The sequence below is a fragment of the Anopheles ziemanni genome, chromosome X (assembly GCF_943734765.1).
Source record: "Anopheles ziemanni chromosome X, idAnoZiCoDA_A2_x.2, whole genome shotgun sequence".
NCBI lineage: Eukaryota > Metazoa > Arthropoda > Insecta > Diptera > Culicidae > Anopheles > Anopheles ziemanni.
In genome coordinates, this window is record NC_080707.1 from 7,277,176 (window position 1) to 7,346,920 (window position 69,745).

Consider the following 69,745-nt stretch of genomic DNA (forward strand, 5'->3'; position numbering starts at 1 on the left):
CTAATTTAATCTGCGAATCACCGCTTTCGAATGATAGAGTTCCTAGAGAATGAGTATTTTGGACTATTGAATGCTGAACTGAGAACCGCCTCCAGGAAGTGTCTATTCACACAAGCACCCAGCATCACTCGCCGATTCACTATGGAGGTACCCAGCCGGAAGTACTCCACACCGACAAACACGCGCACGCACACACACACACACTCACGTATGCAGTTCTAGCGGGGAAAGCAGTGAAATTGTTTGGGAGATTCCCGCCTCGGTCTCTAGTCACTTCAAGCCAGCAGCCCGTCGGCGTCTGGCAATTCCCGTGTGTAGGAAAAGCGGAAAAACCACCGCACCGCAAAAGGCTGGACGCTGCACTTACACTGCACGCCGGAATGGCCGCGAATGTTTCTTTCGACAATACAAAAAAAACAACGTCAACAACGGGTTGGACAGCTGTTCGCTGGGGAACGGTTCCGTGCAAAATGTGTTGGACGGTACTATCGGCACCGTGTTTTATAACATTTCACCGTCACCGGTCCCCCTCCTCCGCCGTCGTAGAGCCCCGGCCTCCGCGGCGAAGGAGGGGAGTAACGCTCGGTAACGATCACCAACACTCGCTAAAAAAGCGGTCCGGGTGGAGGGGCATGGGGAAGGGGAGGAAAGAGAAAGAGCGTCCGGTTGTGTGCACGGTGAGGGCAAAAGAGCGATCGAAACAATATCAATCCCCCCAAAACGGGGGAAGGGTTTGGGACCCCAACTACAGGAGGGCAAAGGAGATACAAAGACGCTATTATGTATGTGTGTGCGTGTGCGAGCGTGAGAGGAGGCAAGGGGAGAGGGGAGGATTGGTAGGGTAAAAATAGTCCGATCTCAAGGAAAGGAGAGGCTGCCTAAGACACCGTTTCGAGCGGTTTGGTGACTTACGACATTGTTGACTGGGGCGGCCGGGTGATAGTGGAAGACGAAAGAAACGGACACCAAACAGCCACAAACACACTCACACACACACAGGCTGGCGGTGATGCCCACAAGTTTTGGAGCATCTAGGTTTGGTGAAAAGTTTCCGGTTGCAATTTTGTACGGCTTCACCTGAGCGTAAATCTTAATCCAGTCGTAGGGATTGATCTCCTGGAAGTAATTGACATCTGCAGTAACTATTCGCGATCCTGACGAATACTTCTGGAACTTCTCAAACGGCTACTACAGGAACCTTCCATTCCACCATACCTGGTATGTCATCGTTCCAATTAAAATGCCTTTTTCCAGAATTGAAAGTATGAAGCACCTATCACTTTCTACCTCATTTGAGGCGTCAATCCCTCTTGATTCCATTTAATTTGCCAATTTACCCCCAAGTATACAGCTGCAACTACAATATGTATCTAACATTTGCTTGCTACCGTTGAAACCTAAAGGACTAGAGCTGCATTCTACGGCGGAGCGATGGCAACTTTTCAACGCACCCAGCCGAACAGTTCAAACCTCTCGCGATCGATTCGGCGTGCTCGAAATGGCAGTTCGGAGCAACGACAGCCCGTTCGTCGCTGTCGGATGAAACTAATAGTTTCGTGAGACGACATTCACTCCAATCGGCGCGGAATTTTAGCGGCACTCTGCAAACTCCGGGACGAAAAGGGAATGGAACGCGGCCTGGGGGGGGGGGGGGGGGGAAGGGTGTCTAAGAAAAGGTCTAAAGGGGGTATCGGTATTGCAGCGCGGGCGCAACCGGTATTGCAGCGCGGGCGCGAGCTTTGGAGCGTGCGAAGGAGATGGAACCAGTGAACAGATCGTGGAACAAGCGTACCGGAGGAAACCGCGAACAGGGAATCGGCACGCAGCTCCGTTCCCACGACTGATCGATTGCTGGCCAGCTGGGCCGGGCTTGGAGCTGGGAATCCATGCAACGGCGGTGATCCCTCCGAGGACGCAGCCATGTGAGGTACGAAGCTGCAGCAGTGTTCGTAGGAGCATGGCGTCAACGGTACCCTAGGTCACTTTGGTGAAGCCCGAGTGCACTACGCCAAACGTGCTGCAGTGTGAATTAATTCTGGCTGAATTCTGTGTGCGACCATTGTAACTCAAACACTCATCCCTGCTGGATGTTGGAGTTCGTCGACGAACGAGCTAGACCAAGGCAACTGAATGCTGTAGAGTTCAACGCAGAACGGCCCCTTCAAAGCTCCACTTGGTTTCACTTTCTTTCGATGTTTACATTCCATCGGGCCGTTATTTATACGGACTTATTGCATCGAGCTTTAGATTTAGTAGGTTTAGTTTTTCGGATCATTTCACCTTTACGTTGCCTATCAGAGATTGAGGCTAAAATCGACCTCGACAATCACAACTCATTCACAAATGTCAAACCAGATTGACATCTTCTAATGCCTGTTAGCGAATCTAGGTAGATCTGCGCTTGTGCTATATCGTTGTGCTATGTCTCTCTATATACTGATTCTACCGACTCCCAAGATTTAAGGAATGCGTGCCGTACCATACGGATGTAGAAATGTAAATAAAACGATCCGCTCCGTGTGGCTACCGGTTGAGAAGCTAAGCAGATTTAAATGTTCTGCACGCCAAAACAACGATTAATTAGTCAAATCGCCCCGGGGCTCGTACCTTCGCGACCCGCAAACGCCTCCAGACATGGCAACGTTTTATGGTCGGATTGTAATAACGTTTCTTTCGTTTTGCCAACAACCAGCCCAATGTTAGACCCAAACCTCACACACGTCACCTGCGCCTTTAAACGTCCGAGGAGCGACGCAACTTCACCAGGATTATTTTCATGGTCAAGCAACGCCTCAAGTCAACTGTCTGATGAATCGCCCCCCCTCCCCCCCACCCCCCCTCGGAGGTCACATTCGAGCTTGTTAGTTTTTTGAAAGGTTTTATAGCGTTCTTACTCCACCTCGGCTTCCCCTGCTTTGCGCGGTGTATCTTCCACAAACTACCACATATTTGGAATTACAGCTTGACCCGGACCACTCTTCTCCGTTTTCACAGTCGTGTTGTGTTCATCCAACCCGGATTCAGATACCGATGCATTTTGACAAAGTGTAAAAAAATGTTGATTAATTTTCCCACCATTTAATCGTTGTTGTAATGTATTATTTTTCTTTCCCTTTTCTTAAGAACTTGAGTAAATAAAGTATCCAACAAATGTTTAAGACATTGAGATGTTGAATTAAGGTTCCGGTTTACATAGCGACTTATTGTTTTTTTTTTGTTAATTTAAATAGTAAACAACAAGAATCTCGTTTCAGGTGTACGAAGGAACAGGAGGTTGGTAAGCCGGTAAACAGATAACACGTAAAATAAACTGATCAACGTCGAGGCGCAACGAAGTGAACGTAGCGTTCGCCGGATGCCAACAAGTTCGAACCTCATTAGATTGCCCCCTTCCGGGTTTTGCCCGAAATAGTTGAATGTCTGCATCGTTCACGCTTGGTTTGATTCGCGCGCAGGCTTACGCTCGCGACGATCGCTCGATTAATCTTTCCAGGCGGCCTGTTGCGCGTAACGGAATTCGAACATCGGGTTTTTTGTTTTGTTTTTCGTAAATCTAACGAGTCATTTCAAGACGCTCCAAATTGATCGGGAATCCTGAGTGGTGATGATGCGCCCCAAAATGTTTGATGAAGAATAACTAGTTTAGAATTTCCCAATGTTAGGCAAAAGAATGGAGGCACATGTAAGAGCTTCACAATCTTTCAGTCATTTGTGAAAGTCCTGGAAACAGTTCAAAACGAAATAAAAATGCTCACATGATGGAAACATAAAACGATATCTCTAAACATATCTCAAAACTAAAAGTGTTACACAAGAATGAAAGTAGATGAAGTCACCCCGAATGTAAACACATAATTTCTGATACTTGAAGTGTTCATCGAACCATTACAAACTTAATGTTTAAAATAAATATCATGTAATCTGTACGAATTATGTCGTCCAGCGAACGTAACGGACTGATGTGTGTAAGTGTGTACGTCCTTCTAACGAGACCACAAAGTCGGTGATCGAGCGCTTTTCCGAACCCTTTGTTCGCGGCCACGTTCACCTTCGCTTTTCCATCCTCCAATTTTCTCAATTTTATTAGCCTCACATTATCTTCCCCTGCCGCCGCACTTTCGTTTTCTTCTCTGTGCGATGAGTTATTTAGTTTTATCTTTGTCTCTCTTTCTCTCTCTCTTCCTCTTCTCTTCTTCAATGTCAGCTTCCCTGGTCTTGAACGGTCTTTACGTGTGCGTTTTGTTTGTTTTAACGCTCCTAAGGTACGTTTCATACGATTTATAGTGTTTTTCACTGGGGTCACAAAACGATAAATAAATAAAAATAACTCTACGCAAGGAATTTCGGACTTTTTTTTAAATTATGTTATGAATTTTTTGGTTGTTTGTTTTTTAATTTTCTTTCCTGTTCTTTTTTTTCAGTTAGTTCGTTCGTTCACCTCAAGTGCATCTTATTCGGGAAAGCAGAAAAGCGTATCCTTGCGGAGCACACAGGCCATTTCACCTTTCGCTGCACTTCACTCACCCACCGTTTTTCCTTCCACTGATTTTCCCGCTTTGCCTTTCTTTCAGCTTCCTTTGGGGGAGGAGGGGGGGGGGGGGGGGGGTTTAGTTTTTCCGTTTTTCCGAGGTCTGTCGCCTGTCACGGTCCAGCGGGCTTCCATCGCCGGGACGAACATTTTATATGCCACACTTTTGATAAAGCACCTCCTCCCCCCCTCCCCCTTCCCCTCCCATCCGATGGAAAAGTGTCTCAGGGCTGCGCGATTGATGGGACATTCATTTTCTTCCTCCATTATACGACCATACGCGCCCCGCTCGCGTCCCCCCGTTCGAGGGCGAAACCCTCTTCCGCCAGCCTCCCCCCTCCTCCTCCTCACCCCCTTGGGTTTTATTGTGAATCGATGATGATTGCTTCGCTTTAACGATCCGTGCGTCGAAACGTTGTTGTGCCCGGGGTTGATGGTTGTTCGGGCTTGTTGATGGCTCCGGCTCCGCTCGGCTAAGCACCTACCTGTTCCGGAAACGGCGTTGGGTGGGGTCGGTTGCTGTTCAAACGAGGGCGGGGGCGTGGAAGAGAAATGAAGATGGCTCTTTTATTATTTTTATTATTACTATCATCATAACGGATGCCGCGCGAACGGCCGGCTCCGAAGCGGAAGGTGTCCCGGGCCCGGGCCACCCGTTTTTCGAGTTTGATTTCGATTTCACGTGCACGTCTCGGTCGCACGAGCAGCCCGCCATACATATTTGCCTCCTGCCGAACGCCCGAAGCAAGATGTCGCCGTGGCGTCTTCCTTTCGTCACATGCACGCTGCACGAACCATTGTTAGTTGCGCTTTTAAAAAATAAAAAAAAAATAGAGGGAAGCGAGCGTGACGAGTTAGAAAGTAGTCGCTTTCCGTGAAACACTCTCACTAGGGTTTTGAGTAAGCCCCATAGGACGCCCCACGGAAGCGACCGGCAGGGGAACGAGGGGGCAGGAGAAAACACACCAATCGAAAGCGCACTAATAAACCCATCAGCGGCATGTCCTACGAGCATATGTTGTTCGTTATCTCTTCCCAAGCTAACAATCTCCCCAAAATTAACCGCTTCATTGTTAGAACATGCGAACTGGTTTAACACTAAACGTACCGTTGCGATATTTGGACATGTAATGGCGGATTTTGTTTGGAGAAATGTCAACACAACGTTTTTCATGTTACAGTTCTTTTTTTTTATTTCCATCAACAACTTACTTCGGAGAATACAACTTAGTACAGTGGTGACGTTGGAGTCAGTTTGACCATTCCTTTTTATGGCCATTATATTAGAAACATTTTCTAATGAACCTCCTATCATATAATGTTTAATTCGGTATTTTTAGCTTCAGTTTTCAGTTTTCAGTTTGCAGTTTGTTTTATTTAAGATAATGTTTCTACAATATTTTTATCTTAGTGATTTGTCGGTGCTGGATACATATCCTCAACTCGACAATTTTATATTATACCGATGATCAGTGATCATATTGCCAAGCTAGATTTGATGAGAAGGTTGGTATTTTTAGGTTCCTGTCACTAGATAAAACACAGTTCGTGAGCCGTTTGCAAATCAATTGCGCTCAGTTTTTTTTGTTACCAAATGACACAAAAGCTGCTCGTCATTTGTTCTGTTGCTTGCAAACGGGCGGCCATCGCTCTGCAGCGCTTTGCACCAATCGCAGTAAGCATGCCGCCATTGCAATCGGCCGGGTTGGTTGATCGTTGTATTGCCTTCAATTGATAGATTAACACGTTGTCCCCGCAAATGGATGCGTAGTAAAATGAAAACGATCTAAATCGAGTCAAAATAGTGCCCCGGTTTGTCAACGGTACTTGACACTTACATTTGAAAACTTCTATTAGATTTTCACAAACCTTCAAACCGTGAAATCAGCTCAGATCAATCAGCTTACAGAAGCACTCCCATGTGTCAGTATTTCATACATTTTATTTGCTTTATCGTATACTGAAAATATATTTTTAAAAACACGAATGACGTATTATTCAAAGGGGATGTGTGAACAACAATCAGTGTGAAAACTATTTACACAAGAAGGATCAAAATTAAAATTAAATAAAAATATATTATTCGGACAAATGAGAAACACTATATGGTCTAAGGTGTCCAGTTACCTCTAAAAGACTTTTGTACTATAAAAATTATGCTAGAATTAAGTTTATGCTCTTTGATACTAGAATTAATAGTTATGTTAGTGATTTATGGATGTGATTTGTTGTATTTGGTTATGTTTGTTCGCTTCTCTCCGTTGTCTAACCATAGTTTCGGAGTGAACGGAACAGCTTTTATCCACGCTCGGATGCGCTGAAACACGTGTCTTCTACTCGGGGAAAACTAAACAAACTTTTGCTTCATTACCATTACCTCACGGTGACGGCTGGACCCACCTTTACAACTCATTTAGTTTTTCGCGAGAAAATCATACGGCCGGGCGTGGCGCTTTTCCTGGTTGTCCTTTCGGTCTTTTCACAGGAATTGGCGCAACCCTCCGAGCGTAACATTCCGAGCAAAATGGACGGAAAACCCCCGGCAAAGTTCAGCGAAGAGAACTGCGTGTTACGAGCGTACGAGCAGAAGGAGTTGTTTTGGTTGGCTTGGTGCAGCGAAATTGTGTAACGAAGAAAATATCGACCATCGGACCCGGTCAGCCGCGTCCCGCGTCCTCGTCCCCCCCTCCGTTCGAAGGCGGGCGAAGGAAAAACCGCAACCTTATCGTCGGCGACGCAGGCACGCTTATCGCAACAACCGAAAAATCGCGCGCATCCGTGTTCGCATTTCGCACAGGGGGGGGGGGGGGGGGGGGGGGACTGGGGCATGCATGCACGCGTGTGTGTGTGTGTGTGTGTGTGTGCCTTGCGCAAGCGTGGGAGGTAGGTGGAGGGTACCTAGACCGGCCTGGCTCGAGTTAAGTAACAAACCAGGCCGCAAATGGAAAACCGGGCGTGCGTTTTTCGCCAACAGACAAGTAGTACCAAAGCACTCCAAAACAAAACAACAAACAGCCCCCCCCCCTCCCCCCCTCCCTCCTTCTGACCAACCAGACAACCTGAACGTGCCTAGATCAATGGATCTATCGGTACGCAAATAGTTGGACAATTTCGACGCGATTCGGGAAAAGCGAAAACAGAAACCAATGCAAATAAAATAGTCGTATTGGTCCTGGACCTGGGTGGGTGACATTTGGAAGGTTCTCTGTGGGTGAAAAGGGCTTTGTATGTTTAGTTCACGCGTGAGTTCGCTAAGCTAGAGATAAAAATGGGCTGCATCACTCTATAAAGCAACGCAAACATCAGTAACAAGGACAGCAACATGGTAACAAAACACCAGACACTAGAATGCTAAATTCAATATAAGGGAGCGAGGGGTACTATGCCTCCTATAACTTTTTAGCGGAAATAAATTACAAAGTTTGGTTCTTCCAGAAAAAACTATCAACAAAACATAGGATCTTTTAATAAATTAAAGTTTTTCAAAATCTCAATACCAATACAAAGAAAACGTAGTCAAATTCCCACAGCTCGATTTAAAACCTCTAATTGTCATATTTGAAAACGAAGAACATGATTTAATGTACAATTTTTCTAATAAATATTAAACATACCTTTCAAAGGGTGTACAATGTGTCAAAGTAATGCTTTGCGGTTAAATTTTTCATTAATGCCACATGAAGTCGTATGCAAAACGCTGCACGAAGAAGAAGGTTAATGTTTATTACTGCTGAAAATGGCGCTCGCTTCAAGCGAAGAATTCGATCAACTTGCGGATTGCGAGCCGTTATTTACGGGTTTTAATTTCGAAGCTTAGGCTAAAGGAAACGCAGCAAGAAGATAGGTCATTTGTCACAGGCACCTGGGGCAACCTTTAAAAATTCGTTGTATAGCGTGCCCTTGACTAGAAATGTGTTGTTTTTTTTTTTGTTCCCTTAGTGTACGCTTACCTCTGCACGCACGCGCACCGTTAACACGCACGACAGATTGACACACAAGCGTGGCAGGCTCATTGTTGCTGGTTTGCGATGCTGCCGCCGCGGTTGTTGTTGTTGTTGTCCGATCGAAACGAAATTGGATGTGACCGGTGCAACCTGGCCCTTGTGCATGTGCGCCGTGCGTGCTCGCTCTGTTTACCTCTCCGTGCGTACCGTGTGTCATGAATATCGGTCTCGGTGTCAACGGATGTCGCAATCCCCCGGTGCCCGGTCTAATCGAACCAAGGTTCGGCGTTGACACATGGCGCACCGAGGGGTTTCCCAGGCTGCGGCTCCAATACCGCTCCAAGGCCGTGGACTGGATCCGCGGTGATGGATTTGTGACCCGAAGAATTTCGGCGACGGGCTGGTATTATACACACCACCAAATTCCGAGCGTCAATGAAGCCCTGTATTCCCAAGCGGAAAAGGATATGAAAAAGGCCAAAACGAAAAACGGATATCACTCATGATCCAATTCCAATTCCTACCTAAGGAACTAGGCCTAGGAGTTGGATGTTGACTCCATGAAATCATTTCTGAACCACTGAAGAGGACCTTCGGAAACCCAATGACTACTAACTCCTAAAGATAGACCTGATAGACGAACTTAGTACTGGTCCAGAGACTAGAGGGTTTGTTTGATAGACACTTTGGAGAATGGGTATCTTGATATAATCAGTTATCAAGTTTCTTATAGGAATAAAGGGTGTCCTAAAGATAGACCTGATAGACGAACTTAGTACTGGTCCAGAGACTAGAGGGTTTATTTGATAGACACTTTGGAGAATGGGTATCTTGATATCATCAGTTATCAAGTTTCTTATAGGAATAAAGGGTGTAGTCTAGACAGCTTTGAACTTAGACCTACAAATAGAGACTCGATTCATTCTTAGTTCAGATCTTCAGAGCCCAACCCAAGCGAGACCGGACCTTGAGCTGTACGAGAGAACTGACAACCCAAGAACACACAGATTAAAATCTAGTGAGGGAATTATGGCCAGGACATTCGTAACACCAAAAAAACAGGGGGAAAAGATGTATGGTAACTGGTTGTTAACTAATTTATCTACCAGAATAAGGAGTTCGAATGCTTGCACTAGGTTTGAAGTCGAAGAAGTCGATCCATCCCCAGGGTATCCATCACACCAAGTAGTGGAAGACGGATTCGCCCGTCCATATTGCAGGGGTGTGATGTCGCACAATAACCACGTTACGTGGCTGACGTGGCCTTCAGGGATGGCCCTAGGACGCGATGGACGGCGCACGTTCCGATAACGACGGCGCAAACCGTGCACTGCCTTCACAAGTGGGAAATGTGGGCCGGGGCCCCGGGTCGAGCGCTGAGTCGAGCACTTTCGATTTCGATTTCTATTTTCACTCGATCTGCAGCGATGGAGGGATCGGGTGCACGACGCTCTGCACGGTGGACAGCACCACGTGCGAGCGCAAACAGGTTCACGCAACATTGATAGCACGCGCGCGAACGCGCAATCGAATTTTGAATTTTACTCCAAACCGGATCGTCGTGTGAAACGTTGCACGAAATTGCCGCCCCGGCTCGGCTTGGATAGTGTATATACTTTCTCCGCTTGCACCGAAACCCGTGCCCCCCCCCCCTTCGGTGCCCTTCGCCTTCTTTTATCTGAAGCAGTTCTCACTTCTCTTCTTCAGTTCTTTGCACAACTGCGCTCCGAATCTCCGATCGTGCTATATAGGGACGCTGTGCACGAGATATCCATGACAGGTATCTTCTTCGTTGGCATTAAGGGTTTACTATACTTGGCAGTTTGCGTACATCAATTCTATTTTATATCGGACGAAAATATACAACATACGTTGTAAAACTGATGACTTAAAGATTATGATTTCTGGTTTTAAAGTATTTTATTGCTGAAATGTTTTCGCCTGTCTTCACTCTACCTGTTTTACGTGTTTGGAACACTTTGAAACTGTGTTTTGTAAAACAGAAGACGCAAAAGTATTAGATATGTTTAATTTTAAACTGCCTCATAAAGGTGTTGCTCCTCAACCTAGGTGCTGAAACTGTAGCGACGATAATATTATGTTCAATACGACTTTAAATCAGGCTTTCGAGCAGAACGAGCTGAATACTACGACGTTTAATTAGGCTGCAAAGTGCTGCGTAAACCTGATTGCCTGCCTGGCCTGCCCTGAATTATACTACACTCCATCAAATCGGGCATGATCGGTCGGTGGCCATGCAACCAGCAGCCGCCCGGCAAAATGTCCTGCACTCGCCGGCTCTGAATTTGGTCCGATTTTGATAGCACTCTTGCTTTTTTTTTTAATCCGTTTGTGGGTCAAAAGCGCGTAACCGGCCCATTACAGGTGAAAGATGTGTTACCCTTTTATTTCTCTGCTTCATTTCTCCCTTTCGACAAAATTCCATTGATGGAGCCGTGCAATGCAATCGCCTGCGCATGGGGGTGTGATATAAGAGGTGGTTTGCTTGTTTTGCTTTCTTCCATAATGCGGCATCCACGATAATTGTTGCACCGCCGGGGGTGTACAGATATGAGAGCGCATTGCGAGATACTTTGAATGTGGCACGAAGATTCCAATTTAAACTGCAATCGACCGAATTTTGACGAATGTGGAACAAGCGCATCGACAGCAAACTGACACCGATGAACGGCAGTTCATGCTAACGAGGAAGTTGTTGAAGAGATAAGCAAATCATTAAGCAATAAGCATGGGTATCATTTTTGACAGCCAGCTGTTATTAGCTTTTGACCTATAAATAAATGAAAATGCAATTAAGAGCTAACAAATAATTATTAAAAAACTAACCCTGTGGGAAACTTTGTCCTTGCTTGATGTTCGAAAACCGTCGGTTTAAGACATGTTGATAACAAATTATTTCTAAAATAGTTGTATAAAAAAGTGTGCCAAAAACGCTGGGCAGTCAACGTGTGAAGTGACGAGAAGAAAGAAAACGTTCGAAACGTAGAACATCCTAATTGTTAAGCTGAAGTTGTGAAGATACCTCACAAGGAAAGAATCTTCACTTTTACACCGATCGCTGAGAACGCTATGTTGCCAATTATAACCAACATACGATATCAATATGATCGCACAGTTTTAAGTAATAACACTTGTCTTGTCATTTCAGTTGGTAATTACTTTTCGATTTTCCTTGTATTGTATTTCCAATGATGCTGCTTAATAAATTAAATATAAGTGGTTAACTGGCAAACTTACCTCTACATGGTATTTATTTTTTGAGTTTTTTTGAAATTACAAAGGCCAGCATCCATGCATTATTGTACTTAAACAAAATGTTACAAAATTCAAAACTGGAAAACTCTGTTTAACTGTAAAAGAACCGAAAAACTTTTTAAAGTTTCTAAAGGAGCTTGTTCTGGCATCTTACACTCATATCCGCTAGATGTCGCTCAAAGCGCAAGTGCACTGTCGGAGCTTGAGAGGTTGGCAATGGGTTAAACGGTCTAGTTGAATACTTTGACGTAGATGGTAGCGTTGCTGAGGCATTTCAATGGATTGCAGTTTTTCTCGTAGCAAATCGTGCTAACTTAGTTTCCCCACGAAACATAAAGATTTGGCGCGTCGTATTCTCACCATTCTTGAGCAAAGGAAACGTCGCAGCACGTTGAAGATTGTTTTCTTTTTTGGACCACAACGGTGACACGGGAAAGTGAAACGCTGTACCATCTGACAGTTCGCGTACGTCAAGCCGCAAATGCTCCATCAGTGTCAGTCAGTCAATAGAGTCGCAAAGTGGCGGACGTTGTTGTGTGTTGTGTGAACTTTTTACCGCAGGCAGTGGAAGGTGTACAGCAAGTGTTTTGGGTTTCTCACCCCGGAAGTCATGTACCCTGCGATCGGCACCTCTAAGGTGGACCGAGGATAGCGCAGTGGCAACGGCAAACCCATCCCGGGCACGGGCGGTGGGGAACATCATGGTCAGCGAAGGTAAATGGCGCCAGGAAAGTGGTTGCGGTTCCCAACCGCCTGTCAACGGCGCCGGACCGTGGAAGCCTGGTGGTGCGGGGGGGAGGCAGTTTTATTTAATCATAGATGAGATCTTTGTGAAGATACACTGAAGCAAGATTCGATTCTCGGATAGGACGATGGCTTCCAGCATGCATGCATGCTCCTTTGCGGCAACCGCCGACCTTGAGCATCAAACAGACACACGAAATACAAACAAACCCCGCTCGCCCCCTCCTGCTTTGCCCCGAGTGGCGATGACCTTCCCACGAGCAAACCAATTTATTGCCTAGTCGAACCGGGTCCCCGCACCTTCCATCTCGGTTCCCTTTCCTTGCTTGCATGTGATCCGAGTGTGACATAACCTGAGATTTCGTTTCGATCGCTCCTTCAGTGACATCTCGGCTCGATGATCGGGGGCGCGAAGCGTCTTGCCGATGCAACTATGCAACAACGTCGTTCGGCACCCCGAGTCACCCCCGTACACCCTTTCTTCCGTGGCCCCATCTAGTTATGGTAATTGTACGGCCATTTGTCCACACGGTCGTTTCCGTGATCGAAGCGAATCGAAATGGAAATCCCCACTCCGACAAGTGTACTTCTATTAGACCAATGCGGTCTAGTATGCGTTGCTATTTTGTTTTCTATTTCGTATAACGATGGCCTTCTTTGTCGAAGCAATTCGCGTAATTCGATTTTCTAATAGAAAACCACCCCAGGAAAGGGGGACAACAATATATGTGTCAAACATTAGAACACTGGCGCCGTTTTTCATTGCTTTGGTTTCACATCCCCCTCGTTCGCATGTCTTGTTTATATGTATGCCAGCAACATCAGCAGCAGGCAGGCGCGGGACTCAACAGTTTGCTCATTTTGTTTTGCCTTCCACATGGTTTGCTGTTGTTTTCTGTTATCGTTGTTGGCGCTCGTTGGTTAACGAGGTTTGATTTTGTTCATTAGACAGCATCCTTCTTCCTGGGTGGGGACGCATGGTTGGGGGGGTGAGAGGAAAAGGGTTTCCATTTCCTTTTTCTTCCTCCTCGTTCTTGGGGTTCGGGACCGGTTGTCACATATTTTAGGACTGGGTTATTTTTGTTTATATCAAGTGCCTTTGAACCGCGTGCAAAATGTGCGCGTGCTGGCAGCATCCAACCGACACACACACGCACACGTCCCACGCGCGTGCTGGCGGTCCCTATGCTCGCGCGCGCGTGTGTGTCTGTGCCCCGCGTTATGTAGCCCCACCGGTTGGCAAATGGTTTAATTTAGTTTTAAAACTGTTTTACCTAACATCTCTCCGCTCTGCTCCTTTTCCTCCATTTGCAGCGACCAGACACAGTCTTGAGAACAACGGACGAGGAAATTTGACACCAAACCGGCGGACGGCGCGGGACTGAACCTTAGAAAACCAGGCAGACAGAGGCAGCGGGCGAGAAGTGGTGAACCAGAAGATTTTAATTAAAAAAAAGCACGTCCAGCAAACGGCGGTGTGCCCCCTTCCGGGGGATCGAGCGGATGGCCCCGATGGCCACCGACGCGACCGGAACGTGCCTGTGAAGCGGGTGTATCGTCGTGTATGTCGATCGTAAAACATCGCTCCCCAAAACGTGTTTGCCGATCGCGCCAACACCATATGTCTTCGAACCAGTAACAGATACGATTTAGAACTCCCCAGCGTGTGTTTGCGTGTGTGTGTGTGTTTGGTGGGGAATTCTTGTGCCCGACGTATTTAGTGGACGACGGTTTTAGTCGATTTCCCTCGGCGGATGCTAATCTTGTGGCGCCGACTTGTCACCGACCGTTCCGAACGGAGGCTGTGGGTCGATCGGCTTTGACAGCGATCACATCGCGTGCGCGTGTGCGTCAAAAGGCGGTGCGGCGGGTGTGTGTGTTTGCAGCAGTCGCGACGACGCGGATCGCCTTGCACGGAAATACAGCGCGTGGGAGTAGAGGGAGCGGCCGTGCGCGGGAAGGCGGCACAAGCACACGACAGCGGAGGCAAGTTTTTTGAGGCGAACAATATCGACCACGACCAGCCGCCGCCAGTCAATATCAAAATCACCACTCAAACGCACATTCAATCAAATCGTCGTCGTGTCGGTCGGTGGCTGACGCAAAGCTTGGGCTGAGCGATCGCTCCAAAAACAAAACCGCGGGGGAAACAGTCCGTCCAGCCCGTCCGGTCTCTACGTTCGATTTCGCAAAATGTATCAAGCAGGCGGAACCACCACTTGCCAACGCGAACGTCTCCACTAAGGCCGCCCATCTTCCGAGCGCCGGATTTATCACCAGCTTCACCAGCCCTGGCAGCTATCGTCACTCCGGACGGCAACATGGACGAATCAGGTGGGTCGATTGAAGCGGAAACGATGGAGAAAACTATCAAAAAATCCTTCCCTCCGATATATGTTAAGGCCCATAAGATTCGTTAACTCCAATCAATTCGCTGGAACCAGCCGACTGGAAGCTTTCCTTGTTACCTACTCTTATGCGATTGGAATCCCTGTTTTAGATTCGAATAAGTTTGATAAACAGCTCTTTTAGAACGTGATGTTGCGCGTTACCCTCGTGTTATCTGCTATGAAGGATACGAATACGAGATAGAATGTTTTGTAAACGGTATGGAACATTCAGAGTAGTTTCTTGTAGGGAAATGCCCTCTCAGGATTTTTTCCTAGGTCTCCGACAAGAACCTTGTACTGCTAACAACGGTATCCTTACCGAATTCCAGAATTTGTTCCAGAAACTATAGAAGTTGGGAGCAAAGGAGTTTGAGAGTTTTACAACCACCTCCACCTGACATGTCACACAGCGTCATTGTTGCCCTTAAGGGTGTGATTATGTTGCCAGGGGATTTCTGATTACAACGACAATAATAACATTAATCCTATAACAAATGTATCAATTGATGTATATCAATGATGCTTCGCCTTTGCAAAAGAAGAAACCACAAATCGAAGAAAATATAAACAAAACAATAATTTACCAACAAACAATTAAATCAAAGTAAACCTTGTCATATTAGTCATGGTGAACACATATTTTTTGCAAAATGGAAAACATGCTGATATGATTTATAAAGTTTTTAATTTCGATTTATTTCGTTACTCGTTTCGAAAGCCTTTTCTTCCGCTCAAATGGATTAAAGTTTATAATCCAAAATATGTTTGTCAAATCGCAAATTGGTGATGCTTTTAAAAAATCTCGCTTTCGAGTGGAGCAGCTTCTAGAAACGCCCTTCTGCTTCCGTCGTAAGTTAGGAATTTTCTCTCCAACACGTGGGTGCACCAGCAAATAAACAATCAATCCTAGTAAAATGTTTCATATTAATTTTGTTTACCTTATCTTTGCAAATGCTCCAGGTGTACATTTCTTTTCTTACCATCTGCTTTGGCGAAAAGGGCACACTGCATTGGAAGAAATGTGAAGCAAAGGAGGGTTGGGAAATTGTGCATCGGGTCGAATAAGTTTTCTTGGACCCGTTCGAGCGGCGCGGCAAATGTTGATAACGATCATTCGGACGCAGCTCCAACCCGTTAGACTAATGTCTGGAGTTACCCCGTTTTTTTTTGCGCAGCAATTATATGTACCCTCCTGTAAGTTTGCAATTGTCAATGGCGATACACTTGTAGGGTGTGAAATATCACGGGAATAAGGCAATTTCACGAGAGTGGATGCAGTTCGTATGTTTTGCAAAAGCTTCTTGACAGAAACGTACCTTTATCCGTGATCGGATCAAAAGCGAAAATACGCATTAACATTTTACATTGCACAGAGACAAAGGTGACACCGCAGGTAAAGGAGGTAAAGACCACCTTCCAGGACCTTCGATTTTTGCTAACCGTCGCTCGATTTGTGTGCTGTTCGACACCGAGGTCCGATGTAATTGTTCCCGCACCCGTCCGCCATCAGCCCTTTTTTTTCTCCTTCGCTTCGAATCAAGCGGCCAATTAGTGTCCGATTCGTTCAAGAACCGCTGATGGCGGGGTCGCACTCAAACGTCAAATAGCTGCGCGCGGGCGCGCGCTCGCCTCCACTGATATCACTCCAGCAATTATCTGTGGCGAAAAACACGCCGTACGCCGGAGTGCGGCATTAGTGCACGTTACTTTGCGTAGGGCGTTTCTCCCCCCCCCCCCCCCCCTGTTTTTTTTTCTTCCCGCAAAACGGCCCCGATAACATTCATTCGACCAAACCCGACGTACGGTCTAGGTCACCTACAAGTCCACTCGAAGTGGTCCACCGTGCAACGTGTTTGCCCGACACACAGGTGCGAATCGGTGCCATATCGATACTGGAATGCATTGTTGCTTCGGGATAATTGCTCAGAAGGCTTTTGACTGTTCAATTTGACCACCGATTGGCAAAACGCTACAGTTTTCTTTGAATCTTTGAATATTCTAACCTTATAACATTGATCTTTCGAAATTTTCATGAATCTTTCATGTATGTAAATAACTCTTGGACGTGCAAACAAAAATTGGGTTCTTTCTTTAACATTCTTTGTGAGTTTTTCTGCTTCGGAATTTGTTTTTCTACGATTCATGATTCTCAAATTCGGTGTAAAGCGTTACTTGACTTCAGTTCTAATGGCACACTTTCGTTTTGGTCTAAACTTTTCCGGTGGCTAAAATATTGAATGTGCAAAAACATTTCCATCAGTTTCCCCCGAAAACGCGAAACGCCAAAAGAGAGTGAACAAATGTACAAAACAGCGGGCTTTTACAGCTGAGAAAAATCTTCAAAACTGACCAAGTTGTAGCGCTTTGAAAATCGCGGTGGTCAAATTGACCCCTCCAAAAGCATTCGCGCCAAAAGGTTGCCGTTGTCTTGCCGGTGCAGTGGAAAAGCCTTGTTTCGGTTTCCGGCTTTGACAACACACGGGAAAACAAACATGGCAAAATGGACCACTCGCGCGCTTCTAGTGTTATCACAGGTGGAGCCTTCGAAGCCGGGCTGCATTTTTGGGCGCAATGGTTTGGGCTGCAGCAGATAAGCAGCTGGATGGGGGCTATCTTCCTTGCGTTGTGCCTCTACACCTACCTCACTGTTTGCTTATCGCACCTCGCTATCGGAATATCGATGTCATTCGGTGTCACTGGATTGATTTACTTCCGTTTCGCGCACGGAACACAACACTCTCTCACGCACAGCACGCAGCCCAGTTGGGTTGGTTGTGTGTGTGCGTGCGTCCTAATCTGGAAGTCGACGGAGGCAGCAATCGGCAAGCAGTCCTGGAGGAAGAAGAACTGACGCAGGGAATTGGCGAGCAGGCGAATAAAAAAAAAAAACACTGGCTCATTGCGAGGGACCATGACTGTACTCGCCCAAGCCGTCAACACAGCCTCCTTCGCACCCGGCTGCCCGTTAGTGGTGCGATAACTCTTGCCGAAATCGGACGACCATCCCTGGCGTTGGGAACCAGTGTGTATTCATTGTGCTGTATATGTTTTACAACTGATAAAGGAGCACGGATCTGGCTGCGGCGCGCTGGACCAACGTTCGAACCATCATCCCCAGTGCAGCATATTTGCATACACAGTTGACAGTGGCGACAAATTTGCGTGAACGACCGTCCGCAGCGCTCGGGAATTATTTACGAATCAACGGGTCGTAGGTACTTCTAGGTAAAATCTCTATACTCCAGACGGTACGTCAAGTGAATCCCGGGCGCAAAATTATGTCAGCTCATGCGATATAGTGGTGGTGGTGGTGGTTAATCATATCGTTTGTCACTGGCAAGCAAACCGAGCCAGTGGTCGGCAAACGTCTCTCGGAAGCGAAATATTGGCAAACAAATTCCACCGAATTTATGTTTTCTAATATAGCACTCATACTGTCCCTTTTCCGTAACCAATATAATGATTTACAAAACTCGTCCAAAAAACTTCCACAACCAATATAATGTTTTACAAGTGAATTTCTTGTGACCATCTCATCTTATTTTTGTTTATACATTCCAAAACAGCATCATTAAAATATCAATTTTTCAATGAAGAAAGAGTTTCATGATCACCTCATGTTGCTGAATTTTTGGATAGAATGTGCTGCGTAAATAAATTTACAATCAGCGCAACAGTTACCTAAATATTGTATCAATCGCTAAGATAGAGCTTGTTTTTATATTCGATCCAGAAGAATATTGAATCCTTTCGTAAATCTTGTTATTAGAACAATTTTGTTACACAATGTCAATTTTAGTTTATGTTGATTTTCACATAAACCGTTCTTGGTGCACAGAAGCACAAGCTTAAAAGATATATTTACGTTTACTTATCCGTGATGTGATTCATAGGCTTTTCCCACTGCAAATTCTGGAAGATAACAATATACTCTTTCGCATAATCCAGCTTCCCAAGTTTTCGATTTGGTTCGTGTGTGATTGTACGTTTTACTTAATTAGATAAACAGTTTTTAACCCTCCACGTTATCCCATAATTTGTGGATGTGTTTTTGAAAGCGATACTCTCCCGCTTTTTGTTTTACGTTTCCCGGAATGAGTCAATTGAAAATCCCTGGTGGCTTTTTTCCAGGCATGCGTCCATGACCTTAATCAAATCTTTATCTGTTATTTGCAGTGGAACTGAACCCACGACCCTAAACAAAACAATAACAAGTAAACAGATCAAATGCAACAATTGGAGTGTTTTAAACTATTTTAGGATACACACACACCAACACTCCGAAGGTGAATCTAAAACGTAGATATGAAAGTGAACAAATGAAGTACAAAAACACACACAAGACCGTTTTTGATGTGAGAGATAACTCGGACAGTTATTTTGGCCGTAAATAATTAAGGGATTTTCTTTTGTTTACAAGAGGCGATCGAATTTCTAACTGGTTTCGTTTGTTGCGTTTCAGACACCCATGTAACGGTGGTGGCACCGGGCATCAAAACCGGGGGCAGCATGTCGAACCTGAGCGATATTTCTGGCAGCACGGCGGTGGCGGCGGCGGCGTCGGGCCACGGTGGCCACCCTTCCCGGCCCCGCATGGACATCGCGGTCGTGATCGACTGCGAGCAGAGTGCGTTCCTTAGCCACCGGAAGGCGGCGCTGGAGGAGGTGCGGCAGGCGTGCGGGCAGGTCGGCGCCAACCTGCAGCTGCTGCAGTTCGAGGTGTTGGACTTTGGCCACCTGGAGACGCTGGCGACGTTCTACAACGCCGACGTCGTGGTGGTCGATCTGAGCGTGCGGACGCAGCAGAGTACGCTCTGCTACCAGCTGGGCGTGCGCGAGAGCTTCGAGATGAACGAGAACATCGTCATCTACAACGACACCGAGAACGAGGCGACGCTGCGGATGAAGATCTCGTGCGGCAACTATCAGTTCGTGTCGTACCGGTTGCACGAGAGCGGCAACGTGATCATCACCAGCCCGCTGAAGGGCATCAGCGAGGATCTGGCGGGACAGCATCTGACGGTGGCGGCGCCACAGCTGGCACCAGGTCAGCAGCAGCAGCAGGGGGGCATGGGCGCACCGCCGGCACCGCAGCACACGACTGCCATCACGCTGCTGACGGCACTGCGCAAGCTGTTCCAGGACGTGGAGATCCAGTCGAAGGCGCACCTGCGCGAGAAGTTTCTGGCGGACCTGCGGAGCGCCCGGGACCAGCACGCCGGCAACGTGGAGGAGCTGCAGCGCACGCTACGCAACATGCGCAAACGGCTCGACGACCCGCACGTGCTGTCGAAGGAGATCGTGCAGACGTACATGCTGTCGCTGCGGGACGTGCAGGACTACGACGCGATGGTGCAGCTGGTCGACGACCTGCAGACGGTGCCGAACAAGCAGAACTACATCAACACCGGGCATATGCACTACCTGTACGCGTTCGCGCTCAACCGGCGCAATAAGAAGGGCGACCGGGATCGGGCGCTCAGCACGTGCACGAAGGCGCTCGAGAAGAAGGAGAACCACTTCCCGGACATGCTGTGCCTGTACGGGCGCATCTACAAGGACATGTTCGTCGAGTCGGCGCACCAGGACCGGGAGAGCCTGAAGAACGCCATCATCTGGTACCGGAAGTCGTTCGAGGTGCAGCCGAACGAGTTCGCCGGCATCAACCTGGCGACGCTGCTCGTGATCGACGGCAAGGACTTCGGCGACAGCGAGCTGCAGTACATCGGCATGAAGCTGAACAATCTGATCGGCAAGAAGGGCTCGCTGGCGCAGATCAAGGACTACTGGAACGTGGCGACGTTCTTCGAGATCTCGGTGCTGGCGGAGAACTACGCCAAGGCGATCCAGGCGGCGGAGTGCATGTTCAAGCTGCGCCCGCCCAAGTGGTACCTGAAGTCGACCATCGGCAACATCACGCTCATCGACATTGCCCGCAAGCGCACCGACGAGGCGGGCGGGGGTGGGGGTGGCGGTGGGGCGAGCATCGAGCGGCAGATCTTCCAGTTCTGGATGGAGTTCTTCTTCGAGGCGACGGCAGCGGAACCGTCCAGCACGGTGCGCTTCCCGATACTCATTCTCGAGCCGCAGAAGATCTACATGCCGAGCTACGTGTCGATCCACATGGACGCGGAGCAGAAGTCGATCGACATCACCAACATCTGCCAGCTGCACGCGAAGGGCCACTGCCTGAAGCTGCACGACTTCAACTTCCTCGCCAGCCAGATCAAGTCGGTCAGCCTGTACAAGCGGGACGAGCGGTGCGCCTACCTGTACGTGCACCAGAACTCGGACGACTTCCAGATGTTCTTCCCGTCGGTGCAGTGCCGGCAGACGTTCTACGACCTCATCCTGCAGATGACGGCCGACCAGGGTTCGGGCTTCATCGACCTTTCGTCGGCCGAGACGACGGCGGACGAGCTGAAGTACGAGTACGAGACGGACGACCAGTCGCGGCGCATTATCCTCGGCAAGGGCACGTACGGTGTGGTGTATGCGGCCCGCGACCTCACCACGCAAGTGAAGATCGCCGTAAAGGAGGTGCCCGAGCGCAACACACACGACGTGCAGCCGCTGCACGAGGAGATCAAGCTGCACTCGCAGCTGCGCCACCGCAACATCGTCCAGTACTGGGGCTCCAAGTCGGAGGACAACTTTTTCAAGATCTTCATGGAGCAGGTGCCGGGCGGGTCGCTGTCGGCACTGCTGCGCTCCAAGTGGGGCCCGCTCAAGGACAACGAAACCACCATCGCGTTCTATTCGCGCCAGATACTCGAGGGCCTCAAGTACCTGCACGACCAGAAGATCGTCCACCGCGACATCAAGGGCGACAACGTGCTGGTGAACACGTACAGCGGCGTGGTGAAGATCTCCGACTTTGGCACGTCGAAGCGGCTGGCCGGCATCAATCCGGCGACGGAAACGTTCACCGGCACGCTGCAGTACATGGCGCCGGAGGTGATCGACCAGGGCGTGCGCGGGTACGGGCCGGCGGCCGACATCTGGTCGTTCGGTTGCACCGTCGTCGAGATGGCGACCGGCAAGCCGCCCTTCATCGAGCTCGGCTGCCCGCAGGCGGCCATGTTCAAGGTGGGCTTCTACAAGTCGCACCCCAACATCCCGGAGGAGCTCTCTACGGTGGCGAAAAACTTCATCCTGCGCTGCTTCGAGGTGAACGTGGACAAGCGGGCCACCGCCAGCGAGCTGCTCGACGATCCTTTCATCTGCGAGTACGTCGACGACCCTTTTCCCCGTGCCCAAAACCAACGTGTCTCACGTCTTTCCTCCTCTTCGTTTTAGGAAGCACAAAAAGATGCGACCATCGTTCAGCAGCACTAGCACCATCAGTGGCCTCCCGCCGCCGGTGACGGCCGTCGGCGAGTTTGCCCGCAGCGTCAGCATGCCCGCCGACCGGCTCGTCACGAAAACGCTCACCTCGCAGCAGAGCTCGGCCAGCTGCAATACGCCGACAATTAGCTCGGAAACAGAGTAAGTGCGATGCCGGGGATAAAACTAAACGTTCGTCCGACGATGCTAGCGCCGTATTTGCTTGTTTGATTTCTTTCTACGTCATTTCTGTTTCTTTAACATTTCTGAACCTTAAATCTGAGATCTCAGGGAACATGTTCTTCACTTGTCATTCGATTAAACCAATTTGAAACCATGATATTCCACTGAAAGCCTTCAATATATCATTCTCTTAAGTGTAGTCATTCATCATAGTAAGTTTACTGTCTAAATTATTAGCTAATTATCAATTAGTCAGCGAAAAGTATCCTTTGCACGATGCTTAACGTGATTTTTGTTCAGAGTTCTTAGAAAGGAAATAACAATACCGTAGCTAGGAACCTTTTCGAATCGATTGAACAGATCAGATCAAGAAATATGGATGGTGTAAAGTATATATCCTATTGTTTTTATATCGCTAAGACAGGACATGATACAAAATACTCTCTGCAAACGAAAAGGAGTGAAAAGAATTGTTTTTAAGTGGTTAGAACTTTCTCTCACATTCTAAACAATGTTTGACCATTCGAACGAATTAGAATTAGTTCGTAATATTTGCTTTGCTAGAGAAATGAAAAGTCAATTGGAATAGGTGGTATTGTGGAAAAACTCGATAGCAATTCAGAATTTATCAACATTAATATCAAGCACACATCCTTTAAAGAACTGTCAGCTCAAATTGATCATTACATTTACATTATCCTGTTTACGTTACAAATAGTTCCGTTAGTCTCACTCTCGATGTAACTTCATACCCGTGAAAGATTTTCTGCCTACTTTTAAAGTTGTTTACATATATATGAAGGCTTTAGGCATCGATGAAGAAAGGTTCATATCTCAATCTTTTTCGTTGCCGATGCGTATTTTGTGTGCTTCTATAGAATCTTAACATTATTACAAACCATCCAATGTCGTTTGAAGCTTTTAAACTAATATGTTTCATTTAATTATCGTCGTTTCGTCGAATCAATACTAAACGGTCTGAACGATTCCAATTAATGGTCCTAGCGCCATCAACCATTTGCTTGCTTTAGCCGCCCAGGATATGTTTTTTTTCTCTTGCGTTACTCAATTCCGCCATTGTATCTTCATTTCAATTAATCCCTGCTTCCGTTTGTTTTTTTTCTCTTCTTTTTCTCTGTTCTTATTTTATGTCGTTACATGTTTTCTTCATTGCCGCTGCCACCTTTTTGTGTTCCTATCGACCCGTTTCCGTTGTTGCATCTGAATATGATAAACACTCACACGAAAAAAAAACACACATACATACATACAAACACACAACAAACAACAACATTGAACGGCTCATTGTTTGATCGCAATCAATTATCTGCGTTCGCGCGCCACAATTGTATTTACTCGCTGCGTGTCTGTGTGTGTGTGTGTATGTGTATTTGATTTGATTGATTCGTTCTATCGTTTTGCGTGACAATTTCGCCTCGATGTTCGATGTTGCTTTTACTATGTTTTTTTTGCAAACCAACATTTTGCATCTCGCCGACAATGACCCGACTCCGAAACTCCATGGGATATGCAAACTGCAAAACCCAATTCGGACCCGATCCCGGCAACATCGCAACAAACGGCATTTGCAATCGAATATCGAATTACATTGTACGCTACAATGCACCGTGTAATGCTCATCCTGAAACAATAAACAATTACAAACACACATGCGTACCAAATATACACACATACGCACACCAACAGTACTGCTAGCTCGTCGCCAGTTGGGAAAGCCGCAACCACATCCACCCTCACCTTCACCGCCACCCACCGGTCGGTTGCGCTACGGAAGAGCAAGCAGCCGTTCTCGCTGACGCCAATCAAAATGCCGAAGCAAGGTCTCAACAGCATCGGGTAAGTGATGATGTGTGGCACCGGTGGCCCCGTCGACCCCCCCGCTGCAACCCTCCCGACACCGAGTTCCGACCCGTTTTCCAGTCATTCCATGCCACATTAAGAACGCTGGTCGCTAGCATATGTGTGTCGGTACGGTGCTTGTATTTCGGCTCGCATCCATTCCTTTGCTAGGAGAGGACATTCTTGATGCACTTCCTTGCGTTGTGTGTGTGTGTGTTTGTCGACAAATGACCCTCTAGCACCCGCTCATATGTAATTGTTTGTTTTGTTTATTTTGTTTTAGGAACCTGGCGGAAACACCGTCGTTGGAGATCGAAGCAGCGGAGCAGACGCCGACGGCATTCCAGCTAAACCGCCGCAGCTCATCGGGCGGGCTGCTGTCACCGGAGGTTCGCAAACGTTTGTCTCGTTGGAGGTTTCAAGAAGCGTTCGCTAACGAGGTTCCGGTTCTTTGCAGGTTGACCTGGCGACGTCGACCTCGAGCAAGTCGCCGCTGGTGGGTGATGCGAGCGAAAGCGACGGCTTTTACCTGCTGAAGAAGGACTCGCAGCGGCGCACCACGCTCGACAAGGTGCTGTCGCACGACGTGGCCAAGATCTGCGAGGTGTGGCTCGGGCGCATCGAGTACGACCGGAAGGAGAAGGTGGTGATAACGCGCGCCCACCTCGAGACGCTGCTCGTTGCGCTGCGCAAGTACATCGCCGAGCAGCGCAAGGAGACGCTCGAGCAGGCGATCGCGCAGCTGAAGGAGCAGCTCGACTTCGACTCGACCGCGATCGACCACCTGCATCTGGCGCTGTACTCGTTCCAGGACGCGGTCATCACCGTGCTGCGGTCGCACAACATCAAGCCACACTGGATGTTCGCGCTGGACAATCTGGTGAAGAGTGCGGTGCAGGCGGGCATCATGATCCTGTCCCCGGAGCTCGGCGCCAATCTTGCCGGCCAGGCGGTGAACGACGACGAAGAACGGGACTGTCTCGACGGGGGTGGAGGAGGTGGCGGTGGTCTCGGTGGAGGTGGTGGTCCTCTCGGCGGTGTCGGGGGAGGCCCTGGTGCCGGTGGCAACCTGGCTGGTTGTGGTCCCGGTGGTCTCGCCCCCCGCGGGCGTCCCTACTACGGCGCCGGTTATGACGAGTGCGACAACTACGAGCTCGACCTCGGTGACGACTATGACGCGGGGGAAGAAGGCGAGGAGGCCGATTTTGGGCAGGAGAAGGGCTGCGGCACGGTTCGGGCCGGTGAGAGGGCGAACCAGGGGGCCCCGCACCACAGTACAATCGTTGGCGGCCGGAAGGGCGCGTGCTACTACGATGCCGGCCGGTGCCGGCTACCAAATGCAAACTTAAAACCGTCCGCCAGCGCGGCGACTTCCGCGAACCGGCGGCCGACACTCCGCGACCAGCTAGCGCTACTGCGCGCGGAAAACTCAAGACTGAAGGAATACATCATCGAATCTCAAAACTCATACCACCGGGCGTTCCGGGCAGTGCTGGAGAGCGGCTCGTTCGCCCGCTGCCTCACCGATCAGCTCTCGGCGCTGATGGAACGCTGCCTCAACGAGCGCCCACCGGATGCACCGAACGAGGGTGTCGGGCCGCGGCCAGCGAAGGACGAGGCCGACCTGGCCGACCAAACGCTGCCCGAGAACCGGCCGGCGTTCGACAACGATGCGACTGGCGATCGGCGGCTGGCCGGGTGGCTGACGGCGCAAGGCATCGACCGGCTCGCCTGCCGCCAGCGGATCCTGCGCGAAGGCTTTCGCTACGACGATTTCCTCTACGATCTGGAACGGAGCGACCTGCGTCGCCTAGGACTGAAGTAAGATTTAAATGTTTTGTAATATACTTTGTTAATGCATATTATTATTTTATTTATGCAGTACAATATTTTTTATTTGAAGAGTAGTGTTACAATAGTTGGGACTGTACAAAATTGCAATAGAAAAGTTGCTCAAAATTAGTCAATGATCGAAAGATGAAATTACTAGATTACAGCTAACTGTAAACATTGTGCGATTCAATCAATTTTCAGATTTTTTGCATAAAATGACTCCTTTTATTTATCCTTTCTCGGTATATTTTCTATCTACAATTTTTGGCGTTTAATGCTTCCAATTGTTCAGTATATTTATATCAGATGATATTTGAAACATAAACGCTTTCATGTGTTTGTCAATAGTAAATGATTACACCACGACCGCTTTGCCAACCTCTGCTAATCTTCCTGTTTGTTGTTTGTTCCAGGATGGGAGAAGAACTTCGCATCTGGAGCGCGCTGAAACGGCACCGGAAGCTGCACCCGCTCAAACGGTCGCACTCGAACGACGACGACGACGACGACGGAAACGACAGCGACAGCGATGCGCCGAACAACGGGAAGTACTACCTGAACCACAACAGCTGCGCGGTGGAGCCGGTGCAGGACGGAAACGAGCGTACCACCACCGTCCGGCTCGGTGTGCGATAATCGCTACAAAGCCCTCCTCCTACAAATGTCTCCTCAAAGCAAAGCAATGAACCAGTTAACGAGCACAAGTGTCCTTAGGGAAAGATGTACTGTAAATACGCGTCGGGCACGGATTTCGGTTTGTGCCGGCGTCCATGTCCATTCACATCCTGCTCAATCTCGCTGCGATATTGAGCAGAACATCGTTTGTTGTCTAAAAGATGCAGGTTTGACGTAATCGAGAAACACGAAGCAAGCACGCACAAAGCTAAAAGCAGATATTACGGTTGCCATTGGTTTTTTTATTTATAAGCAAAAATCTTTACTGGCAGTTAAACATAACATTAAATTATTAACAATTGAAATAAAGCATAACGTAGCTTCGATAACAGACCGACCTTTTCCATCACTTCGAGCTCGGGGGGTGATATTATCAGCAATGCATTTTTGCATTGATTGTGGGGCACTTTCGTTTTGTTACGCAAAATTGTACTTTATTTTTCAGATCAAAACACAAACATTTAGTTCATAGACGAAGCGATAAGAAGCACACAAGTGTTACACCATGTGTAACTTGACGATTACGGTGTAGTGTATTGAAAAGAAGTATTGGCAAACGCAGTTTCAACGTATTGAAACCCGTCGCAGCGGTAAGTGCTCGATGTTGTTGATTGTTAATCCGTTAGTTAATGTTCCTCTTTACTTCCAGCATATATATTTGTTTTAGTACGAACACGATTTCACAATAGCTAGATTATAATGTCCGGCTGCAGTTTGGGCGTTGCGATTGGAAACTCCGACGCCGGATCGATGAACAATAAATAGGGACATAAGTTAAGCCATCCGAAGTGCGGTTCCAAAAGCTGCCCGGAGTAGTGGAGTTTGGAATTCGTTGTTCTTCATTAGTAGAAGCGCAGCCTTTGCGGGTTCAAAGACGTGGAGGGCAAAAGGATAGTTTAAAAGCACACGTCGCCGTCCTTCTCGACGCATCGATACGCTTGCGTTTAGTAGCATCGATGGCGTTGTGTTGTTCGCATTTGTTTGTTGTTACTCCCCTATTAGTTCGTGACAGTTTCTTGACTTTCCAATACTTTTTAAGCTTCTCCTAAGCTCTTCCGGACCTCGATGCAGCAAACTGCGGTCTCCTGCTCCCTTGCACGCCATCCCCCTTCCCGCTCTCCAGCCAGCCTTCGGGAAACCCTACTTGCCGAGCAGGATTTTCCGGGTAGCGCCGAAGTTTAAACCCGCCTGGGTGGCGCCCTTGTTCGAGCCGGCCTGCAGACCGATCAGTCCTTCGCCGGCACGCAGCTGCTCCTCGGTGAACTCGCGGCGATTTTCCTCCGCCGGGCGCGGTCCCAGGTACGGGCCTCGGAACTCCGGATGCCTGTAGCACTGTTATCGACGGAAAGATAAGAAAGATACGAACAGATATAAGATAAGGGGACAGCTTCCTTTCGGGGTTGTAATGCATCTTTTCATTATCAAAATAAAAGTAATTAATTTTAAGATGTACCTCAAAGTATACAACAAAGTGCTTTTACGACACCTGCATCTGTTTCACATTTTTTTACAATAAGTTTTGTACCTTTACTTATACACATTTAAAACTCGACACGATATTGTGATGTTTAAAAGGGGAACTACGAACATGTTAAATATTTTTAGAGTGTTCATTCCAAAGTGTGTTTCCATGTTCACTGCGGATCAAAACAAACCAATCTAATAACGACTCGAAAATCGTCTATTCGTCTTGCTCCAGCGTCCACAACACCCACAGCAGGGTTTTATACGCTGTACAAGAGCATACAAAAACCCCGGGTATAAAATGTAACCATTTCCGTACACTTGTACAGGGCAGGGTATAGCGTTTTTATTTTCTTCGATATATTTTAATTGTGGGTTTCAAATGATAAACATTTATCGTTTTTGGTTTCAGTTTTTTACGTTTTTATTCTATTCACTTACCGCTCGGCCAACGGCGAAGATGGTCGTCGTGACGAGTGCGATGTTTTTGCGATCCCACAGGTCGGTCGTTTGGAAGAGGTCCACATCGGTCACGCCGTACTTGATGCAGGCTTTCTGGAACCTGACAAAACCGAATGGAGGAGAAGAAAACCAAACCGGTGGTTAGCAAGAAACGATGCAACGAAAGAAAACGCACGATCCCCGGCACAGCAAGAAAGAAATCCGCTCAACAACATCAATGTGATCAATCGATTTCGGTTGGAGCAGGAGCGCATGACGCTGCAGGAGGTTCCATCGCTTAAAGCCGCTGCACATTTCGCTCCGTTTTTGGGCGCCAGCCATTTACTGACATCTGGACGGCGGCAATGTTGGTACAAACATGGAAACAAATCTCAATGTCGCCTTTTGCTGGAACCACTCGGGAGTGAGGAATTATTTTCATCACGTTCGTGAATGTTTCCGAAGGTGTTTATAACATATTTTCGCCCGCTGGAACATGGTGTAGCAAAAGGGAATGTTTGTTTGCAGGTAGCACACCATTCTGCCAGCGTTGAAAATGTCCGAATTACGGTTCCGATGCCCGGATTGCGATGCCGGTTTGCCTTCCTGTAACGGGTTGTACATTTACCTAGGTTTTCGGCCAGGGCAACAGCACCGCCGGAAGGTGTCCACCCTGACCCCGACCAGATCGAAAAGGCGGCAGGGAACGCATGTCCACCGCGCTCGTGCTGAACGAACTGTCAGTGGCCGCACGAGCAAAATGGGGTTCCGGCAAAAACCCCAATCTCGAAAAGTATCACTTGCACGCGAAACATCAGTTTGTACCAGGCGCGCAGGAACGCCGGCAGGTTGAATCGGTTGGAGACTTTCGCGCCCCCTTGTGCTATGGCGCGTCAAGCGGCCGCGACGCAACCAACACTGCTGCAGTGTAAAGGCAGGGGTCGGCAACCGCTCGCGTGGAACATTTGCTTTTGAAGCAATGCAAATATTTGTTTTGATTGGTTTGAGGTTCTAGCTTATTTATTTAAGTTTAAGGCAAGGTTAAGGTTAATGTTTTGTTTGGATTTAGACGTAAGTTGTGAACAAAAATTTTACTTAAACCGATTTGTTACAGTTGTCGTGGGTTAATTTGGCATAACAGGAAAAAAACTTCAAATGTTCTAAGTTTCCTAATAAAAGTTGTTTACCAAGTTAAATGATAGTTTTGCTTGTTTTTTCTTTCTCATTTTGATCGTTTTTATTGCCGAAAGGACTTAACTGTATCCAACACTGATACAGTAGGACAGAAAACAAAAACACACAAAAAGCAGTAAAATCATCGCAAAGCAGAAGCAAAATCAACTGACTAAATAGTATCTGTAGTGAACGTTTCAAATCAATTAAACAACTCAACCAACAAACATTGCTGGATTTGTCCCGCGGTGTTCGCCTCCTGCCTGCGATGAAAAGCGTGGGCAGCATCCTCCTGGTGCTCCTGCTCTCCGCATGCGAATGCGCACCAAGTTCGCAATCTCCGAGCGAACGCGCTCGCGCTCGGTCGCTGCGTTTTTGGTTGCGTTTTTCGCCGGGCCGGGCCCGCTTCCGTTTGGCAAACATTTGTACTTATGTCATCTCGTGAACGGTTGTTTAGGTTGGCAGAAAATAAAACGAAATTGCCTCCGATGCAGTTATGTATTTTAATTAACTAGTTTCTTCTCGTTTGTTTTCGTTGGAACACATCTTTGTTTGTCAGGTTCTGTAACTACCATTTTTCCTTGCGAAACTGTTTGCCGCAAAGACAAGCGAAAAAAATCGATGAGTTCACAGTGGAACAGAAAAAAACGCCTCAGAAGAAGCGGGAAAATAATGGAAGAAAAAAAAAGAGAAGCGGAAACCACCGAACATAACGTATTTAATATTAACAGCAGAAAAATATTCGTTACCCATCAATGTTTGTTTTAATGTTCTGCAACAAATCCAGTATAAACATATTATTAAAGAGTTTTACACGCTTGTAGTACCTTTAAAAATTAAAACCGAACAAGTGTACGATGAAACTGTTCAGTGGAATCAACCGTACAGCCTAACAACAAAATTGTAAGATTTGTCCGCGCTGTGCCAACGTTCGCTTCAAATGCAGCTACGAAAATCGTGGGCAGCATCTCCTCCTGGCGTTCCTGCTCTCCGGATGCGAATGCGCACCGTGTTCGCAATCTACGAGCGAATGCGGCCAATCGTCCGGTACGGTTGCGTTTGCGTTTTTCACTGGGCGCGGCATCTAGTCAACGACCGGGCGGGATCGGCGGGCTGCTCGCCTGGTGGCGTTAGCCCGCCGGTGCGACTTGCGCTGCGAAAAATGTGTCTAGGTTCGCTCTAGGCGATTTCACGCGTTTCATTTAATAATTTACTCGCGAATTGGACATCATTTGGAGCTCTTTTTGTTAGATTTTAATAAAAGTTTTGATCATTCGATGATTTCTTATTTGATATATGGTTATCTGTATTTCATTTTACAGCGTCTACTTCCCCGACCACGTGCGCTTAGGCGAAGGTAATTTGACCGCTCGTTTTTAAAGCGCCTTATTTTCAACCAATTGGAATGCATTTCACATATCTTAAAACGATATTCGCCCTCTTTAAAATTAGTTAAGCTGGTTTCACCTTACAGCTTCTGCTGAAATGATGTCTTTTTAAATATGTAAAATATATGATTATAAAATTATGATATGTAAAACTATTTAAAATAGATTCCCGACAGTTCAAGGCAGTGAATTAGTGAATTAATATTTTCACACTCACAAACACTTAAATGAATGGTCGATTTTCAAAGGTAAAGGGAAATCAGGAGTCAGCATTGTCCCACCCCGCATTGTACTTACTGATTGATGTTGTCCATCATCTTGTAGTCACCGCCGGAAGTGTTAATCTTCGGCACGATGCCGGGCGACAGACGGTTCATCAGCCGGCAGAGGAGGATGCCATCGCGCAGGCAGTCCTCGTACGAGTATCCGGCGGGGAACTTCTCACCGACGACCGTTTCGATCCAGTGCTGGGCCTCCCGCTCCTGGTCGCGATCCCGCTTTCCGGCGACCTGCCGTGCGTGAGACACAAGAAACGAGAAGAGTTATTAAAGGGAGATGGTGCACACATGTGTAGCCCAAGGCTGGTGAGGGTGGCGGTGGTGGTGGTCAAATACGGGCTGTGGTTCTGTTAGGTTTCTTGACTCCGCAACACGTCGGTCGGACGCGGTCCAGTTAGCTCCGGGAAACATAACATCGTCGCTCTGCTGAGCAGCAGATGTATCAAGTTAGTTTGATGAACATCTCTGTGCTGTTTCTTTGCACTGGAACATGTCTACATGCACAGAAACAGAAACAGAGGTGCCCTGTTTTATTTAAAACAAAAAATATGTTTGGCAAATGTTTAAAACTAGTACAAAAGTAAAATGAAAACTGTTGATTGTAAATAACAAAGCAACAAAATAACAAAAAAACTTTATTCATGATAAATAAATAAATCAAAATAGAAGACATAGAAGAGAAATAGGAAAAAAACGTAAAAATAGAAAATAAAAAAGAAAAGAACGTTGGTTCTAGGACTGAAATAGACGAAGAACAGTGGAATGACATTAGACACCTCTGCGCTAACGGTTTCACATGGCTACCGGCTGCATTTGGTACGTGCATGAGCTGGAAAGTGGTGTATAAAAACATCTCGGTTCGAAAAAAACAAAATATATATCCATCTGCAAAAACGAGAAACAAAAATATCCACGTTCTGGTGCACGGTTCGGTTTTCCCGAGCCATCATGGAGAAAAGTCGTCTGTTGGGGCGTATGAACTCCAACTCTTCGTTGGAACCGGAACGTTTTGAGCGGAAGGGGTGGGAGTTACCAACGGGAATGAAACGTTGGCAAGGGCGGGGGGGGGGGGGGGGGGGGGAGAGAGAGAGGAGAGAGGAGAAAAGTCCGTTTTCGCGCCCACATTTCGTGCCGCCTCCATGTTAACGGTTCGTTATTTTAAGATCCATCACGCAAAATCATCCCAATTTGACCCTCGCTTGTTCTATCTTTCTCTCTCTCTCTCTCTTCTATCTCTCGTAGATTTCCATCGTATTTCTTGCACCCCCATTCATTTTCCTTTTTCCACCGAACGCGGCGGTTCGGTCACCAGGCCATGACATCAGGATTGGCTGTTTTACGAATGTTGTGAATTCTTCTACGAAGGAAACACAACATTTTCATTGAAAAGTACGAGGAATACTTCTTCTTTCCTACAATCTTTTAGAGTTGTTGTTTGCGATTGCGGTGAAAGAAATTCTCGTCTTTCAAAATCACCTCTTATTGACTAATAAAGGAGTTTTGTGAACTCATGTGTTGGATGTTTCGCTTCCAACTACAAACTGAAACAAATGTCACTTGCATCAAGGTTTCAATTAATTCGTTTGGCAAGCGTACTTCCACCACCGACGAGTACGGGCTAACCTTCCGTGCAGGTCATTAATATTCCAAATCCATCTCGGTTGGCAGCTGTTGAAGTCATAAATAAAATAGTACACGCTGAAGAACACTATTGACAGCTACACCTTGTACCAGCCGACGCCAAATTGATACATTTTAGGGAATGAAGCAGGATTTAACCATTCCCAATGCCTCCACGCTTTGGGTCGCGAATAAACGAGTTGAGAATGAATTTGTTTTGCCTTTTTTTAATGTTTGTTGTCTTTAACAACATTGAAGGAAGCAAATATCGAATGTTTGTTCTAACAGTTTTCTCCTTTTTTTTGGATCCCAAACTGTGGAAGGAGTGGCGTTTCCACTCGATTCATTACCATATCTATTCTATTTCTGTGTTTGTTCTCTCAGTTTTTATCTTCTTGGAGCTAAACAGTAATTTTTTTTTTTTATTTTGATAACATTTTGATAATTGTTTCTTTAACTGAGCGTTAGTTTTTGGTAGATTCGTTAAATTTCATTTACTTACGATGCGACGGTTCTCTCTTCCACTTCCGCTCGAACTCTTTAGGGCATTTTCAAATTTTGCATTACCATGTCTACTCTGAATTGTTTTTAGTTTGTCCCTTGAACATGTTGGTTGAAAAGATAGTTTGTTGAATCTGTGCGATAAATGGTGATTGAGATTTATTGGCAGTTTTACTTTAACACGTAGTATTTAATTCCAATAACGGCCATCGGTGAACGGTGTTACATTTGCTCATTCCAAGCTGGATGGATGGCAAACGATACAACCGAATTGCGTCGGTTGGCCCTCAAATTCCGTCGTTTTCCTTGCCCCTCCCGCCTTTTTAAACACCCAAAATGTTTACTTAAGCCTACCCATTGCCATTCCCGGACGCCGAGGGACGGTGCGCTTCTAGCAAAACAACATCCTTGCAGCGGGGACGATTAGGACCCGGGCGACACCGCCCGAATTATAATTAGAAGCCAGTGGTGGTCTGGTCCGACGAGCGATGGCGCAACGTTCGATCATCGATCGTCCAGGATTGACGTCATGGTTGCTGGGCACGAGGGGGGGGGGGGGGGGGGGTGAGTGGGAGGGTGGAAGCGGACCGTTCCATGAAAACCGAGGAAACAAGCGAGCTGCGCGGATGAGAAATGTGCGCGTGCAAATCCAGCCGGATTTTCCCGGACGTGACAGCTGGGGTTGGGGTTGGTTGGGTGGGTTTTGCCCCCGGAACAAGCAGGAAACACCATACCATAGCTTTTCCGTTCCACCACCACCCCCTTTAGTCTCCAAGCAGCGAAAGAGAGATGTCGGGCCGGGAGAAAAATAATACTAGTTGAAGCGAAAATATCGACAGCGAATTTACGGTCATCCATATGGTCAGAATGGGGGTAGAGGGTGGGTGGGTTGGTGGGGCAGGTTGGTTGGGCATTTGTTTAGGGCCCGAGAGGGGATGGGGTGGCGGGGCGTTGTAATGGACGATTTTGAGTGGACGAATTTTGGAGGACACGCACACACACCGCGTGGGGCAAAAGGGGAAGGTGCTGAGGGAGAGTTGTGGGCGAAAAACAAACGGCCACAGACCACATCTAATAAATAAAATCAAGCGAACAACGGAAAATCCTCCACCCCTGCCGACCGGGGGGGAAGCGCCTGCGCACCGGGAAGGAAAATATTAATCCGCGCGCGCTCACCGTTTCGCGGTTCGTTTACTTTAGCGGAACTACTCCCGGACCCGGGACCCAGGGAGGAGGTAGAGGTATGGTGGGACGAGTGTGTGTGTGTGTATGTGGAACGTATGACGACCGGCTGTCGTCATCGTCGGGACCGGCGCTCGGGCGTGCCGAGAAAATTCGGCTCTGGATCTCGGCGCAACAAAATTCGTCCAACACCGGACGCGTTGGCACAGTCTTCTGCAAAGCGGCACACGGCGAACACCTTTTGCGACTTCCGACTTTTGTTTTCGGTCAGCCAGTGCAAGTCAGTGTCGGTGTGCTTCCCTGTCTCCCCGTGCGAGTGTTTGTCCTTGTGAGGTGTCTTGTTTTCGTGCCGCAGAGCAGTCCTTCCTTCGTCCGACACAGAAAGGCTCTATCAACAAACCTATCAACAACGCAATGGCGGTACGTTCAGGTGGAAATAGTTAATACATACCCGGCATACATCCGTCCAAACTCCCGACGACGTATAGACCGTGTCCAGATATGCGTTCCAAGGCAAACACCTGCTTTGGCGAGGGTGAAAATTAAAACTACTCTATCCCCAAACATTGGGTTCCTAAATCTGGTACTTCTTTACCAAACGAATCATGTTCTTGGAGTAACTAACAGTTCGCCAAAATTCCTACATTGGCTACATAAACCTACGATGTCCGGCTGTTCTCTAACGTGTGTTTTCCTAATTTCTAATGTGTTTCGCTATCGTGACACTGAAGGGTGTGGTCCTTGATTTGAAGCGACTGTTGTTGGACTAATGTCAAGGCTAGTTGCGCATGCGAGCGGTTCGTCCAAACATCGCCAGCGAGGGAACTGAAGTACAGGCGCACGCCAGAGTAAATGTTAGCCTCAACGTCGTATCGCTTAATGGTCCATGAAGTAGAATATATTTAGCTATCAACATTTCGTTTGAAATGTGCACATTTTGGCTGGTACCAGAATGGAGGTTCCTCGAGCCGCGAGCCGTTGGTGAGGTGAATTCGGCTCAACGTCGAAACGGTTCCTTCCATCGCGAGATGGCGGTGAATTTATTCCATGCGAAATCGCAACCCCCTATCTGCGCACTCTGACGTGATATGGCGAATGTCCTATTTATAGCTACGAATTTCTGGCTGCTGATGGAGCGACTGCTCACCAGCAGTGAAACACCGAACTCTTTGCTCTGGAAGCAAAAGAGAAAGGGAGAGGAAGATGGAGTGAGAGGATGGGTTGAGGGTATGCATTTGCGCGAAATCTGTGCCGTATCTTGTTTTGCCACAGATTGCGGGTCACCTTCAAACACATAATGGTGAACAGCTGCCTGTCGGAACGCCTAGCTCTAGCGTATAACCACGTTTCTGATGTCTGATGTCTGATTGAAAAATTGCAGCCCCGCAACAAGGAACAGGAAGCTGAGGTGCTGCAGTGGATCAGCGATGTCCTGGGCGAGAAGCTGCCGCCGGGCGCCTACGAGGACGTGCTCAAGGATGGCGTCGTGCTGTGCAAGCTGGCCAACAAGCTGGCCCCCGGTTCGGTGAAGAAAATCCAGGAGCGTGGCACCAATTTCCAGCTGATGGAGAACATCCAGCGCTTCCAGGCGGCCATCAAGAAGTACGGCGTGCCGGAGGAGGAAATCTTCCAGACCGCGGACCTGTTCGAGCGCCGCAACATCCCGCAGGTGACGCTCTGTCTGTACTCGCTCGGCCGAATAGTAAGTACCTATCCAGCATTTGCCTGTATGAGTGGGTGTTGGTGTGTTTACTGACCATTCCCGGTTCCCCTTCCCCCCACCCTCCGTCCAGACGCAGAAGCATCCGGAGTTCAATGGACCGCAGCTTGGCCCCAAGATGGCGGACAAGAACGAGCGCAACTTCTCCGAGGAGCAGCTGCGCGCTCACCATGGCGAGCTGAACCTGCAGATGGGCTTCAACAAGGGCGCATCGCAGGCCGGCCAGGGATCGTTCGGCAACACGCGTCACATGTAATTTTACCCAGATGAAGTTGAAGTAGCATAGACCACCTACCTATGAAAAGAAAAACAACAAGCCACTAATATCGAAGCAGCTTAGCAGCAGCTAGTATTCGGACTTTCGGAATCGGTTTTGCTTTCTTGTTTGTCCTATGGAGGAGGCAACCAAAAACACGTCGTTATTCATCCCACACGATGGTGGATGGTACGAAAAACCACGTCTCAGACGACGCGCGGCCTCTTTGTGCATCATTGCTATTTTTAGGGAAAACTCTTACGAGAAGAGCACGGCAAGGAAGAAAACCCCCGTCCCATTTGTTGCTGTGCTAACCGTCATGTACCATCAGTCACCATTCAGTCGCACAAAACCCATCCCACACCGTGACACCTTCGCCGCCTACGCGCTCAGCGCCGAACAAACCTTCGTACTAAGGATGCCTCTAGCGCCGAGGGCATGTCTAAAAGGGTGGCGAAGGGTATCCAAATTTATATACCAAAACAAGCACACTACTCTTAAGCGCATCGTATATTTCTCCTCGCCGAATGTTCTCTCCCCTGGCCGACGACCTGAATGTGTGCGGCCAAGGAACCGAAACCCGGCCGCTCCAGTTTGGAGGTAGCACCAGTCAACAGTGTCCGGCCGAGCGTCGTGTAAATGTGTTTTCTGTTTTTCTTTTCGTTTTCGGCCTTCGCTCTAGCCTCGTATCACATCGATATACTTTATTTTATTTATAAACGTTTCAGAAGCGGTTTATTGTACGATATGACCAAAATATATACCTATATGTGTTATTAACCGATAAGGACTTGGCCAATCTTTTGACTCAGTCATGTGATGCCTTACGCTACTCGTAGTTAATGTCACAGAAGAGATGCTGCACCTGATTTAAATATTTAACTAAGAGGTAGGAACAGCTGTGATTCCCTTCGTTCAAACCGACTTGCGACTATCTTGTGGAACCGAGTAGACAACTCTTTTGTGAGTTTTAAAATGGACACACTTTGTTTTGTTGTGAATCGTGAACAATTTTTCACCAGATATTAAATCGGAGTACTAAAATAAAACGATAGAGTAGACGCTCTAAGCCGTTGCGAGTGTCATACAGGGCAATAATTAATCATGTGTCATTTGACAAATGCTAGCTCATTCAGTTGTTTATCACACGCTGTCGTGGTGTGAACAATATGCCGGCATGGGACTTTACAAACTAACGTTTGCTGACCGATACGCAACGTCATGTTAAACGGTGTACTGTCCTGTCATGTGTAAATTACATCTAAATCTTCATCAAATTGTCATTGTCTAGGAACAACCGGTTTCTCCAGACATTCTGCCTACTGTCAAGTGGTTCAGAACCGTATCATTGGATGATTTGGGTTTTGGAATAGTTGTTCAACGAAGCTGTTGTTTGTTTACCTCAGAAGCAAGAGTCCTAGAGGTTTTGTTAGAGAGGTACTAATTGAAGTTTGGATAGCATTACTGGTATCTATTCTTAAAATGCCTGGACTGCATTGACTCGTGTTTGTCGCTATCAAATGTTACAAAATGCCAACTAGAAATGACCATCATCGAAATGAAGGAGTTACAGGTTAGTCGACCTAACTTTTCGTCCATTTTTTGGATCACGTCGCAATAACCTCGTTCCAAAGGTCTGAGGTAGTTTTGCTGAACTTCTACTGTGATTTGCTTTAGACCACTGTAAAAAGCACATGTGTGTCCACCCGTGTTTACGCCGCCGACGTCAACGTACCCTTGAACAGAGAGGCCAGAACCCGCCCCAACACAAACAACCTTGCGGCAGTGCAATAAAACAAAGCTGGCAAACAGCTGCGCACCGATCAGCTGCGTGCTGTGCGTCCGGATTTAGGACTGGGAGTAATCCACAAATCTTTTCACCGGTGCACCGATTCTAGCCCCGGTTAGCAGCGACGCCAGTTCTCCCCAGGTACGTGGCGCCCATTACGCAACCTGTGGTGGGTCGAAGTTTGGTCTTGATGATCGATAGTGTTTACCCACGGCGGTGGTCGGTGGGTGGGTGGGATTGTGCGGAGGGCGGGTTCTACTGATAGTGGATAATTAAGCAGGGGGAGGGTCGAGAACTTGTCCCCGCTTCAAAGACTCGAAAAGTCTACCGCCTTCGCCGCAGCCGGTAATCATCAGACCCCGACATATTAACGAAGGCCTGTAATTGACTCTCTGCCAATGGACGCGAAGCGTATTCCATTGCTAGCGCCGATAAGTGAGTCGGCTTAAATTTCTTTTTAAAATCCTAGAACAAATTCGCTGCAGCTCTAATGTTGCAACACACTATGTGAATATCCATGTTTTTGGTTGTCAATTTCAAGAAGAGCAACAGTATGAAAGATCGTTTACAATAAATAAATCGTGATCTTCCGATAAGGGAACGTCCCCGACAGTCGCTGCTAATTGGTAGATTAATTCTCAAACTGAAGAGCCAGAGCTGACCGGCAGCCGAACAGCAGAACCACGACACGCAGAACGCCGTGTGTGCGATGCTAGATTATGCTGCCGATGGCCGTGAAGTTGTCATTGTCGCATGAAGCGTGTTGCATAATTTCTAGCACGGTGTCTCGGTCGGTCACCACAATCCGCCGAGGGACGAGCATAGCGCTTCTGAAGGGAAAGCGGCCGGTTGCGGGAACGGGACAAGACGGCGCTAACGAACGACGAAAACCACGCTCGGCACACACACACACACACACGATCCGATGCTCGATGGCAAGCGATTGCGAAACACTGGCTTTTCCATTCAATTCCGCAACATGATTTCGCACACGGCGAACCCCTGGCGAATCGGAAATCGGAAACTTCTCGGATCTCGGATGACACCGATGTGCCTCCGACCACCCCGAACACGTTCCCCCATCCGGCGCGCGGAACATTGTCCGGCCGGAGGCGTATTGCTAACGAGTATGCAAGGTACGGTTTGGAAGCCGTTCACCTTTCGTATCGGCTCTTGTGGGTCAAACGTTCGGGCTTCTTTCTATTAAAATTATAAGCTTTAGGGTATGTACGAAATACAACATTTACCACAGTTTAAACAGTTCTCTGCAGCTGTTCCTATGTACACAGAGTTAAGAAAAGAACTTTCAAAATTTCTTATTTTAACATAAACCATCAGACAACCCTTGCACAAAACTACAACACAATCAATTATTTCGTAAAGTTTAATAACGATTACGAATCACAGTGAAATATTACAACAATTAGCGCAAACTGCTTCATCTGTTCAATTTTTAAACCAAAAATCCAAAAAAGTAGCACAATAAAGAAAACGTGAGAGAATTTATAATAAATTAAAAAAAAAAAATGTAAAAACCAAGCAAATAGTTGTAAACTCATTGCAGTGAACAAGAGTTTCCAAATTTAAACTTAACTGAATAAGAACTGTGAGAAAAACGATAAAAACCACGGAGCGTCTAACACCATCGAGCAGTGGAAACTAGTAATGATAAGAGTATGTTGCATCCTTCTATAAATGAAATAAATGTTGTAAATTATCCTTTTTCCTTAATTCAACGAGAAAAATTGTGGAAAAGCATACGTGAAATAACTGAAAATAAAAATCGGTACAACATGAGATAAAATATTCGCAGTAATGTCAACAGAAGCAAATGGTGAAATACTAATATTGAAACAGACACGTTTTGTACAAGTTTTACCGATTTTGCCCACGGGCAAGGCTCGACTTTATCAATGTTAAAGCACAATATGTTAATTAACTTCACATTAACAACAAAGTTGTTAAAGCGCTATGTTAATGTTCTTCAATCATCGAATTCCTTTCAATCCCACACACATATAGGATATGGGACTTAAGGGTAAGGGAAAGTGGGGTCCAGAAAACGATGTGTGCCGGCGGGGAATGGGATGGGCCGTGTGATTAAAAGCGGTGTTCAGGCTAAAAACGCACAACGCAGAGCTCATCCATCGACCGTTTAATGATTTCCCTGATGTCCACCTGCTACCAACCTCCGTGACGAGCACGGAGACCCCGTTTCCCATAAGCAGCACTTCCCTCCGGTGCATCTAGCCGGCAGAGAGGGAGGCAACTGGCAACAAGTCGGTGGATGATCGCGCGCTTTTCCATGAAGCCATCTCGAGCGGCACGCGGGAGAGGGAGAGGGAAAGAGAGAGAGAGTGGAGACAGAGACCCCTTAGTGGAAGGGATAGATTTCTAGCGAGTTCATAGTGCGAATCGTTCTAGAGGTCTGGTAGGGTGGCAATTACCCAAAGCTTGAAGTGCACAAAGCTTATATAAACCGTACCGCAGGCGCTGGCGGGCTGACAGACCCCGTTCGGCTGATTGTGCCCTCGGTTGTGGAGAATCTAATCGCGCCCCAAAGGCGAAGTTCAGTTCTAGACTTTTTGGTGCGGTTCTTGTGAAGTCGGTGCCAAGATATGTGCGAGTGACGGCGAACGAAGCAACCAATACAGGATCAGGATAACCATCTCTCCATCAACCTCGTACGCGCTCTTCTACGTGAGTTCCGGTAGAAGTTCCCGTGCAGAAGTCAACATCCTTCCCAGCATCATCAACCGAGCATTCCGAGAACCTTGTCAGCGATGTCTTCACTGCGTTCACAGCTTCCGTTCTGGGAGCTCCTGCTCCTAGCCTTCACTTTCGGCCTACCGCCGCTCAGTTCCGGCGCGACACCATTTGACAGTAAACGTAAGAATCAACGTAGCCTTCAAATGGAGTGGCAGGAATCACCACGTCCATCTTGTTCCTGATTGACTCTCGTTTCTTTCTCGGCTCAAATACAGCGGATTTCATCAAGACGTGCCGATTCGACGACAGCAATTTCATACCCTGCTCAACCGAGTCCGTTCAGGGATTGTTCGATAAACTCGTCACGGGTAGGTTATACATTACTTTCTTCTATAGGACATAACGATAGAATTAAACCACGAGGCTTCACACAAGAGTCGTTTCGTTAAAAAAGTAAGGATGTTTTCTTACTAAATTCTTTCTCAAATCTCGAGCTTTAAACCACTCAAACATCTCCTACACCTCAGCAGCCTACCCCACCAGTCTTTCTACTGCGAGGTACCGGACAGACACCTGCCTTAGCATTCGATTCGATTTGCAAATATATTCAATCGTAACCTCTTTTCCCTCTTCGCGTACCGACCCGAAGTTTTCCCATGAGCGGCCTCCAAGAAACCTTTCAAGAAGCAAATGTGCAGCAATACATTCCGTGTGTGCGGGGTGCCATTTTGCTGCACTTACGGCCTTGAGCTAAAAGCGTAGCCAGAATCCGTGGATCAGGTTCAACGTGCATCGTATTTGCATGCGTGCATCGAAGATGCAGAAAAAAAAACCCCCCGCTACCCAACCGGCACTTGCTTTTCCAAGCAGCCAGACAAGTTTTCCGATCGATAGGTTGTGTGTGTACGTTTTCTTTTTTTTTTGGTTGAACAAGTCCGTTGCCCAACCGTGCGCGGTTTGCAATGTTGCTTACTTTGGGTGCGCTGCGTGCCTACCGTGGTTAGATGCGGCTCGTTTCGTGGACCAAACACCTACCGGAATGTTTTAAAACACCTGGAGACATCGGAGCCACCTGGCTCGGAGGTGTTGTGGCGACGAAACGCAGGCCAGGTTCTACAGCCAGATATGTGCCAGCTGCCCGAAAGGCGTCCATTTTTTGTTTTGAGGGGAAGGGGTCCGAGAAAGCGGTTCGGTAATCGCCTTCTGCGCTCGGACCAATGTGTGGCACGCTCTCGCCTCGCCCTTGTCCACCGCTGCTGAACGCCCAGCGCCAAGGTCAGGCGGGCAGCGATGCACGGAGATTCTAGGTGATCAGCAAACTTAGTTGGCCTACCGCATGCGATATTGAACTGAGGCGGAGTATTTGGCACAGAAAACACGCACCAGATTGGTGCCGTACAAGCGGGGTTGGTACGAGTTTCTGGGCACGGACGCCATGTTTGGCCATTGGGTCGCAAACGATTTGGTATCGACGTGCCCTCCGAAGAGAACACATTCCTCGCAGGACGTACTTGCTGACCGAATTTCTATAATATGTTTCCACTACTCGCAGGTATCGAAGGGCTTGAGCACGTGGGCACGATCGATCCGATGAAGATCAGCAAAATCCGCATCTTGCAAGGCGACGGTCCGGTCAGTGTCAACGCGTCACTCTCGAAGGTGATAGTGACCGGCTTCGCCAGTACCAAAGTGGTACGCAACGTGTAAGTACTGCGCGAGTGAACTGCCACAAAGCGAAAACCTAACGTCTAACCGTTCATGTGCGCCAGGGTCAGCAATAAGGACTTCGGCTGGGAGACCCACATTCGGTTGCCGAAGATGCGGCTAGAGGGCAACTACCATATGCAGGGTCGCATACTGGTGATACCACTGAACGGGCACGGCAAGTGCTGGTTCGAGCCAAGTAAGTAATTGGAGCACTTCTCCTAACAGAACACTGACTTCCGACGCGCGCTCCGACGTTCCGCAGGTGGGATGGACATCAAAATGCGCACGACCACCGCCCTGTACCAGAAGAATGGCCACGTCTTCTACAACGTCACCGCCACCAAGGTGGACTACACCATCTCCGGTCTCCGGCTGCACATGGGCAACCTGTTCGAGGGCGTGAAGGTGCTGGAGGACAGCACCAACCAGTACCTGAACGACAACTGGCGTCCCGTGTCCGAGGCGCTCAAGCCCATCATCGCCAAGACGATCGAGGACATCCTGCTCGCGATCATGCAGAACATCTTCCACCAAATTCCTGCCGACTACTTCGTCGAAGATCTACCGCGGATTAACTAGAACAACATTGCACCATTGGTCGTTACAGTACAAGTGTCCCAACAGTGGTCGTGAACAACGGAGAGGAATGTTGGATCAACGGAACCCACACCTGCAATTCGAAAGCCTACTTTCACCTTAGTGTACATATCATTTATGTTTATCATTTAAATAAGCAACCACAAAAAGGCATACCATATAGATAAACAAATCGATTTAGGTCCAAATTATGTTTTTCAGTTAGATAAAGATCGTTAAACGGCCCTGACCTGATGGCCCCTTCGTGGGAATAAAAAGAAGGCAGTACAGCATTTGAGATAACCTGCAGATAAGGTTCCTTCGAAAAAGCTACAATTTGTTTGGTTTGTTTATACGTTTTGTTACGTCGCTGGTTCGTTACTGCAAAGATGTAACAGCAGAAATAATTCATTTTTTGTTGTTTTTTTTATTTTTATTCGGAAAATCCAATGAAAACAGATTCAATTGTGTAGATCAATAATTATTATTAGGGCTTATGGAGAACAAATATAAGCACCAGATGAAATATAATTCGAATTAAAAATAAGAAACAATTCCGTATTTTGTTGATGTGTTTTTCTTCATGCTAATTGAAAGACGTATTTTGTATTTTTGCATAATCTGACCTTATTTTGTAAAAGGTAGGACATTTTAATAGCATTTACAAAGTTGTAAACATATAAAATGTTATTTGGAGAAAAAACTCTGACTTATTTCCGTATCTTGTTTGAAACAGATCAAGTTGCTTTAAGGTGTGGCGACCCCTGGTTTGAGGTAAAGGAATGATGCGAGCGAAATCGGCAGGAACACAAAAACACAATGCGCGAACCACATGCCGGAATCGATGCCGGACCAGGTCGAAACTGTGCCGTGCGCTACCAGGATAACAGCTGCGCTTCGAACAGGAAAGGCCCACACACAAACTCCTTGTCCTGCTCTGTCAAACGCGACGGAAAGAGATAATCACCCGTACGCGCTTGCCGACCGCTCCCGCCATCGGCTACGATGCGACCTGCTGTCATGGCTGCGCTCCTGGTAGCGAGTGCGGCTTTAAGAATCGGTTCGCCGTGAAGCAAGAGCGTGCAGCACCATCCGGCACGGAACGCTGAGTTTCAAAACGCTCGTTCGCTCGACAGGTTCGTTTCAATTTCCACTTTCGAGGGCAGTCATGCATCTAATTTGATAAATCGTTTCAGCGGAAAAACGGGTGTGAATTTCGAGAGGAAAATTATATCTTTCGGACTAGATCATTCACCGATAAATGCCGACAATTTTGCCCAACTTTTGGCGAGCAAGAACGCTAGCAACCCATGCACGGACGACCGAGCATTCGCGCCTAGTAGCTGAGACGCACTCGATACTAGCAAATTTGTTTTGTGTGCTCGTTTGCAAATGCTACGGAACGCACGATTGTTAGCGTTTCAAACTGGCGGTTGGAGGGATATTATTTTGCTTGCGAAAACTTTGTGCATTTTTCTCCAGTCGTTTTTTCGATTCAATCAACTCTTTACCGTTGAAAAATGGTGAAATATTTTTAATTATTCAGTTTCGCATCGGAAACTGATTAAAAATCGCCCGGTGAGATGTCAAAGGCGTTTCCAGCGGATAGGAGAAATGTTTGCAACGGCCATTTCAAATCTATTGCGACGCGGGTTTTTTTTTTCACGTTGATGCGGTGCAGCAGCTGCGTCGGCAAAGCGAACCTCCGCGTGTGTCTGCACCCCGGGGAACTGGTTGCGCGCCATCCAACTGGGCTAAGGTAACTCGGATGACTTCCGGCGACAACCGGCGTCGGTCGGTTTGTCGCGTTCGAAACCGTTCGCATCTGTTGAATAAACCGTGTGCAATCACCGTCCAGCGAGGTAGGCCTTCTCGGGCAGGCTGCGCTCCTGCTGCGTTGCTTGATGCTGTGCGGTTGCTTTGCGAAAGTTGTTTGCTGCATATCGTCACATCGCTCAACAGCTCCCGAGGCCGAGCGCTCGAATTGTGGCTTAAAGGTAAAAGCGCGCGCCCTCTGGAGCAAACCGGGTCCGCGGACCTGGGTTCATCCTCCTGGCGCGACCTGCGCTCCTGTCCGATTTCGGTGCTTTATAATACCAGCATTCAGTCCGGTAGTGTGAACAGGTCTCAAAACCGGTACGTAGCGGCGGTTGGCTGTTGTTTAGCACAGATTATGCCGCATTTTCCTACACAAACCCGAGTGCGATTGCCTGCACGAACCGACGCTTTGTCGGTTGAATCAGCTGGTCGTAAAAACCACGGGCTACGAACTCGCCCTATACAGTGTATGTACAGCGAACGCGCGGTTACACTGGAAGAATCGAGGTGGATAGGGTTTCCAATGTAAAAGTAACCGACAGGGGTAGGAAACGGGATGGTGTTTGTACCACACAGCTACACGGGACCAGCAGCTATCTGTATGGTAGCGAAGCCACACTGAACCTGTTTGTCTCACGACAATCAGCTGTGTATAACAAGCTATAAACAAACCAGAACCGCATAACAAAGATTGTTCCTAGTAGTTTTATTTTCTTAAAAAATCAAAATATGACTGTACAAGTTATGTTATTGTATTATATAATTTGTACGTCAAAGCAAAGATCTATAGAGCAGAGGTGTCAGAGAGGGATAGAGAAGGAAAGGCAAAGAACGCAACGGTAAAATATGAACCGATCATTGTACCTCCAAAAAACAAAAAAAAAACTCAACAAGATCCTTTCGATCGGCTCGAATGTTTGAATGCTGAACGCAGGTTTGCTTCGGTTGTTTCCTGTTGAAGCTAATTTGACATAAGACTTTGTATTCGAAGATTTATATCAACATGCCTTTGTGTCCGTTTCTACGGTTTTATGCGTAGCAATAATTTTATCTTAAACTGAAATAAATAAGTAAAACGAAAGTGGAATGGAAAAATGTAAACAAACGTTCCGATGATTCGTTGTGGACACAATCGAACTGACGGTGTGCCATATAAAGCTTTTACAAGCACGCGTGCCCATTTGTGTGATTATTGTATGTTCACAATTCTCTTATATGTATTCCCCTTTGATGCTTGTAAGACGTTTGTCTACATTCACATTTGGTGGCGATATAAAAGATCGAAAGTAATGGCTGTGCAAGATAGCTAGAAAAAATATATGTCCTTGACGGTTTTTAGAAGATGTCAGCAAGGGTATAAGCGACGGAGCTTGCATTTGATCACAGTTTCAAGTCGCTCGAGTCGATTGACGTACGCCATTGACATTGAGTTGGGTTGTCTTTTCGTTTTCTCTTCTGCTCCGAACGGACGATTGGGCTCGGTGAAACGAATCATTCGTGCATCGTAACGTAACCATCATCATCCTCTACGCGTAATCACACGCGGCTGGTTGCATGCCGCCCCCTTTGCACAGAGATGCACACCGATTCGCGTTGACCCAGCTAATCCAACCGTTAAATGATCCACTCTCTTCGCCGCGAGCACCATCATCATCATCATCATCGGCAACATTATGCATCGGTCGTCATTACTTGGACGCACGCAGCATACGCTTTTCAGCGCTGCACATCTGCAATCGGAATGCATCCAATTGAAACGTGCAAAAAAAAACATGAGGATTTGTTACGTTCAATGCACAAGGCGGGGAACAATTGTGCCTTCGGAATGCCAGCTCGTAGCCATCGTGTGGCTGTCGGTACGAATTGGATGCTGAACTCGTGACTGGAAAATGGTCCCGAATCGCACCGTCGATTGTAGAGGAACGTTTCTCTAAAATAAATTATGATACTTTTGATTGTGACGAACTAGCGTTTCGTGCATTAGCGACATCTATTGGTGACTAGCGCAATGAAACACAACAGTTTCAGCACCTGCCCGCTAAGGCGGGGCAAAAACGCGCTCCGAGAACCCGAGAAACCGAGAGTTTTCCAACAATAACATATTTTACGATGCTTTAAAAGGCCCTAAAAAGAAAATACAGTGTTAATTGTTAAGTTGATAAAATGGTAATTGTGTAAAGGCTGGCAATTCCGACACTCTTGTAAGGAGATGTTTGTCTCTAAAAGCAGGGTTTTCAGGTCTTGCCTTCCGTCTTGCATTGGCGATGTGTACCACATGGAAAATCAAATTCTCACCCGCTGGGGATTTTCTTCGCATTTTCCCTTGCTTCCCTAACCCTTTCCGCACAGTGACATTAGTTTGCGTTCTCGGGCGTAACAATACACTGGGCAGGGAATTGATAACTCTTTTCCTGGCAAACGGAGCCCCGGTGGCGGGAAATGGGAAATGGTCCACTTAATCAAAGGGCGTTCAGCTGCTCTCAAGCGCTGTGGATCTCATGTCTTTCGGTTCGGGTCTTGCGGTGAGTGAGGGTAGCGATGTGAAGAAAGCGAGGGCGGGGGAAAATGTGTATATAGAGAAACACTTTGCACGATGAATATTTACAGTTGTGCGGTGCGTTTATGCAGATCACTCGGTTCTCGGTCGATCGATGATGCGAGAAACGCGCGTTGCACTGCCTCGGTTTTCTCCGCCTCGGGGCCCCGCCTCCCGCCAGTGGTCCCACCGGTGTTCGGTGAAAATGGCAGTAAAAAAACAACAAAAAAAGGTGTGAAAAAGGAGAATGATATTTTCCACGCGCACCAAGCCCGGCGCACTCAATCGCGATTCGCCCACGCACGGATCGGCACGCGACGCCAGGGATGCGGACAGCACCGGGGAGGACCGGAAGGGAGAACGGAAGGATGGAAGGAAGAAAGGAGAAAAGGGGAACGCGCACACACCGACGTCATCCCGTCCTCCGATTGAGATCTAAATTTAGCGCAAAGAGTGAGTAAATAGTTTGGTTTTGGTTTTTTTTTCCCTCCGGGCCGGATTGTTTACACGCCGACGGACGCTTGAGGGATGTGAGGGGAAGGCAACGGCGGGCAATCCTTTTTTGATCGCGTCCAGCCAGCAAATACACCGACACGAGACGCGAGTTGTGGCCTAGTTAGGGTAGGATCATTTTTTTTCTGCCACCACCACGATGATTTATAAGCAGTGTTTCTCAATTCTTTTGCCAAGATTTCTAATCAAAGATGTTCGAATGATGGTAGATCTCGACATTGATGTTGTCGTGTTAACCTTTTGCGTATTTAAATTAATCTTTCAAATCATGTTCGGGTTGTTCAGGACGAAATGTTAACATTTCGATTTGAGAACCGCTGCCTTGAGAGTCGCAGTTTGACGCACTGCGCACCTGTTTGACAACAACGATTTACTAGCGTACAATAGCAAAGATGTGGTAGGTCGCGGTAAATATGGAAATGCTGATTCAGCCGTGTTCGATAAATCTCTTGAAGTTGTTTAGAAAATAATTTTATCTCAATAGCCCTGAATGCTGGGAAATGTAGCGTGTGTTTAATCCTTGATAACAAGGAACTACGCGTCAGTAGAGAAAAGGTGTCACCTGATCATTATTAGGGAATGGCGGGTAGCAAAAGCAGAGCAATATCTGTGCCGCATTTCGATGTTGATGGAAGTGCATGAACCGATCATAGCTTAGTGCCACTCAAAGTAACAAAACGAAGAAAAAAAAAACACAGCACAATCGATGTAATTAAGACGCGGAAAAAAAGCGGTATGAGTAGGCGCACCGCAGTGTATGGGGGTACGTTTAGCGGTTCTCGGTCGGCTGGTGATGCGCGAAATGCTACTATATTAACCACACGACAGACGAGCCGCTTGCGGCGAAAGGTGTGAAAAATGATGATTGTTTTTTTTCTCTCCTTTAGCGGGCCGCCCAAGGCCCCAAGACGATCGATGGTGATCGGTCGGAAAATGTTTAGTACAATCGGGCGGGCTGCAGCAATCAGTGCATCGCAATCGGGCTCCTGGACGGTGTTTCGGCATCGAGACGAGATGCTCTCGCATGCGCACACCCCGCCGATGGGGGAGGGGAGGAGAAACGGCCCACGGCAACGATATCTCGTGCTAGATTAGGCCGGGAAAATGGGTGTGAAAAATCATCGTCGAATGATTCATGCATCGATACACAAACACACATACACGCGAGCATGGTAATGTTCCATCTTCTCGTTAAAAGCGAATCGCCCATTTTTATTGGAGTGCGCTTGAGAAACCGAATCCATCGCCGAAGAGATAAACAAAACATTAAAGATAAATGCCTACCGATCGGAGCGATCGATTGCGGCAATGAATTCGCACTTGCGAGTGATATGAAAAGGCTCGTTGGAATGGGATTGGGCAAGATTGATTTGATTTTATTATTTATTTAAAAACAAAGTTTTTTAATGGAATGTGCTAGCTCTGATTCGCCTTCTGACAGAAAATGATAAGAGTGTATTATTCTATAACATAGATTAAATAAAAAGATTCTAAAAGAATTCGATAGTGTTCTATATCAAACTGAATTTGAATCGGGTTTAAGAAACTGATTATTTTAAATTAAAACTGAATACTTTTACCTGTCCTTCGATCGTTAAATAATGTTTAAAATCTTTTTACTCGATGTGTGTCGATAGGAAAAGAGAAAATCTTTTACCACAAGAAGCGTCAGCGGTTGCAATGGGCATTTAAAATTTTGAAAATTATGCGCAACATCGTTCACTACGGACAAAGTGAATGATATGATTGGAATACGACAAACAACGAAAAGAAAACCAATAAAAATTGACCAACGTACGATGAAAAAAGGGAAAAGGGAAAAAGGAACATTTCAAACGATGGAAATAAAAACTGTTTCAATTTTAATAAAGATAATTGCTGATGAAATTTACGAAATCTGCCTCAGATTCGAAAAATGAACTTTAAACCACGTTTGTACATGCGTTTAGCTTTAGTCTCCTTTCATCAAACGTGAGTTGTGAAATCGGTTGCACGTGGTGTGAGTACACCAAACCGCTTGTTTCGTACCAGTTTTCCACCATAGGAATTGCAAGTGCAGGGATGCTGGTAGGGAGAGTGCATGGAATGCGTGATTAATAACACCCAAACCAACCGCTGGGACCGCGTTTTCGGAGAAGGGAAAAGTGCTAATTTCTTCAACTCGCCGCCTCCTCTCCGGGCCGGGGTTTATTTTTAGTGGGGCGGGACCTTCAATACCTGTTGACCGAAATAACTTCTACTCCCGGTGCGTCCATGTATCACATTCCTCCCGACAGCAACCCTGGGTTTTTCATTACTCACGGGCCTGGTCGCGGAGTTGTTTTCACTCTCCACGTTTAATGTCGTCCGGTGACTGGATTGTACGAGAGAACTAGTTAGACGAACTAAGTACACGATCGTAAATAGGGGTTTTCCTCTTGCGTATGGAATTTCCTCTTCACCTGTTAGTCGGCCATGTGGAAATCACATGAGGAAAATCTTGGCCACATCCTCCTCGGTTGGGTCAACCCGAATGAAACATCGGAATGCGATCAATAAGGTTTTAGAACCATCACAGAAGCATAGAATAATGTAAGAAAACTGCAAGGAATATGCATGCTAAATTATACATTCTTCAAAACATCCGGTTTCTAAAAGAGAACCTGAAGAGAACTTCTGTAGGAAGTTCTGTAGTAGTTGTCTTTTCCCAAAAATCAGAATACTTTAGTGGTGATTGTACGTGTCAGGTGAAGTGGAAGTGATAAACTCTTCCAGCAAACTAGAACTCTGTTGAAGACAAGGTTAGAGCCACTGCTTGAACGTTGAACCATTCTAATTGTTCATTGTGAAGATCAAGTTGCCTCAGCTGTGAAAGGTGAGAAACTATGCAGATAAGTTGTTTTTTGGACACAAGATCCGTAATTACGTTCCTCGATGCTGCAGCTTATGGGCAGAGAACCCAAAAACATTTGATAGTATTTTGAAATGTCTGCTCTGCTTGAAAATCACCACCGGTTTACACAACGTACCCTGCTTTGTCTTGTAATTTTAGGATCATTTAGTTCGTTATCACTTACCTGCCACAATGGACGTCCAGGCATTTTGATGTCGATAAGCTAACAAAAGGATTTGACCACTATCGGAACACTGGGCACCACTACAGGAACGCGTTTGATTGCAGATTGATCGCTACGGTTGCCCGGTGAACACACGAGTTGCACACGCGTTCGAGCGTCGACGTTGGTACACACGGCAGTGGTTGGCTGGCGTCCGGTCGGCTTAGTGTACTGCCAAACAAAGCTGTGGCTGGCTACTCTCCTGTGGCTTACACCTGCACTCAACTCAACGCGCTGCTGCTCACTCGACTAACTGAACCAAGCGCTCGGCGCATTCACTTCAGCTTCGCGGATGCTGGAAGAGTGTGGCGAGATTTTGACATACAACACCGGTGGGGTTTTTTGGTTTTCCGGGGCAGGAGGGAAAGAAAAACTCCTGATGCCCACCTAGCGCCGAAAACGGAACCTAATGGCGACCAGCTGGGGGTGTCGCGCACGCACACGCCTGCACAAGCGAATCGCCGAATGCCGATGAGGTAAACAAAACGCTGGGACGCTGAACAAAAAAACGCGAATGGACGCTACACTCCGGGACTCGCCGGGCTGTTGTGGACCAAGGGGAGCTGAGAGGGAGTTTCGTTCCAACCGTTCGGGGCAGAAGTTGAGAACCGAATACGTAAACCTGCGGAAAGCTGGGCGTGTTATATATATAGACAATCGTGCGGCCATCCAGATCGACATCATCGCGATCATCATCATTTTTTTGCTGCTGCTGTTGTTGCTGCTACTGCAATCGCGCAACGGAACGGCCCCCCTTCTCCAAACCCTTCAACGCGGGCAACGTTGGCTTTTCTCTTTCGTTCCCTACCGTTTGTCTTCAACTTCAGCCCTCAACACCCCAGCTTTGGCACACGGGAAATGCATTTGTTGCCTTTTTCCAAACCCCGAACACATATATGCATTCCGCTGTGCGTACCTTTGCCTGCACCCGCGTAAACTTCGCTTTTATCCGGCACATGATTCTCACATCCGTCGGTTTTCAAATGGTTTACGTTTAAATCAAATTCGTATTAAAAACCCACCAGCTTCAACACACTTCGTTCTGCAGGTGAAATGATGTGCATTGACTTCAAATGAAATTCGTCGTAAGACTATCAGTAGGCGGCTTCAAACCACTTCGTAGGTGGAACATGTATGACTGCGAATCAAATTCGTCTTAAAAACCCACCAGTAGGCGGCTTCACAATACTTCGGAAGGTGAAGAATGTTTACAATTCAAGCACCCAAACACCGGTGTGGGCTTGCTAGAGTTATTTCCACAGAAACATTGAGTTTGACGTTATTATTAGCTTAAATTAAGACAAAAAGATTAAGGTACGACTCGAAACAATTAATCGGCAACAAGAAAATGCATCCATCGAAATGGCTCCATATTAGTATGCTTCGCCTAGCATGAATGAAAGACATTTGTGCAATTCAAATGAGCTATTCCAGGGTGTCTGTTATGCTCGGCAAACTGCAGCGAACTTAGGAACGGAGCTGGAAAATAAAACTAAACCTTATCAGCCACCATTGTGCGAAATGGTGAACGAATTGCACTTACGCATGCTTCCAGCAAAACATTGGCAGCAGTCTTGATTGGTTTGGCACGTGTGTGTGTGAGTGTGTGTGTGTGTCTGTATGTGTGCTCTTGATTGGTCTGCAAATATGTGAAATAGTAACATTCCCAAATGATGATTATCAATCTTTCACGATATCGCAATCAATCATGGTTGTTGTGCCAAAGTGAATTAAAAAATAGTTTTCCACCGACCGATACATATCACCGTCTGTGTCTGACTGACTGCCATTTGCTTTTAGGCCGGAGGGGACCGTCCCCCACCGTCCCTCGCTGCTCATTTCCCCCCGGCAACTCGGTATATGGTTACATTTATTTGCATTTTAAAACAACTGATTGCACGCATCGTCTCGCAAGATCGGTGCACATTGCACTCGAACTTCGCCTTCGGCAAGATTTCATCGAAGACCGCTCGGAATTTTGCGATACCAGCGCGCCAGAAAGTGAAATGTATAAATATTCCACACCGCTGCCCATCGGATAATGAAGTACGTGGAGTGGGAAGGTACGTGCGCGGCAATCGGTGGGGAAGCGTCAAATCATCTTCAACGAAACGTACCTCACCTGAGGGTTGTCTGATTCATTGGGATAATTGTCCAATATCAACTAATATTGCCATCGCGAAAGCTAAATATTAAATTTTATAAACCGATATACTCTCTAGTAACACCATTTAAAATCACCAACTTACAAAAGTTGGCACAAAAGGGTGCACAACCGAAAAATTCGTTCCGTTATTGTTATTCTTACGAACATTAAATGCTACTTATAGCAACCTCAAAAAAAAAAAATTAAATTAGAATTATGAACTTCAACAACACAACAAATGCAGAGTAGAAGAAAGCGTTCCAAAATTAATCCTGCTGCAATCGCAAAACCAGCGCAACCCGTTGTAAGCTAGTTAAAGGTGTATTGCAGTGTCAGAAAAAGAAGATAATTCATTTACTTCACAAGGTGCACGTGCAAAGAACATGATGGAGGCGCCTAGTAGCTTGATGCCGATAAACTTCTTCCTGGACATTTCTAGCAAGCTGAGTATGAATGAGTGAATGTTTTCATAAGATGCATAATAATAAGTATTTTAAATAATTTTATATATTTGAATCAAAATTTTCTTTTTCAGCCTCGAAAACACGCTCACCAGATGGGTTAGTGTCGGAATGGATCCACTTTGAAGGATTCCGATCGGACTCGGACTCGGACTCAAGTCGATTGGTACACGCGTTGATTCGGTTTGAATGGAATTCAATTTTGACTTGGAACTAATTGGTTTCACTTCAGATTATTGTTTGTTACGATAATAAACTATCCTATTATGTAATTTCTTTTACAATCAACAGCCTTCGAATATTTCGAAGTTTCAAAAATGAATGTTGACTTGTGAATTAAAGCATTGCTTAATGAGCACATTTAGCATGTTCTCGCTGTTTGATTTTGCTTGTAAAAATAGCTGTTTAAGACGAGCTCCGCTCAAATTTAGTCCGAAACGATCCAGTCCGGATTGAGTCCATCCAGGGAGCGAATATTCGAATGCCAACACTACCCTGTTTGCTCAATAAAACCCAAGGTCGGTAGAGAAAGATATTTTGACAGTTAGGTTGGATATTATTTACCTTTCACTGTACCATTGATTCCGGATAATTTAATCACGCTAAAAACCCAACGGAATCCAATGGAAGGTAAATATATTGGTGGTAGAAATTGTATTATTTCCATTACGTGACTATCGAAGCCGCATACGCTGCATTTTGGTTGGAAAACAATTTCAGACCTTGCACAAAGCCGACCTGCCTGTTTTAAGGATCTTGGATTCCGAAACGAGGGTAAACAAATCAAAAAAGGCAAAAATGTCCGATTGACGGCCGGTATTAGCAGTAGGAAAACATTGGCAGGCAGTGCCAGCGGCATGCAAATATCGATGAAACAAGCCTGAGCCAACAGACAACGTTCTGGGGCGCGAAAGCAGTTCGGCCAACCGTCCACCGAGTTTAGTTTCTGTGCGAGCCGCTAGTTCCGATGCGAGCAAACCTGTTCTGGTTGTTTGTTTGATCAGCATCGTGCCCGAGGTGAAACCGGACCAGCGCGTTGCCTAATTAGCAAGTGCCCGGGCACACGTGCAAACAAACTGGAAGGTGAGCTTGAGAGATGATGGCACACTTTGAAGGTAGTGGAGGCAGCAGACAGCAGGCGGCTTATCATATTCCAACGCGTTACCGAATAGCACCCATCCCCGAGCGCGGAATGCCTTATCGCTTCCTGGGCGCGATGCAATGACAGTTTTCTGATTGGATCAAGTGCCCATCGTTGTATGGAACCATTCGAGTTAGGGCTGCGCGCACCATAATAACCTGCTTCTACGAGAAGATAGTCCAAAACATCCAATTATTAATGATTGATTTCTGCTCGATTCCCCTCACTTTCAGACACCATCGCGAAGCGGACGGGCTGACGAAGGAGATGCTATCCAGTAAGTGCTACCCTAGTGCGTTTTGCTTGTGTGTATCAAAAACTACCGCTGTTATCATTGCTCTAACATTGCTTAACCATTCTAACCCATGGCGTTCTAACACCCGCTATAATGTTCATCGTGCGCTTTGCTCATCCACCCAACATACACCGTTTGATCCGTAATTAACGTCAGGAGTGTCCCTTCTTCATGTAGAGCTACTCGACCACGGAGGAGGCTCCGGAACGGGCAGCACCGCCGCCAAGGCGCTGCTGGTGGCGGCCGGCGTTGGGCTCGTGACGGCGACCGGGTATGGCGTGTACCGTCTGCTAAAGTACCGTGCGGCCCAGCGGCCACCGACCGAATGGCGACGTGTCGGCGAAGTTTCCGACCTTTGGATCTACCCGATCAAATCGTGCGGTGCGGTGCGGGTTTCCAATTTCCAGTGCTCGCCGATCGGTCCGCAGGTCGGTCTGCTGCGCGATCGCATCTTCATGGTGGTGAAGAGCGCGGACGGCACGTTCATCACGGGCCGGTCGCACCCGACGCTGGTGCTGGTGCAGCCGTCCTTCGACGCACGCTACGAGCTGATGACGCTATCCGCGCCCGGCATGCTGGACATCACGGTAAACGTGCGCCAGCTGCTGGCGGCCCAACCAGGTGCCGCCTCCGTCTGGGACCAGCCGGTCAGTGCGGTCGACTGCGGCGAGGAGGCGGCCCGCTGGCTTTCGCGCTTCCTGCTCAGCGAAGACTTCGGACTGCGGCTCGTCCTCTACCCGCACGATCAACCGACGCGTCCGGTGCGCGAAAAGAATCGCATCCACGCGCTGCTGACGGCACGTGACTCCGGCGCGTTGCACGATGCCACCAGCTACATGCTCGTCTCGGAAGCATCCGTGGCCGATGTTAACTCGCGCCTCGACAAACCGGTGCCGGCCCTGCAGTTCCGCGCTAACATTCTCGTCAAAGGTCCGACCGCCTTCGAGGAGGACGACTGGACGTGGATCCGCATCGGAGAGACGGTCTACCGCAACGTCAAACCGTGCACGAGGTATGTTTACTTCTCCATTTGCCCTCATTTGTCATGCCTTCACCTTTTATCTGTGTGTTTTTTTTATTTCCACCAACACCATTTCGCAGACGATTGGACACGGGGTAACGATGGCTGTTTTTTTTCTATCACCATATATTGTTTCCTTCACTTTTATTCACTCGATCTGCATCTTGTTGTTGAGCGTCGCTTCTGCTATCACCGGTATCTTTCATCCGTTATCTTCGACCTACCGGGAGACCGACTACCATTGTGCTGTTCCTACGAAGCGCTGGGACATATTTTTTGTTCGCTTATCTTTGCCTCGCCCGGTAGTCTTGTTTCTTTTATTTACTTCTTTTTGGTAACCTCAGTAAGTTACATACGTTTTGCAACGCGATAAACCTTTAAAAGCTTGAAAACTTAAGAAGTTACGCTTATTTGGTACTGCATTAGCGTTACTATAACAACATTCTATTAGGTTTTCAGCAATCTTAGTTGTACTTCAATTTGTTTAAACAACTGTTTTTTTTTTTTATGGTACAAAATCAAGATTTACAAACGAAAACGATACTAACACCATTTATTGGTTAAATAAATAAAAATAGAAAACAGAAAGATTACACAAATTTAGAATGTAAAACCATGAAATTGGACATCAGTTTGTTTTGATGTTCTGCAATGAAATAGAACCGCGCTTTTGAGGATTGCATTACATGTGCAAAATTATAATTTTTGTCATTTTTATCTCCTTTTAGATGTCTTTTCACAAACGTTGATCCGGAAACGGGCGTGAGCAGCCCGGAGCAGGAGCCGCTGACCACGCTGCGAAAGTATCGCCTCAAGCCGGGTCTCGGTGCGTCGCCGGTCGTGGGCATGCAGATGGGCATCCGAACGCTCGGCTCGATCGCCCTCGGAGAACCCGTCTACGTGGGCTAGCACTGCTATTGGGAGCCACGCAGGAGCAACTTACCGCGTACGTATTTATGGCCTTCTTTTGCAAACAAACTCACCGCGAGAGGACGTGGAGGAGGACGAGCGCAGCGTCGGATAGTGCTTTACGAAATCAATATTCTGTTTTGTTCGGCTCGTCAAACGTCCGTCGGAGGGGGGAAAGTGTGTGATAGTGAAGGGCGACGGGAGGGGCCCAAACCGCATTTGCCATGAGAGCGTTTTGCTTTATTTTTGTTCAATACACTTTTGCAAACAACTATCAACAAGCCGGTCAAAAAATTCATTGCGAACGTGGAAAGAAAATGCGTGGGACTGCTGCGGCTGCTCTAGGCGTAGTATACGGGATCGCCGACCTTGACTGAGGCACCCCGACGCAGCCCCAGGTGAATGCCGAGGGCCGGCGATTCTCCCAGCGACGGAATTTGACGGTATCTGCGAAAAGTAATACGAAAGATGGTGGGATGAGTGTGTGTGTGGGAGTGATGGGAGGAAGGGCGTCAGGTGATCACTCACTGCTTGAGCGTGCGTAAGGGCTCCTTGTCCGGGTGGGCCACGCCGGAAGCGGGATCAATCGTGGTGAAGATGCAGCGCAAACAGGGCATCTCGTAGCGGAACACGGTCTCGCCGATGCGCACCCAGCGCCACCGGTCCTCGGCGTACGCCTCCGGGCCGCGCACGACAAAGTTCGGGCGGAACTGCAAGGCCGTCACCTTGTTCTCGATCCGCTTGTTGAGGTCGGCCACGCTCGCCTCGTTGAACAGCATGTAGCTCGTCTCGTCGTGGAACGACCCGGTGTCGTCGCCGTTCTTCCGGCGGGTCGTTTGGTCACGCGGGTTGTACCGCAGCCGGTAGCCGACCGGCTTGTCTAGCAGGTAGGACGAGAACCAGCGGGCCGCCTCATCGCCACAGTCCACCGTCGGCACCTGCTCGCCCCACACCGTGCTGTCCGTGATCGCACCGTCGGCCAGCCGGGCCACATCGATCCGCAGCTCCGGCATGCCCGGCGCGTTCAGGATCATCGTCTCGAAGCGCTCGTCGAAGCGGGGCTCCACCAGCACCATCTTCGGCTTCATGCGCGCCGTCACGAACTTGCCGTCCTCGTTCGTCACCATGAAGATGCGGTCGCGCAGCAGATGCTGCCGCGGGCCGAGCGACGAGCAGCCGATCTGTTGCATCACCAGCGGACCGCACGATTTGATCGGGTAGACGTAGATTTCGGCCAGCTCGCCCGCCTTGCGCCACTGCTTGGGGGGAGTGTTGTCGATGCGCCGCTTCAGCAGATAGCCTCCGACCGACAGCAGCACCACCCCGCCGACTCCAGCCGCCACCAGAACCGCCTGACGGCCGGCAGGCAGCCCACCAAACTCATCCACCAGCTCTGCGCAGCACGGGAAACACACAAACTATTAGCCTTGCGTTGTGCATTTGCGCTCTCTTGGAGCCGGTGCAACTACTTACTAGAAAACATCGCCAGGATAGTGCGTGATTTGATGCGAGTTACGAGACGAGACGCAGCTACGGACGCGCCAGCACCAGTTCTCCCTCGCTTCTACTCGGCCTCCCTTGGCTGATAAATCGAATCCAATTCGCCCTGATAATGCTGGTAACGTGTGATGGTGCTGATTGTTGCCGTTTGACCAGCTGACCTTTTCGCGCACCATCATACCAGCGAGTTGATTTGTGCATAGTTAAAACATTTTAGCTGTAAAGCATTTGATAGCTTTGTTTGTCCATCATTGTCGGCCGAGTGTGTGTCTCGACGAGCGTTAGACCAACACACAATCATCGCAATCATCGCACGGCAGATTTCAATTACTCGCGCGATGGCCGTTTAGTGGATCCTGAGTTGGTTTCTTCAGCGTTTCGCACCGGACTGTCGTCGAGCATCTTACACTGTACATCTTGTAAGGTACGTTCCCAAGGGCAGTGATGGCAGCCGAAGGTTTACGAAACCGTGAATTATCATCATCCACTGTACCGCGCCTAAAAGCTTTAGATAGACGTAATGTTCCGGGGCAAAAAAATTATCATACTTACATCACTCTTCGTTCTCTTCAAAAACAACATCCAAGTCCCTCCCCAAAATGATTGGAACAGATTGCGTTTTTTTTAAATAGTTGATTTTTATTTAATTTGTTCACTTCCTTCTTTCTAATTTTCCATAGTTCTAAGATTGTCCGCCATTACAACATATACATAATAATATAGTATTGATAGTGTTTTTTTAGCATTTAAATTTTCCTTTTCCTTTCGTAAGTAAAAAAAATCACTTCATTTCCTAAGCAGTTAAAGTAGCAGTAGTAGTAACAATAGTGGTAGCTAGTCAGAAGGTAGTCAATTGCTATTGAGCAGCGGTTACGATACAGCGATGATGGTGTAATAGAATTTGCTTTTTGTTTTACTCTAAGAAGAAACGTTTTTGTTTTGTTTTGTAAGAAAACCGATGCCCCATGACATGGCAGTTTGAAACGTGGGCGTAGGTAGAAAAGGGGGTTGTGGGTAAACTATCAGAACAGGAGGGTAAGAAAAGGAAAGTCGAAACCTAGACAATCTCATTTAAATAATAGTGTCACCTTCATCCTAAAAAAAACAGTTTAATAAAATCATAATAATAATCCTTTCCTATTGAGCTCCAAAAAAAAAAAGTTACATATAGTACGATAGTTATCCTTTCCATTGCTTTCTTTTACGAATGATGCTGAGTGAATGCGTTCGAAGGGATAGTGTGGGAGAGAGGTACAGTTTAATGCTCGGAAGATATGAATGCAGCCGAGATTAAGACAAGGTGCGTGGTGATGAATCAAGGAATACCAAAAAATAGAAGGATATATAAGAGTAGAAGAGCACGGAAACGATGAAAAATACAGTAAGTTTGAGAAAGGCAGTGAAATACAGTAACAGTGGGAAGAAAAAACATATAGAAATAAAGAAAAAAGGCTAGAGAAAGTGAAAGGAAGCCTGAGAATGTAACAGGATAGATGAAACGTGAAAATTGACGACTATTTACAAAAGAGCACAAAATACGCACAGGTACTCAAGCCGCAATCCTGGCTTATGGGGGGAAAAAAATTCGACACGAAATGTGTAAGACAAAGTGTCCATCCCAATCTGATAAGTTTTCTTGTTTTCGTTTTTAGATTTTCCTGCTCAAAGTTCCGGTCACCCTTGTTTCACGTCCAGCACCGGCAGTTTTCAGTCCGGCAGGGTACCGTTTACGCTCGCCAGGCGTTCCTCGACTTCGCCGCTCGTCCCTTGGTCAACCGGCGGATCGGACGCTTCGGACTGTCTGCCGAGAAACTGGGGCATGCCACAACGATACCGAACGGTTAACCGATAAGTTGGAAATGAATGCAACAACCGGCACCCTCGGCTTCTGACTGGATGCAGGCAGGGAGCCGAGGGCGTTGAGTCGCCAAAGAAGCGGACCCGAAGTGTGTGTCCATACGTGCGTCAGATGGTGGGAGAACCGGACTACACTTGGTTGTTGGATGTGTAGAAGAAGTAGGTGCGGAAGGATCGCTATCGAATACAGTGCAATAATACCTAAACCACTTAACCACTTAAATTGAGCAAATGATCATGACTGTTATGGTGCATTCGATGATTCCCACTGATTGTGATGGTTTGTTGGTAGAACCCGTTTGCCTGGTTAGTACCACCGAGAGGCACGACGCCTTTTGGTTCTCGTATGTTTGATGATGAAATCTGTCTGTCAGCTTTTGGAGAAAGTCAATTTTGTTTGTTGGGAGATTGCTTGTGCGCTTTTGCCGGATGAAAATGACAAACATGGTCTAGAAGAAGGAAAACAGTGGCAGTGAAATTTGCTCCGGTTCGGCTGGCGTCGTCGGCGGCTCGATGGTAGTAGTGGACAGCTCTTTCGGCGGATTCGTTTCCGGTGCGGCTGGGGCAAGCTTGCTTGCGGGCGGCAGGTCCGCGGTCAGTGCCGTAAGCGAGCTGGGTGTTAGGGTCGGCAGGTTGGCGACCAACCCGGCCCCGATGGCGGTTGCCAGTGAACGCACGGCCGCCAGCTCATCGTTGAGCGCACGGCTCATGTTGGCGTCCTTGAGCGGATTCAGCTCGTTCATGGCGTTCGCGAACGATGCCGTCATGTTGGACAGATCTGGTAGGGCCGGCAGCGTCGGTAGGGCGGGACTGCTGGCGTCGAGCAGCGCCGGCTGTAGGTGATAACGGGGTGATACATACAAGGCAAGGCAGTGTGAAGCATGCACGAGCGCCCAAGATGGAAACGCATTTCGCTAGGATGGATCCCGTGCGGCTTGAGGTAACGTTGCGTAGAGAGGTGTATCGCCGGCGCATGCACTTCCGCTTGCGAATGATGAGCTAGTGGGCCATGAGGGTGACTGGTGGAAATCTATACGATCTTGATCTTTTCTTTTCGTGTTGCCTTTCGACTTTCTCGCATACTGCCGGTCGCGCGATGTGTATGTGTGTGGCAATGGGATGGGCGACCCGGCGTTTTGAGGACGGTTGCAGATGATGATCAGGTCACGAAGAGGAGCCGGGACGGACGGAGGGAGGGATTGGGTTGGAAAGGTGAGTACCAAAACTCGGTCTAACGATTGCGATTTGATCTGTGCTTAATTTTTTGTTTGTTTTTGTTTTGTTTTTAGAATGCTCTTCAGCCACACGCTTAGATGAGTGACGTGATCAGACGTGCTTTGAAGTTGACCACTCGTTCACTGGTTTGTGCGATTCGCTGTGGAAGAGAATGGGAGAGAGAGAGAGGGAAAGAGAAGAGTGCATCAATGAGCGAGGGGTGTGGTGACGACGACGGGTGATTGCATGCAGATTGCGACCGAGGATGGACGGTGTTGGGTACGAAAGTGTCTCGACGAAACGACACTCACCAGAATCAGATCCTGGATCAGGTTGGACAGACCGCGGTTGGCCAGCACGAAGAGACGCGTCACTGGTCCGGGAATGCCCTCGGTGTAGCCGTCACCCTTGCCGAGGTCGTGGTCGTCGGGCGAGTGTGCCTTCTCGTCGCTCTGCTCCGTGCCCGAGCTGCCCGACACAAGCTGCACGAAAGATATTAATAACAGGTCGGTTACAACAAATGGAAGGATGCCGGATACCGTCGGTAGCCACTAACGGGTGGGGGTGGTATTGGTGGGCGATTAGGTCGAGAAAGGATGGTTTGATGGGAGACGTATACAGCTAACAAAAACAAATAAGCGACAGTGAATGACAACAGGTGTGTAAGAAGAGTAATGTCCAGAAAATACCCTCGCACAGGTGTTCGCTGTGGAACACAAAGGAATTAGTATCATACACAGTATGAGCATGAGGATAATATCTACAAATATGTCGAGTAATAGTATACTATTTATACTGGGAGAACGAGTTCCAAACCTCGTTTTGACGTGAGGAGTGAGAAGAGCTAATCATAGCAGCACTAATAGATAAAGCCGGCAACAATAGAAGAAAGTAATAATACATGGAGTATCTCAATGAAATCAGGTTTAAATTGTTACCAATCTCAGGACTTCGTTGTATTGTAAACAGCGGCAATTTGTAAGCTACGACGTAAGATTGTTGCCACGAATGCACACAGCAAGTACAGATGTTCAGGTCTTTATATCGCTTGGAAAATAGTGACTAACTAGCGTGAACAACTTTCGTACTAATCGTCTGTCATTTTGTCATCGTTTAGTACTCAGGAAACACGGATGAGGCAGTAGGACGCGGTAAATTACTCAGTTAGAACAGATGGTCATTTACAGCGAAAACCATTACTTAGCAAATGTTCACGATACGGTTCGCCACTTCCAGCTGCGTCTTTGGTGAGAAGTTGGAAGTCGTTCACTTCATTTCATTTTATGCTAGTTGGGTTGTAATAAACGGTACAAACTCAGTCCAGTATCAACAGTGATGTTAGAATAATGTTTTGTAAATGTTTTATTAGTCGGTAAAGTACTGTGCGTATTCCAATCATCTTCCACAAAATGTACAACATAATTCCCCGGAAACAGAACCCATGAAAACGGAAGCGATTGCTTGGTTAGATAAAGCGTTTCCTCGGAGTGGTTAGAACAGATTAGTGCGTTCTCTTGTGAAACACTTCAGTTGTACTTCGTGCGTGGGTTTGGGGAAATCGGGAAACAGTTTTTCCAGTTATGTCCTTGTGTTTGTAAAGGAGTTGTAGCTTTGTAAAGGAACAGTAAGGAATAGGACTGGGTACGGGTTTGTTTGTTTGTTTGTTTGTTTGGTTGGTTGGTTTGGCTTTCTATTGTATCTGGTTTGGTTTTTGCTTGGTTTTGGGTATGTTTGCGTTGGGTTTTGGTATTAATTGAAGGGTCTAATTACCGCAGAGTGGCTATGAGAGGTGGCAGAAGAGGAAGTGGAATGTCCATCGTCATTACTGTCGTCGTTCTCTAGCGCGGTCGTCAGTGATTCGGTGCCGGCGACGACCCGATAGACGGTGCCGGCGGCACGTGCAGCACGGTCCGCTGCCCGCTGGGATATTGGTTAAGAGAGAGGTTTTTGGGTTGGAAGGCAAAGGTTTTGGTTTTTCGTTGTTGTTGTTGTAGTTGTTTCATTTTGGAAAAAAATCTATTTTGCTTGGTCAGCGTTGAAAAGGCAGCTCATGTGGCTTCAAATGTTTACTTTTGGTGTTCGTTTGGTCCGAAGGTTGAAGGTTCCGACCGATTTAGGGGGAAACTGTAAACCTCGAGCCGGAAAAGCTCAAACGCAAAGTGCTTGCTCACGTCCTCCGTAATGCGCAAGGGGGGGAAAGGAAGGGAAACGAAGGGGAAATCGAAAACTCCGAGCGCTTGCTGCGGTCCGTTTCGTTCGGAATGTAAGAATCGTCCTAAAATCGTCTCAAAAGTCCGGTTCCGGATGTCTCGCAATGGTCGTGCACATTGGCACAAAGGTAAACGTAAATGATGTTGGTGGATTTGATAGGTGGTGGTGGTGATGGTAGTGATGGTGGTGCGATCGATAGAGGTGCATTGTGCAGCTAATAGTAATTGGTTGCTCCAAAGGAGGGTTTCCTCTGGACGAAAACGAGCGGAAGGAGTGTCGTTGCAGATTGGATGAAAGAGGCTGAGCGAAGGAAAGAGGTTATGTGAGAAGGGGGTAGAGAGTGAGGAGGGTGGGCGGTTACTTTGTGGTGGGAACTAGAGTGGGGAAAGGGCTTCACGAGTGGGAGGGACTGTTCCGGTGATGTTCTAACAAACCTCTGGTCGAGCTATTTGTCGAGGGTTTTGTAAATCTCATCAGATTGTATCACTGTTTATCTTAGGGTGTTGCATTGTGACCGAGTGTTATCCTTCTCCCACCACCACCTCCACCCTCTCCCTCTCTTCTGCAGCCACACTCTCCAGTCCCTTTCCCTCCCTTCCCTTTCCGCCATTTGCGTACCATTCCACATCCGGGGTTTGAGTGAGGCATTAGCGGTATATGGTTGTGTTCAAATAGAGTAATATAAGAAATCAAAAATGGCCGAAAATGGGCGACTGAGCCGGTTTCAGGTGTGAAGGATAGAGAGAGAGAGAGATAGAAAGAGAGAGGAGAGAGAGAAAACAATAAAGAGAGAGAGAGAGAAAGAGAGAGAGAGCGAAACCAGCGTGGTCTGATCCTGGAGCCGGTCATTCGCCGGTGGGCTGTACTTACGCGGATGATGTCGAACAGGAAGTTACCAGAACCGCCGCCTCCGCCGCTGCTGCCTCCGAAGGACAGGAATCTGGAAAAGTGCACACATTTTAGAGGATGCAATTCTGGGTTTGAGTGGGGAGTATGAGGTGCGGAGTTGATTCCGACTCCAGCCGACTTCCGCATGATCCGGCTCCGATTCTCACAATTGATTTTGATCGCCTGTTTCGGCATTCAGAATTAGTTTACAAGGTTCCAATATGAGTTTTCGACGTAGGATATCATTGAAATCGGATCGAATCCGCCACGTGGCGATTGAACTCAACTCCGGATTGATTTGTACCAATCAGCGGGAGTAGACGAAGCTGGCCACGGTCAAGAAGATTGCCATTTTGTCGAAAGTCTACAAAGAGACAGAACTCCAGTTCTCCTCCCACTTACCTCTTGTTGCGATCCTCATCGTTGCCCTCGGAGTCGAGCGTTAGCTCGTCCAGGCTGGAGCTGTTCGCGGACGACTCGGCGTTCTGGTCGTTGGAGGAGGCGGCCTTCTCGTCGCTGGTGGCACGGGCTACTCGGATCGCGTTCAGCGTATCGGTAAGGCCGGCAAGGTCGAGCGTCTCGAGCGTGTTAGCGTTCTCGTTGGTCGTGATCTGCTCAATGGCCGCGCGAATCATTCGTCGGGAGTGGTTTTTGTTGTTTGATTTTGGTTCGGTTTGGAATCGGAAAATCGGGTTGGTTGGCAAACACGCACGCACGTTACCGGCGCCGTCGATCCAGAGTTTTTGGAGCAGAAAAGGACGCATTGGGGCGATGGGGTTTGGTTTTGTTTTTTTTTCGTTTTGTACCGGGTGTGACGAGAAATGCGCACGCAACACACACAAACACACCACCAACCAAAAAGGAACACACGGAACACGATGGAAGAGATGGAGAGATGAAATGCGTTAATGATGTGGTATATATAGTTGTTTGTTTGGGATTGTTTTGGATTTCGATGACATAGTGGTAAGACGAGAGGTTGATGCAAAATTTGAAGCGGATATCCGACATATCCTGACGAGTTGCAATCATGATGTCTACGAGTGTTGATGAGCGATATGGGTACGCTCGCAAGTGATGACTGTGGTTATGTCCTACGGATGGATGTTAACCTACGCTACTGATAGCGAAATCGGTTCGAAATCGAAACGTCAGTCAGAGAAACGTTATTCTACGACGTTATTCCAATGTGGAGAGATGAGAGAAGGATTACGTATGGCGGTTAGTCCGAGGCACAGATTACGGTACAGTACCAAAACATGAGTAGGAAAGGAGAGGGAAAAGGAAGGAAGGTGAAACAATCCTGAAGTTTGAATACTAGCACAACCCTAAAGTACGAATGTTGGAGAAGGCATGGTGGGTAAGTGTCAGGTGATACGGCAGAGGAGACAAACCAATAGATAGGAGAGAGAGAGAGAGACATAGAGAAGGTGATCAACCGCACGCATCCGCACGAGCTGTTATCCAACTACCAACTAGGGCCATTCACTTTGCACTCTCCTACACTCGCGCCGCCCGTGCGCATTAGCAGATGATCCAACAACCGGAAAGGATGAGTTTTGCAGGACTGCAGAAGCCCTTCCACTAGTGGGGGGGAAGGGCACACGAAATGCGAGATGAGAGATGCTGTGCGGTGGGTTCGGCAAATGGTTTGTAGGAGGAAGGTAGGAAACGAAAGGAAGAGATAGTGCTACACTCGTAACCCGATGGGTGAAATGTGAAACCAAGCGTGTTGATTCAGCTGCAAGATGGTCGATCGCCATTACAGCGATGGGGCAATCCGGTCACAACAATGGGTACTGGCGAGGTACACACACAATCCCCGACCCCGTGAAAGAGTAGCGGTCGACGAGGGGGGAAACGTTCAATGACCTCGCCCAAACAGAGGGGCTGTGGAGCGTCGCACTCAGCTGGAGAAGTCCCGTGAGCACGCGTACTAGGTTCGGGAACGGATTGTATATCGATGTATATAGCCATACGCAAATGGCTTGCATGTTTTGGTTACGGTGACATGTTTCAGTTACGATGAGCTAGATACCACTAAGAGAGTACGTAACGTTCTCTGAACCATTACTACTGCTACTATTACTATTACTAGCGCCGATGCTAATTCCTTGCTCGTCCCTATCCCTGGAGTGAGCACAGTTCTCCAAAGGAGGAGTCTATATAGACTAAGAAGGTAGAAAGACATAGACAGTGACAGGAGGCGGAGGCCGAAAGCCATGGATGGAGCCAACTTCCGGGAGCGGAAGTTCCGAAAGCAGGCCTTAGCCCCGGAGAGCGGATAGGCGCGGCGTTCCTTGCTGAAGGTAGATGGCTACGTGGCGATGTCGAGGCGATGTGAAAATGAAGAAGGTTCTACAGCGTACGCAGTGTCCGGGCCGCGCGCCGGACGCCGGCTGCTCATACCAGGTTGGACTCGGTCTCGCTTGGCACGGTGCTGGTCGGTTCCAGGCCGGCCAGCAGGTCGATCCGGTCGATCGCGCTGTTCGTGGTGGCGGCGTCGGCGGCGAGTCGCTTGCGCACCTCGTTCTTGTCGTCGTCGCCGCTGTCGCCGAGCCGCAGTTCGGGCAGGGGCGTGGCGGTGACCGGGCCTGCCTGTCCCTTCGCATCGCCGTCGTTGTTGTCGTCGTCGTCGAGGTCGTCCGACGGCGGGAAGGTCGGCAGCGAGATGCTCACCTTCGGCCCGCTGGACGGTTTCTTATCCGCGTCGTCGTCGTCGTCGTCGAAATCGAAGTCGTCGTCGTCGTCGGACGAGCTGCTGCTGCCGCCGCGGTTACCGCCCGCGCCGCCGCCGCCGCCCAGGCCGAGTCCGCTGCGCAGCAGTATCGGGCCGATCGTGCGGAACAGGTACGAGGTGATCATCTGGATCTTCTGGTCCAGAATCTGGAGCAGGGGGTGGGTGTGTGCGTGTGTGGCGGCAATTGGCAAGCGGGTACTTGGTTATTGGTTGTTCTACGTTTGAATTCTTTGCAATGCTTCATTTGGGTTCATGCCCTCCCCAGATCGACCTGGCGATTGGAGGATTATATCTTTCGTTTGGATCACGTCACGTCCCGTCTGGTGTCGAAAAACAAGAACGATTGGTTCAGGTCCACGGTCCACGGTGTAAGGTCATATCTGGCAAGGTACATCTCGGAACAATGTTCCAACACGCTACGCCTATCCAGCACCAAACTGGATCGAGCGTATGTAAGACGGTGTAGTAAACCGACAAGCAAAACAAATCACATGCAACCAAACTGGTTCACGCTTCCAGCGACACTGGTCCCAAAGTCCGCTACACTGTCCTAAGACATGAGTGCGGTTTACATTCTTTTCTGTACTCCGCTACTACAGAGACCTCGAGGAGGTGTTTTTTGAAACAGGATTGGAAATCAGATTTTGAATAGATAGACAGAGAGAATAAGAGGTGGGTGGGGAGTAAGAGGCTGACAGAAATGATGTTCACGAATGTATGTAAGTCGCATATCGTATGAATGACTTATGAGCGATTGAGAGCCCCACCCGCCCGGTGAACGGAGCGGAGTGGAAATGATTGAACTTGGAAGCGTTTGAGGTTTCGGGAGATGTGATCCAACGAGAATAGTAAGAGGTGATGGATGGCACTACGGTTGGTTACGGATGGGTCCGGTTTAGAGGCTACCAAATGTGGGGGGGGGGAGAATGGCGGATGACAGATGGAGCCAGAGCGCGAGGTTGACGATTCGATCCGCTCGTCGCGCCGGAGCGAGAAGTTTCGAGTCCACTCCGGGCAGGTTCCGCTCCTCCGGTTCCGCCGGCAGAATGCTCCCGCTGGCTTCTCACGCATCGCATCGGTCACATGGCGTGGCGGGTTGGCCGGAGCCGGTTAGGTAAGGTTAGGCTGGCGGAGACCTGCCCCGGAGCCGGTTCCGACCGGTTGTGCGCTAATGCAACGCCCAGTCTCAGGGGTGACTGGTGGACTTTAAAAATGAAAGTAGTTTTACTGCCGCCGCCGCCGCCGTCGCTGTTGAATCCATTTGGTACCGTCTGCATCGGTTTCCCCCTGGCCCCCAATCTCCCTTCTCCACCGCGCGCCTTCACACATGAAGCGGCCGTCCTTCGCAGCTGAAGCCCACCGGGTCGCTTTGCGGACACTTTGTGGAAACGAAAACGTTGAGGCAACACAATCCGAGCGATAGAGTGATAGTGTGTATGTTTGTGAGAGAGAGAGAGAGGATAGAGCGATAGGCAGCCAGTGCTAATAAGATTTATCTGGAGCAGCAGCCCCACCTTTGCCCTTGGTTTCCTCGTCTGGATCTCTCCCCGTGCGGAGTATTTTTGTCGGCTTGGGTCTTCCCTTTGGCGATGGTGGACACACAGAAACACACTTGATCGTCTCTATATCTCTCCCCTGGGGGCTTCCGCGTTTGCCCAATACGAAACATGACGGAAGAACTAGCTCCATTGATCTTTTGTTGTTGTTACTCCGGTTTCGGAGTTTCGCTTCGAACTCTACCTGCAAACAACTTCTGGATGCTTTGTTTACCACTCGTGTGCTGAGAGAGAAGGTTGCTTTTGATAGAAGAGGTGCGATGTGCTGTTGGTTTGGTGC

At 47.8% G+C, this 69,745-nt stretch overlaps 6 protein-coding genes and 1 pseudogene across 9 annotated transcripts in view; 4 read left to right on the plus strand and 3 right to left on the minus strand.

Moving 5' to 3' along the window:
- Positions 1–14,688: 14,688 nt before the first annotated feature.
- On the plus strand, positions 14,689–26,728 carry LOC131290670 (mitogen-activated protein kinase kinase kinase 15). Its single transcript, XM_058319834.1, has 7 exons — positions 14,689–14,826; positions 19,345–22,111; positions 22,182–22,370; positions 24,099–24,248; positions 24,535–24,640; positions 24,709–26,072; positions 26,498–26,728. Exons 1-7 carry the CDS (start codon positions 14,814–14,816, stop codon positions 26,718–26,720), a joined length of 4,812 nt encoding a protein of 1,603 aa, XP_058175817.1. The 5' UTR covers positions 14,689–14,813; the 3' UTR covers positions 26,721–26,728.
- Positions 26,729–27,899: 1,171 nt separating this feature from the next.
- LOC131290671 (muscle-specific protein 20-like) lies at positions 27,900–33,693 on the minus strand (annotated as a pseudogene).
- Positions 33,694–35,220: 1,527 nt separating this feature from the next.
- LOC131290672 (muscle-specific protein 20) lies at positions 35,221–36,782 on the plus strand. The gene is made up of 3 exons (XM_058319835.1): positions 35,221–35,226; positions 36,188–36,508; positions 36,600–36,782. Exons 1-3 carry the CDS (start codon positions 35,221–35,223, stop codon positions 36,780–36,782), a joined length of 510 nt encoding a protein of 169 aa, XP_058175818.1.
- A 4,572-nt stretch (positions 36,783–41,354) lies between these two features.
- LOC131290673 (protein takeout-like) lies at positions 41,355–43,566 on the plus strand. The gene is made up of 5 exons (XM_058319836.1): positions 41,355–41,460; positions 41,556–41,648; positions 42,833–42,983; positions 43,050–43,183; positions 43,250–43,566. The coding sequence occupies exons 1-5, from the start codon at positions 41,355–41,357 to the stop codon at positions 43,564–43,566; spliced, it is 801 nt and encodes a 266-aa protein (XP_058175819.1).
- Positions 43,567–54,938: 11,372 nt separating this feature from the next.
- LOC131290812 (mitochondrial amidoxime reducing component 2-like) lies at positions 54,939–57,659 on the plus strand. Of its 4 annotated transcripts, none has more exons than XM_058319992.1 (4): positions 54,939–55,215; positions 55,507–55,550; positions 55,725–56,580; positions 57,318–57,659. In XM_058319992.1, exons 2-4 carry the CDS (start codon positions 55,541–55,543, stop codon positions 57,496–57,498), a joined length of 1,047 nt encoding a protein of 348 aa, XP_058175975.1. In that variant the 5' UTR covers positions 54,939–55,215; positions 55,507–55,540; the 3' UTR covers positions 57,499–57,659. The 4 variants fall into 4 exon arrangements, with proteins under 4 accessions (XP_058175975.1, XP_058175976.1, XP_058175973.1 ...); XM_058319993.1 differs by having other exon boundaries at positions 55,746–56,580; XM_058319990.1 differs by lacking the exon at positions 54,939–55,215 and having other exon boundaries at positions 55,472–55,550.
- A 71-nt stretch (positions 57,660–57,730) lies between these two features.
- Positions 57,731–58,981, minus strand: LOC131290777 (mitochondrial amidoxime reducing component 2-like). Its single transcript, XM_058319952.1, has 3 exons — positions 58,972–58,981; positions 58,027–58,891; positions 57,731–57,945 (listed from the first exon to the last, which is right to left on the minus strand). The coding sequence occupies exons 1-3, from the start codon at positions 58,979–58,981 to the stop codon at positions 57,840–57,842; spliced, it is 981 nt and encodes a 326-aa protein (XP_058175935.1). The 3' UTR covers positions 57,731–57,839.
- A 2,323-nt stretch (positions 58,982–61,304) lies between these two features.
- The window catches only part of LOC131290674 (uncharacterized), a 14,062-nt gene continuing 5,621 nt past the window's right edge, over positions 61,305–69,745 (minus strand). The window contains exons 3-7 of the mRNA XM_058319837.1: positions 67,579–68,055; positions 65,572–65,780; positions 65,152–65,221; positions 62,382–62,552; positions 61,305–61,688 (exon numbers count right to left, since the gene is read on the minus strand). Coding sequence (XP_058175820.1) covers positions 61,305–61,688; positions 62,382–62,552; positions 65,152–65,221; positions 65,572–65,780; positions 67,579–68,055 — 1,311 coding nt within the window. The remainder of the gene's footprint in view (positions 61,689–62,381; positions 62,553–65,151; positions 65,222–65,571; positions 65,781–67,578; positions 68,056–69,745) is intronic.

What these genes read in the sequence shown, in the direction of transcription:
- LOC131290670 (XM_058319834.1), top strand. An exon ending in GACGATCCTTTCATCTGCGA is followed by an intron (nt 22,112 to 22,181) that starts GTACGTCGACGA and finishes TCTTCGTTTTAG; the next exon opens with GAAGCACAAAAAGATGCGAC. An exon ending in CAAGGTCTCAACAGCATCGG is followed by an intron (nt 24,249 to 24,534) that starts GTAAGTGATGAT and finishes ATTTTGTTTTAG; the next exon opens with GAACCTGGCGGAAACACCGT.
- LOC131290672 (XM_058319835.1), top strand. An exon ending in TGTACTCGCTCGGCCGAATA is followed by an intron (nt 36,509 to 36,599) that starts GTAAGTACCTAT and finishes CCCTCCGTCCAG; the next exon opens with ACGCAGAAGCATCCGGAGTT.
- LOC131290673 (XM_058319836.1), top strand. Translation starts at nt 41,355, where the DNA reads ATGTCTTCACTGCGTTCACAGCTTCCGTTCTGGGAGCTCCTGCTCCTA. An exon ending in GACACCATTTGACAGTAAAC is followed by an intron (nt 41,461 to 41,555) that starts GTAAGAATCAAC and finishes GCTCAAATACAG; the next exon opens with CGGATTTCATCAAGACGTGC. An exon ending in GTTCGATAAACTCGTCACGG is followed by an intron (nt 41,649 to 42,832) that starts GTAGGTTATACA and finishes CACTACTCGCAG; the next exon opens with GTATCGAAGGGCTTGAGCAC.
- LOC131290812 (XM_058319990.1), top strand. Translation starts at nt 55,472, where the DNA reads ATGATTGATTTCTGCTCGATTCCCCTCACTTTCAGACACCATCGCGAA. An exon ending in GACGAAGGAGATGCTATCCA is followed by an intron (nt 55,551 to 55,724) that starts GTAAGTGCTACC and finishes AATTAACGTCAG; the next exon opens with GAGTGTCCCTTCTTCATGTA. An exon ending in AACGTCAAACCGTGCACGAG is followed by an intron (nt 56,581 to 57,317) that starts GTATGTTTACTT and finishes ATCTCCTTTTAG; the next exon opens with ATGTCTTTTCACAAACGTTG.
- LOC131290777 (XM_058319952.1), bottom strand. An exon ending in CCCTTACGCACGCTCAAGCA is followed by an intron (nt 57,946 to 58,026) that starts GTGAGTGATCAC and finishes TACTTTTCGCAG; the next exon opens with ATACCGTCAAATTCCGTCGC.